Below are 69,025 nucleotides of genomic sequence, written 5' to 3' on the forward strand. Positions count from 1 at the left end.
AGTTCATTACTGATAAAAAAATGGTACCAGGAGTATACATACATGCATGTTCTTATCCTTTATTTTTCGTCTTATACGGTCTTTTATTTGAGAACGACCACCAATTCAAATGTCATGAACAATTTTTGTTTGTTTAAGGAAGTTGCACCTACGAAATAATTAACAACAAGGGAAGATAACTTTTTGAGAAAATAAAATTTCATGCATATGAAGATGTTTGGTATCTACGTATATTGGTAATCTTGTATTCAAAAAATGGATTACGTAAGTTTATTAACATTTTTTGACGTTGAAACTTGTAACACTAAAATCAATATACCATGCAGATCTAGCTATATTCTCCACCATAGTCCATTGAAACTAGGGCGTACGCTTTGTCTTACATGATTGTACTCATGCTCTTTTAGTTATATCTACCAAAATTTGGTGCGTATCCTTTACTTTTTGAGTGGGACGTGAAAACAGCTTCACTCATGTTCTGTAAATAAAGCCAACAACTAAAGAAGGCCCGGGCCATAATAGGACGTTCATTCCACTTTTGACAACAGTGGTGCGGTCCTAGCTATTACATGATGAATTCAAGTAGTAGTTATCATTTATTCAAAAATTGATATTTTTTATAGGCAAACTTAAAAATTGACCATAAGTCCGTGTTTTTGTGTAGTAAACTAGTTTTGTTCTCTCCCAGCACACAGATACGTCGAATACTTTTACATACCAGACATATCAGTGTCGGACATGTATATGACACGGGTACATTTAAATTCGTAAATGATAGTATTCGTAGAGTATAAAAAAAATAAAAATGAAAATGCGTATCTGATACATTTAAAAAAAGAGAGGAGAATATATATATATATATATATATATATATATATATAACCCAGCTATAGTAGCATGGGGCTCAAGGGCCTTAGATTCTGGGCTGGGCTCAGCAGATACTGTGGGCTCAACAGGCTTGCCAAGAAGTTCTTGAGGCAAATCCCTTGAGGTAGAAAGTGGATAAGATCTTGAAGGGGTTTGGTTGTAAACAACAATTTGATTCAGCCTATTCTATTCTAGTCTTTTACTCCCTCAAACATAAGATAAAAATATCATATCATATTATTTTTATTTCGTTTTCTCATATACTTCTCTTTCTCTAGTACTGCAGAGAGAGGTTGTTAAAGCGTAGAGTCAACCTTAGAGCTAGAGTGTCATATATGATTGTAGAAGCGGTAGATTCTAACACAAAATGTAGCTTCACTTAAAAAACAGAGGGAAAAGATAGAAAATAGGGAGTTGGAGGAGTAGTAACATTTTTTGGAAGAAACATAAAGATTTTGGATGAAAGAGCACAACCCTATTGTTGATGTTGTTGTACGATTTGAGCAAAAGATATGAAAGAAGAAATAGTGTAACATGACTTTTATAGAAATGGGTAAATGAATTTTTGATAAAATAAAAAGTTACCCCATGTGGTAGCGGTTGCATAGAAAGAGGTGAAGAGTTTCTGAATTTAGGTGATTGAAGATGTAAGAGTTGAGTTTTTTTTTTGTTTTTTTAAAAACAGATTGGGCTTAAAATTAGATCAAAATAAGATTAAAAATGGGTTGGGCCAAAACCCGGGTCAAAATAAACCCGCAATTGCAGAAGTGAAGTTGAAATGAATGTCGTCTTCCTCAACTAAAAAACCGCAGCGATTTTATGATTGGACGCTCCAACATGTCGCTCTATCACGCGTTCCACTGATTCGCTTTCTATCCATTTCAACACGACTTCTACCATGAAAAGCGTTGAATCGTGTGATTCAACACTTTGGAGCATGTTTTTGATAACCTTGTTCGAGATGAGTATCCTGATCTCAAAGAAATCAGTCACAATAAAATGTGTATTCACCTAATCTAAGTATGGTCTGTGCACAGATATGTGACCATATAATCTCCAAAATAAAAGCTATAAATGACTTTATATCTATACTACATAAAATAAAACATATCCTTCAGTACAAATACGTTTTACTTGTACATACATACTGTATATTCAGTAGTTACTTAAGATATTTAGGAGCATTGGAATTTCCCTACAAACTCTGTTAGGTCATAAAGCTGTTTTTATACTTTCTTTTTTCTTTTTTCTTCTTTCACTTTGTGGGGTATATGACCAGCCTTCTTATCTAGGCATGCTTCCTTCCACTTTGTATCACTGCTTCCTTTTTATTTTTCATACATAAGGCTTAGTTCATTTACTTTGGGCACTCCAATATATATATATATATATATATATATGCTCTTTTGCAGTCAAAGTTATTCATTCTTTAAGCTGAACAATGTAGCTAGTTATGCCCACAGCTTCTGCTTTTGATGGATATTGCGCTCTGGTGCAAAGCTTCCACCCCACGTAAATGGAAAATTTGTTCTTTTTCCAGCTATATTTTAAAGCCTAATGTTCTTTATTTTAGTGTTGGCCTTTGGGAGGTGAGTGGCTTTATGATACCACCCTAAACCCATATCATAACTTTCAATACTCTTTTATAGAATAGATGTGACATTTATCAAATTGTCTCTTACATTGTTAATCATATATATTTTATGAATATGAGTATCACTTGTTCTCATAATTTTTTAATCTTTTATTAATAAAGTTCATTACTGATAAAAAAATGGTACCAGGAGTATACATACATGCATGTTCTTATCCTTTATTTTTCGTCTTATACGGTCTTTTATTTGAGAACGACCACCAATTCAAATGTCATGAACAATTTTTGTTTGTTTAAGGAAGTTGCACCTACGAAATAATTAACAACAAGGGAAGATAACTTTTTGAGAAAATAAAATTTCATGCATATGAAGATGTTTGGTATCTACGTATATTGGTAATCTTGTATTCAAAAAATGGATTACGTAAGTTTATTAACATTTTTTGACGTTGAAACTTGTAACACTAAAATCAATATACCATGCAGATCTAGCTATATTCTCCACCATAGTCCATTGAAACTAGGGCGTACGCTTTGTCTTACATGATTGTACTCATGCTCTTTTAGTTATATCTACCAAAATTTGGTGCGTATCCTTTACTTTTTGAGTGGGACGTGAAAACAGCTTCACTCATGTTCTGTAAATAAAGCCAACAACTAAAGAAGGCCCGGGCCATAATAGGACGTTCATTCCACTTTTGACAACAGTGGTGCGGTCCTAGCTATTACATGATGAATTCAAGTAGTAGTTATCATTTATTCAAAAATTGATATTTTTTATAGGCAAACTTAAAAATTGACCATAAGTCCGTGTTTTTGTGTAGTAAACTAGTTTTGTTCTCTCCCAGCACACAGATACGTCGAATACTTTTACATACCAGACATATCAGTGTCGGACATGTATATGACACGGGTACATTTAAATTCGTAAATGATAGTATTCGTAGAGTATAAAAAAAATAAAAATGAAAATGCGTATCTGATACATTTAAAAAAAGAGAGGAGAATATATATATATATATATATATATATATATATATGATATGTTTTATCAATTTTATGAATTATTATATTATATTTTTCATTTTTGATATTTTAATTTACACATATAATTTTATCATACTTTATACATTTTTATTATTTTATACATGTATATCTAAACATATTGTATCCTATATTTTAAAAAAAATATGTATCAATATATAAAGTAGCAGTCCTATCCATATTCGTACTAGGTTTTGTTCGGTCCCTAAATCATTCTCCAATTGAATATGTACATCGTTCGTTATTGAAAATTAGAAGAAAAAAATAGTTTTCATTTCACCTACTGATTTAAGCTGGACTCTTAGCTTCACGCATCACTTAGCAAAAAAGTAATTTATATCAGACATAATTGATTCAGCCAAAAGGGTTACTTTTTTAGTGGAAAATCAGGTGGCAACTATATTTGTAGCTTTATATATATATCGAAATATGAGTAGTTTAATGATCTTTGTTTTCGTAATAACTAGATCGAATATCATTCCTTCATTAATTAAATAATGAAGAGGATCTCATACTCGAAATATATCTATATGTTCTTACACGTATCACATATATTATATTTTTAATGGGTATATAATGAATTAAGATAAGAGATTTGGGGAAGTGGACAGTTCGAATCTATCAAACAAGGCAAAAGATTTTTCGATCAAAACATAATAATAGGATTGATTTGTTGATTCAATATTATTTGTTCTTTATCAAAGATCGATGATTATAAGATAATGAAATGAGTTGGTGAGTGAAGTGTTCCAATGAAGGGGTGGCTGGGTTGGCATTTGGATAAAACATGCAGTCATGCATTATTGGCTGGCATCAGAAAAAAATGCAACTTTATGCAAATGCCTCTTTACAAAGTTATGGACGTGAAAGAGGTGGGTCTTTCAACTATATGCATGAAATCATGATGGGGTGGACCCATATCATATGAAGGGAAGGAGCTTCATCATGTCATAGAAATCCCTTAGATTGTGGAATATACATAGCAACCTTCAACAATTGATACGATCTCTAGTATCGGAGAGTCCAATATGGTAGAAAATTATAACATGTGACACAAATAAATATTTAACGAACATGATTTTAAAAATAACAAAATTTAAAATTAAAAATGTATTTTTTCTTATATTATACTACTGAACTCACTAATAATGAAAGATCAACTCAACATACTAAGTGTGGAATGTGGATGTGGAATTAACTATTCCCCTTTTCTTCTTTTTTTCTTCTTCTTTTTATTGGTTAGTAATCAACTTTATTTTTTATTTTTCTCTTTAAACATTGATCAAACACACTATGAAAAGAAGAGAAGGAGAAAAAGAATGTAATATGCATGTGATCCAACAGACTTTATGTTCCCCGTTACTTCCCACTTCTCCAACTATATATGTCTATCTTCTTTAATTTCTTCTACTTCACTATTTCTAAACCTAATGAATCGCCAAAAATTGCTTCAATCTTTGTCTTTTTTGACATTCGGTGACTCAGATTTGATCAATCATGTTGAGCTCAACCATAGCATAGGCATTTATGTCTTAATTGTACTGAAAAATATAATTTGGGTCCCACTCTTAGACATGCGAGGTCGGCCATGCATTTATGCATGCCAATGTGCTTTGATCATTAACTCATCAAATTAAAAGTTGTATAATATCGACCGTGTAAAAGTTTTTTATATTATCACTGCATTATTCATTATTTATTTTCAATTGACATTTCAAAAAAATAATTCAAATGAGCGACGCATAATACACTAGCTGTGTATATATCTTTATACTGTCAAGCATAGATTTAATAATAAAAAGTGTGTTTGGTGTGTGATAAGTTGCATTAGGTGGTAGAATATTCATATACTTCTAGTTCTGTTTTATTCTTTAGTACAGACAAAGTATATCTCATAATCTTACATAATAGAAGGATCTATGTTTTCTATTTTATATATTTGGTTTAGAAGTATCTTTTTTCTTTCACGTAGAAGTTATATGGATCCATGACTTTAAGAAAAAGAGAAATAAAGAAATAAAGGGAAAGGAAAAGAGGAAGGAAAGGGAGAAAAAAGGAGTGAAGGTAGAAGAGGAAAGACATATTCTCTTGAAAGTATGTTAAAATGAGTTTGCTTTTCTTGATAAGAAGTAGCAATATGCCATGCATGTCTCACATTTTGATTAAGAGAGATTAATATTCTTCATGAAGTTGCTTTACCACTTTGGTCACATTTTTAACTTTTGGATGCAAACCAATATCCCACATGTACATACTCTTTATTCTATTTCCTTTAATTGTTTAACTTTTGTTTTGTTTTACCAAATATGTATATGTGTGTTATATATATATTTTGAATAGCAACTCGATTGAGAAATTCTTCGATTTTCAAATTACAAAATAATAAAAGAAGCGAATTTTTCGATTAAAAAATGATTTTGGTTGCCAAAACAAATCTCCTAGGTATAGGAAGCGTAATTGAGATTTGGAGTCATTTCATATTCTCATTTTAACTAACGAAGTGATTTTGGAAATAACAATTTTCCTCAAACTAGAAATTGAGTGAAATAAAATTCAAGTTGTTTGGAATTATAAAAAATAAATTATTTAATTCAAAATCAGTCCCTTAGTTATTGATCAAAGAATTTCAAATGCAATCAACATAAATGAAAACTAAAGTACATGATATTTGAAATTCAAAATAAATTGATATATACTCATTCATTCCATATTTTGGAAGCTCTAAAAAAGGCACATGAATTACATCATACAAATCAATTAAGTATAAATCAATGGATAATACAAATAATTTTATTTATAAATATAAAAATGTCTACAAAAGTTAATCATGGTGTTTTTCTATGATTGCTATAGTAAACTGACACAAATTAACCTTTTTTTGTAGTGTTGCTGGATGGAGTTTTTAATTTAGTTGTGACGTTCTATCATCTTAGAACATTTCTTATTGGTTGTTGAATTATGTCTTTGTTTAATAGTAATGTTTTAATTAAAATTGTAGTTAAATTATTATAAAAGAAATTAGAACTTCTTAAGATGAATCAATTTATTTGATCTAATACGTAACTCACTAATTCAATTATTGACCCAATAATTGATTGAATAAATGATTAATCTGATGAATAACATTGATAAAACATATCCGAATAAAACAACTGAGTGAGTAACTTCGACACAACTTTATATAAACAATAAATACAACAAATATTTACCTATACGAATAGTACATATAATTTTTTGTAAGGTATGCACAATTGCACATGCAAACCTTGGCATATGAGTGTGTCAGCCCTCTACATTTACATAAATATACACATTATATATTAATTAAGTGGCAGTATAAAGACAAACGAGCATATTGTTCAGTACATTATTATCTGAAAGCCATTTCCTCCTGAATTCATATTCATAGCTATAGCCCCTATGACCCTCCAATAAAAGTAATTTTGTATGGAAACATAACCATTAAAGGAACTTTGAATTGAACTTGTTTGACCCACCCTTCAGAGATGTCTATATCTTCATAAATCATAACCATGTTATCAGATACTAATAATAAAGTTTCAAGCTCTTTCTCTCTCTCTGTCTCATCCTCTATTTTTTTTTCTAATTTTAACATGCATGTACGTATCCATATATTAATTGTAAGGTAAGTAATATAAAAATGTGTGTGTTTTATGGAGATTGAAGAAGGGTCAGTGAAAAGGACAAAAGAGAGTGCAAAAAGAGACAGAAGCAAGAACCTTGGTAGTTTTGTCGTATAGAAAATATAACTTTAAATGTTTTTTTAATTTCCCCGTAGAAGGATTAAAGTTATAAAAAAGAACAAGGGTAGTTTATGTCTATATTTCGTCATTAACGTAACATGTTGAGTACCTTAAGACATCATATGATACAATCAACGTTAGTGTGCAGAATTAAAAATTTAAACATATGCGTTTTTCTATTTAACTTTTTTTTTGTTTATCCGTATTCGGTGTGTGTTTTGAAGTTGTCTCTCCTTGAAAATCCCATTGGAGTTTTGTTCAATAATAACAAAAATGATTTTATTGAAAGGTACCGTTGTTGGTCATGTGATAAGAGGTGGGGTTGCTTCACTTTCACTGCGTTTTAGAAATTAAAGAATAGAATCTTCTTGGCTCTTCAACGTGTAGAGAGAGAAGTGTGAGTTTATTTGTTGGCTCAATTTTGGTGGTGGGTTCGCTAGGATCTGGTCTTAGATGCTGACAATTTGAGGGAAATCAGGCTTTCTTTTCTAGACTATACTCCTAATTTGTTTTCTACTACAAAGGTATTTCTCTTCCTCAACATTAATTGATCATGCGATTTTAGAGATCTAATGAAGTCTTACACTAATATCAGTTTTGATATTTGAAACTAAAATTTAGAGCAAGTTATGGTTATCTTCATCTTATTTGTCCTTCTTATACCTATGCGCTCAGGTAATTATGGCATATGATATAATTGTTGACTATAAATTATAAATGTAAAGAGATGTTGTTCAAAAACCTATTAACTGTTAATTAAATTTTGAATATTTACCTATTGTTCTACTGTAACTAATAAAAATGTTGTCAGATGTTTGATGTGTGACACCGTACACCACTATAATATCTCTATCCCAAAATATTATATCTGTATACACATTTTCCTTGAAAAAACAGTCCTATTTTTTATTTCAATGCAGTAACCATAATAAACCTAACTAGAGTACAAAAATTAAATGCAACAACTCTATCATGTTGAACAGAAAGTCCAACATGGATACGTGCTTGTCTTACTAAATTATGAACCCCCTTCTTTTCTGAACAAAATTCAGCAAATTAAATACATGCTTCACCATCAAACATTTATGTTCCTAAATTATGGCCCCACCTAATCTCAGGTTTATCATCATCCAATTATAATCACATCACATAATAAGCAAGTCTATTAATTCTGATCTGGTCAAGCATACTAACTAGACAGATTCAAGGGACAAGATGTTTGATTTATCAGGATAAATAATACCGACTATGAAAACATGATGAAAAATAAAAACTTTCCATGTCTGTGAAATTCTTTAATTTACACCCACCTGTTCTAAAGATAGCATCAGATTTTTTCAATTAGAAAGAGAATCACTCTGATTACATTAAATGATTTTTTTGATATATTTGTTGGTTATGGTTCATCTAGCTAAGTGGGATAAGAAATTATTAAAAAAATGTGGAGAATTCCCATAAATAAGCATGTAACATGAACAAGGGAATAAGGTGGTGGTAATAAATAAATGTTATGAAGAGGAAAAAAACAAAAGAAGAATCACGAGACTAGTAATACTCACATATGCATGCAAATAAAAAGGACTAGTACAACACTACTGTGTCCATGTCAGGCGCTGCAGCAATAATTCAGAAGAGTACAGAGAAAGAGTCATGAAGCATTGGTGGTGTGAGAACTCACTGAGAATTCAGAAAGAAAGAAAAGGTTAAGAAGGAGCAGAAGAAGAAGAAGAAGCAAAAAGAGATAGAAACAAGAGGGGCATGATTGTTTAGAACTTACCATATAGTTATCACAGTGGTTTTTTTTCTCTTCTTCTTTCTTCACAACACTCAAGCTAGTAGAGTAGTGAATAGACTATAGAAACCATTCAATACCTATTCTCTTTTCATTATCGGGAATTGAAGCTGCCGGCGATGTTAATTACCGCCACCTGCACCGTTTTCTTTTTCCATATTTTTTTGGGGACTATAAATTCATTAAGAAATCTTATGGAAAATGATATATTAATTCTAAAAATCTTTCTACAACATAAAAAAAATAACATATGTTACATTAATCTAAACATGTTGAGAAATATTTTCAGCTTTTGTTTCTGCATCAGTAATTGTGACTATAGTAGTTACACTGTTAGAGTAGAAGGATGGAAATAATGACAATAGTACTTGTTTTTCTCTTCTCAAACTCATATAATATTTAACAACATTATATTCTCAGTTTTGGACTATATTTATTGGTAGCTATTTAGACTATATTATACATTAGAATTAAAAATCAGAAGTAAATTAGAGAGTTTAGGAGTAAGTGATATTTGATGTTTCAAAGTACTATTATAAATGAATTATCTAATCTAATAATCACCGACTAAATGGGATAGTAGACAATTGAGTACGTATAATAATGGAATATTTTCTGTCATTCAATATCTCTGATTGACAACCACATCTAAATTGCTTTTCATCAATCATCATAACAATATTTTACCGAGTAGAAAAAAGACCTTTGAATCTTATAAAGACCTTTATACTTTTAGTACTAATTTTACCCCTTACCCCACCAGGATCTCTTTTTAGCTTAGTAGATTTTGTTTCGTTTCTCTGCTCAAATATTTTCCCTTTTACCATATGCTATGTCACTCCAATTTTATATTCTTAACCTTATCAGCGAAAAAAGGGGTTAAGTGACTCTGTGCTTCATTAGTGTTATAGCTAGGCAAATCATGACCCGCACTATGAATACTAAAACCGGTTATAAAATCGGGAGCACATCTACAATCCCATTTTAAGTATCATTTTATATACTATTACATTTGAATTAAAATTGTAATTAATTAATATTTTTTTGACCAATCATATCTTGACATAAAAGAGTGAGACAACAAAGATTAACCCTATGAAATCATGCTTCCTTTGAATTTTGTTCAGTTTTTATTTTTGTGGGGTTAAGGATAATAAAGTTCAAGCTTCTCTCGTAAGCTTAACTTGATTGTTGAGTACCTTTTGAGATATTGATATTATTATTTAATTATACTATAGTCACGTTGATCCATGAAGAAAGCGAAGAAAAATGTAAAGTGAGAAATAATTACTATATGGGTGGGGAACAGAGACAGTTTAGCTTTGTTTTTCCAATAATGTTAATCATAGACATTATGAAAATAATCAGTTGTGGTATCTATCCGAAATAATTAGTCATCATTTTCCCATTGTTTTGCTTTGGCCCATGTATCTCTGTTTCTTATACACTTTTACTTTATCTTATTATCACAAAATGAATGCGCTTCTCATTTTAATAATTAGTTGGATACACTAGCTATGTTTTTCAAGCAACTTTTTTTACCTCCTCTTTTCTTTCAAATTATCAAACCCGGAGCTTATTATGCAAGCACAATTTTATCCACCTACAAAAGTAAGACAAACATCCTACAATTTGAAAAAATGATTTTTTTATGACAAATAGTATATTTAGACGAATTTAATATCTATGCGATGTCAATATAAATATTTATATTTATACAAAGTTATTGTGTCATCCATTTGAAGAGTCAATGATTATTAAATATGAATGATAGATAATAAGTAACATTGTATAGAATTCATACATTGTCAGTATACATTTTCTCTCTCTGTTTAGATATAAAAATAATGCAATCCATTAAAATGTAGGAAGTTATTAAAGCAAAATGTATTCAATAACTTTTTAATAAGCAAAAATATGTTGTTGGAGTTTCTTAGAATTATTAAAGCAAGTGGGCCCTTATGAAAAAAGTCATTGAATTCATATTCCTATTTTAGTTTTAATTAGTGGAATAATAAGGCAACTTATGATACCAAATATCAGACAAAAAAGTGCAAGTGATAAGCAATACTTTGTTCTTGTATTTTTTAAGTCAATGCGAGTTTCTTTGTTTTATTAAAGTGAAATTTTGAATAGAAAAGTATCGTAATATGGAGTATTTGATTAACATGTTTATTAGAGTTCCATTTTCCTGAAAAGTTTGGTGCACTAGCAGCTCATGCATGGTGTATAGGGTATAAAGGCATAAAGTAAAATGAAAGTAAAAGAAAAATGAGGTAAAAGATTTTTTTTGTTTTTGGGGCCATTATTATATAAAGTGTGTGGAAAAAGCTGTAAAAAATTCCCCAGTTATTCATGGGAACTTTTGGGGCCAATAATTCAATCACCTTGACACATAAAAAAGAAGCCTAGCTGTGGAAGAGCCTGAGTTGGAGGCTCAATGTAAAAGTAAGTGAAAGCTAAACTAAGAGCTAGAGCTTGCTATTAAATAAACGGTGCTAGTGGCTTATTTGCTATGAATGAAAAAGTAAGGAAAGAAATTGCTTTAACCAAAATCGATTTTATTGAAATTAATTCCATACGTTTACTACTTAGAAGTGGAGAGTGAAATTTGTAGGGTGAGCAAAGGTAGGATTAGCCAACCAAAATCCAATCTAAGTCAATGTAAAAATGTTAGTTTCAATAAGATCAAGCAAAATTTGTTAAATGTGTCTATAAAAGATATTAGAAATAAGTTATTATTTAAGTGGATTCTATATTATTATTTATAAAAAGAAGGTGTCGAATTAATCAGATATAGAAACGTAAATTCAATATTTGAACAAAATGTTATTTGACTTTAATTAGATAAAATCGAGTTCAACTCAATAAGTAAATAATTCTATACAATACAATTAGATTGGATCAACTGATCGAGTCGAATTACCTAATCTCACCCATTTAACATATGCAAATGATCCAATTTCTTAATTAGATTATGATATTATATTACAATAATGTGCTAAACAACCCCTTAAAAGGTAACTAAAAGGAAATAATATCCACATTACTAATATTATGGAGAGAATTTAACCCAAGAGTTCTTTGGACATTGGTTAAGAAAACTAAAAGGGGTGACTTTTATTTTGAGAAGTACTTTAATCCATCGAAAATTAATGAAATTATATTTTGAATACAACTTTTTATTGATTACTCTCTTTTTTTTGGGTAGATTCCGTCTGTTTGATGTGGAATAGAAAGATGGTAGGGGTTCGAAATTAGAGAGTGTTTGGTTGTTGACATTATTAAACAACAAAAGGAAAGCTACAAAAGGGAAAAGAGAGATACTCGTTTGACGTGAACTAATACCTACCTACCTTCTAAACATTTCTCTTCTTTGGAAATACCCCCCGATCATGACATCATTATTCCAATGTAATTACTATATCATATTCTAAAATTAAAATAATATATCATCATACTAAATCCTATGATAGGAGTATATATCATTTCTGAAAGTAAAATGAAAAAGAATTGAAGAAGGGTGCAATGGTCAATTTATAGAAGATACCCAGTTTCTTGGTTAGTCATGTGGGTGATTTTAAGTATGTATGCGCGGGATCAATGTCAGAATCAGGAGCCTCTCTGTATCACAAACACATACGCACACACTGAAAGAGAGAGAAGAGAAAGAGAGAGAGAAGAGAGAGAGAGAGAGAGTCACGGACTCACGGGTTTGTCTTGAAAGGCTCTTATTTCACAGTCCTAGAGTCCTAGACAGACAGACACATATTCTCTCTTGGAAAATGTTTTTATACTCTAATCTCTAACTAATACAATAACACACTAATTATTTCTAAATATCACCATTCTTGTGCCTCTAATTAAATATCATCACATACTCACAAAATATTCAAAATGTAAAAAACAGTTATTACTATTTTTTACCTTGTTAAGAAATTAATATATCCATTATATTAAATAGTGAAAACATTATTTTAATAGAAGTATTTATCTAACTATGGCTCATAAATAATTACCATATGACACAGTTATGTATAATATATGATTACTTACTGATATCCAAGCAGCATATGACACATATATTATATTTGGTAGGTAAAAACATAGCTACCAAAATATAATGCCCTTGAAGCTACCGGTTAATATCCTTAACCCATATGATAGAAACTAAAGCTGAAATATTCAAATATAACCTACAAATAAAGAAATACACGAGTAGTAGTGTATACTAGCAAAATTCCATTTCTCTCTCCTCTCCTTTCAACCATTTTTATCCCTCACCATTCTCATTTTCACTCACACCCCACTTCTCTCTCTCTCTCTCTCACTCTCTAATCTCTATATCCATCTCTGATTTTGTTTCTTCTTTTTCTTCTTATTATTCTCCTTTCTCCATCCTTGGCTTTTAGCAGCAGTAGTGTGTGTGTGTGTCTGAATGGCTCTTCTTCTAGACAATAACTGTGAAAGCATTTTATTCCCTCTTGATTCCAACAAAACCGTACCTGCTCCATTCCTCACCAAAACATACCAACTCGTCGATGATCCAGCCACCGATCACATCGTTTCTTGGGGCCAAGACGACACCACTTTCGTTGTTTGGCGTCCACCTGAGTTCGCCAGAGATCTTCTCCCTAACTACTTCAAACACAACAACTTCTCTAGCTTCGTTCGACAGCTCAATACATATGTAAGTCAAATATACCCACAAATTACCCACAAATATGTGGTACACTGAAATTAGTAAGAAGATGAAACATGTAACTATTTATATAAAGCTTTTTTTTCCTCTCATAAACTTAGAAAGGGACCATAATATTGTGTTTGTGTTTTATCGTATTTATATATTGTTCTAGCTTCTGAGTTTTAATTCTTTTTACTTTGTTTGAAATATAATATGAATTAGGGTTTTAGAAAGATTGTACCAGACAGATGGGAGTTTGCGAATGAATTATTCAAGAAAGGAGAGAAGCACTTGCTATGTGAGATTCATAGAAGAAAAACGGCGCAGCCTCAACAAGTTTCCACGACCCATCATCATGATTCTTCACTAGGAATCAACGTTCCTTCTTTCTTTCCCTTCACCAGTAGAGTCAGCATTTCTCCACCCTATGACTCCGATGAACAACCCAATTGGTGTGACTCTCCGCCACCCACTTCACTCATCAACGTAGGTGCTGCTAACTATAACAGTTCGGTTACGGCGCTATCCGAGGATAATGAAAGGCTTAGGAGGAATAATAATATGCTTATGTCGGAACTTGCACACATGAAGAAGCTTTATAATGACATCATCTACTTTGTTCAGAACCATGTCAAGCATGTAGCTCCTAGTAACACTTACTCACCTTCTTCTTTTCTACCTTGCAATGCACCACAGCAACAAGTAGCTTCTAATGTTTCAGTGGTGCAAAGGCCAATGAACCAGCTTTTGGGTTATTATTCTACTACCACAAACCCTAAGCAATCATTTCAACCTCAACCTCAACCTCAACCTCAAGCACAAGCACATACTTTGAACTCTCCCATCAACACTTCAAGGGGTTCAGTGACTGTAGTTGAAGGGCATAGTAGTAATACCAGCAAGACTAAGCTTTTTGGAGTGTTCCTACAATCCAAGAAAAGGGTGCACCCTGAGTATGGTTCTAATTTTATTAATTCAGAGACCAACAAGACTCGTTTGGTTTTGGAAAAAGATGACTTGGGCTTGAATCTCATGCCTCCTAATTCTTCTTATTAGTTACTTAGTTCTATTAGCTACTACTTCTTTTACTTGCTTGTTTTCTTTCTTTCTTTTTATTATTTTTAATTCAAGTTTTGAGTTCGAGAAGGCAGAAGATATTGATGGAAACATCAAAGCATGTGTGTGCGTGCGTGGTTGTGACTGTTTGTGATTCTGTGTACATATAACTTAGTGTCGATATTTATTTTATCTTTGTTGTTCCCTACACTGATAATGGTGTAGGTGGCTTTTGGTTAAATTAAAGATGATGAAATTAAAACCAAACGTTAAATGTTCCAACTCCTCTTACTAGTAGAGTAGTTTTTCTCATTGTCATGCTCATTGGTGCAATTGATTGCTATGGATTGTGTGGGGTCATTCTTTTCGTCCACTTCTTCATCTCTTTTGCTGTTTATGATCTCTGCATGCTTCAGTTGCATTAATACAAGCTCAAGAGAGAGATAGAGAGAGTTTAATGAGTAATGCGCTCCTTTCATTTTTATTGGGTAAATACCTGAGAACTGAGAATGTAACAGGCTGGCTTAGCTTCAAGACAAATATATGAGCCTTTCTTTTCTATTCCCCATTAATTGTTTCCATGTACGAACCGAAAAATCCAAAATACCTTGCATCTAAATTAAAAAAACTGATGAAAAGACGAGTGATATTACATAAAATCCATGTTATAATGGAGCTGACAGCAAAGGACAGATTCATTTCATAAAAAAACCCATTATTAGATTAACCTAGTAATTAAATATTGATTAGTTGTTTTGGTTGGAATAGAGTACAGTACTATGATGTCTGAAAAAAAAGGTTATCATAGCGTTTCATCGAGCGATGATAATGAATCTTCTTTCTTATAATTATGATATCAATTCAGTACTGCAAAGTTGTTGGAATAAAATATTCAAAATAGTGTTGCAATGTTTTGTTGGGAGAAAGGAACAAGGATATGAATTATTCGAGGAAAGCGAAATGTGAGGGAAACTGACTAAAAATGCAGTTTGAAATGTTTCTATCAAGGTTTCTTCAATACCTTCTTCTCATGACCAGAAACCTTGACCTTTCCCTACTTTATCTCATTAACGTTTTCACATCATTTACCTCATCTCTTTATGGTTAGTGTTTTTATTTTTCACCCTTCTGATTCTTGCAGAGTGCCTTGAATGGTTGATGAACACTGAAAAATATATGAACCTTTGTTCGGAGGTTCATAAATGTTGCTCTTTTGAGTTGAGTCTTCTTTTTTTGTCTGCATTATATAGGTAAAGTGTCCCATAAAGTTTGTCTATATATGCATATTCACGGACTATGAAGTATTATTATATATTCATAGTCTTCAACTCTTCATAATTTTTATACACTATATTATTATCCCTGCGGAACTGTGGAGCATTAAAATCTGAGACAGAGAAACTGTGAGAGACATCAGAGAAAGCAAGATAAGTAAGATCCATTTTGGGGTGTATGGAGCAATAGATAGGGGTTAAACTTGTGAGGAGTATAGAAATAATATAAAGCTGGTATTTACAATTTGGTCTCAAAAGAACCATAAAGGGTAAAAACAAAAAGACTTTCAAAAAGAAGGAAAAAAAACCTAACCTTAGTTTGGACATGTCTATTTTGGCCTCCATCTTTAGCATGTGGCCTTTGAATCAATTTTTTGGTTCATGTTTTTTATGAGAGTCACACGTGGTAAGTGTTTGAACGTGTAGAAGCTGAGATCTACATTCGAATGTGTGATGTTTGGACTTTTTTTTCCTACAAATGTCGATTATAGGAATTGAACTCTTGATTTTTTTATTTTTCTAGATATTTATCGGAACATTACATCATTTACTGTGGACTTTTGGAGAATAGAAAAGTGAGTGATGGGTTTCAAAAGGGGAAAGTGATCATAGCGGATAAAGACGCTTTGGGCTTAAGAGACTTCAGTGCTTGTAAGATTGGGGTTCGAGCTTTTGCTAAATGCTAAACAGCCTTATTGAACCACTCACATAAGGGGTTTTCAACTCATCATTACACCTTCAAAAAATTTATATATTCAGTTTATTATTATATTTTCTTTCATCGTTTTAAAAAGGTACTCTTGCATTAACGGTATTTGGTTATGTTTTGATAGTGTAAAAAGTCTAAGTATAAATAAACATGCATGGTATGATTAAAATGCCCTTTTTGTGTAGGGAAAAAACTACTATCAATCCATGCCTAAAAAATCAATGGATTCATGATTAAGTAAATGCCCTTTATATGTTGGCCGAGAAAATCACCATGATGAAGCCCAATCCATATATATAAAGTAAAAACATTTTCTTATTGTAAATTCCGTAATTCTTATATTTCTATTTAGCCCTATCTTTAATTTGTTGCAACTTGGCATTGAGTATGACAATTTTAGGAAATGTTTTAAGTTCTCTCCACAATTTAAATTTAAATATAACATCTAAAGTAACTTACATGATACTTCTTTATTCTTCCCTCGCAAGTTTCTTTAATCTCAACTTCTTCATTTGTCCTTTCTTTATTCTCCTTTCTCAAAATGTACATGATTTCTTTCATTTGGATTGGATTCACTCTTTGACCTTTATTTTTTGAATTTGGTTGATGGTTGTATTTTTGGGATTGATTTTTCCCTTGTCTTTGTTTCGGGTTTTCATTGATGTATATTTTAATGAATAGAAAAACGAAGCTGTTGCGACTTATTAGTTAGCTCCGGCACAAATTTCTCAAAGTAGCAATGGGGTGAGAAGTTTTGTTTTGATAAGCAAATATATTAGAAACGGGCATAAGGGTGCTAACCCAATTACAACTTACAAAGAAGATTAATACAAGTGTAAGGATCAATACACTATTGGGCAAAAGTGTACAACTTAGATCCTATATTATTTGAAATCCACAACCAAGATCTAATTTGAATCGAATCCATAATCTAAGTAAAACTAACTTTGTTCCCTCTAAAAATAATATCATTTCTTAACTTCCAAATCGACTAAATAACAGTAAACCACAACATTCTTCACATCGATTTCCCTTTACTAATCTTACAAAGGGAATCATGAGTCTTAAGCGATTCCACAATCGAATCCGACAAAATAATATAAATTTGAAGCCAAGAATAGAACCATTTCTACACATTAGAGACAAAAGGGCAAGAAAGGAAAAGATGCTCTAAATGTTCATCATGCAACAAACACATATCGCACTTCAAATCATTCACCCCTACAATATTTCTCTTATGAAGCTCCACTTTTGTGGCTACACTACCTTTGATAGCTATCCACATTAAACAACACACTTTTAAAGGTGCACAATTTATCTAACATAAATTAAGAACATTACTTGGCTCCATCACACTAGCATTCAAATGAGCCAAGTGAGCTGATTATTTCACCATGTAGCATCCCAACTTATCAAGAGTCCATCTCCATCTATCACCAACATCATTGTTTGCAAGAGTGGTTCTGGATTAGATGATAAAGACTTGCTGTTTGGGTTTTTAATTGTTGCTGTTTTTGTTTGAGATTAATTCAATAAAAAAATGTATCAAGATTGATGTAAGGCCATTCTTATCCTTGCTTTCGGGTTAACATTGAAAAATAATAAGAGGGAATGTATTTCTTTCCAATTGCCATACGAAGCTAGCATTGTTGAAGCTTCTTATGGATAATATCATTTCTAATGAGGAAAATGGAAATAGTAAATAAAATAGGTTACTAAGGTAGAGTTAATAATTATTTAAGAGTATGATATAAATAATTGTATTTGAAAATCAATTTGAATTTTTTAAATGGCCAAATTATCATTCTCTCTCAAATAATTTTTGGAACATATAGTCAATTTCAACCCATGAAATTTGGATAATGTCAAACATTATGAATAAACTATTTTGAACTCTCAAAATATACTTTGGACGTTCTCTAAGTATAATATTATTTTCAATGAGGAAAATTGAACCTATTATATTTATAATTTAAATTTATTACAATTTTATTCTCAAAATTAAATTTTCAAATAAAAAATAAAAAAAAACTAAAAATAATTTGAATCATCACCTCTTTAATTTTAAGGGAAAATCTATAAAAAAATTATAAATTTTATGTCTTTTGTAAGTAAGTACTTTAAACTATGTTTTATTCTTAAGCATCCTTAAATTTTAAATACTGATGAAATTAGTCCCTCCAAAAAGATAATGTTAAATTAAAAGCAATGAAAAATTATAACTCATGCATTTTTTTAATCACAACCGTTAATTTTATTTTATTTTTGTATATAAACCAATATTACTCTATTAACCACTTTTAACTATAAAATTTATTTATATTCTTATTCTCAATCAATTTTATATTTTGATGGTGATTTCCTCCGGATATCAATGTCGACTAGCCTACTTTGTCAATATATTTACAGAGGGATCAATTTCACTAATGAATAAAGTTTGAGGTGTAAATAGAAATAAAATATAATTTATGATGATTATTTTTAAAATGCATAAAGTTTAGAGGGTCTTATACATTTTTTCCTTTAATTTTATATTGAAGTAAGTAATAATATGTCATTAGTTACGGTAAAAACGCTTATCTTCTTTAATTTGGGCTATTCATGAGAACTAGGATATCAAATTCAGCTCACTCTAAGGGAGGGCAATGCTCATGTGGACTTCTTAACTAAGTTTTTTTGATTGTTTCGAAAAAATATATTAAGTGACAGCATTAATTTCCACCCAATTCTTCACTCTCAATTAATTTTGAATTGCACAAGCATTAAAATTCAAATTAGAATATATTACATTCCCATCAATGGAATCTACATATAAATTTTTTTTTCCTTGGGTGTCTTTTACATCTGTCCCTTACTATGACAAAGATGAATTAATCTTTTGTATTTGATTCTCTTCATATATAGCCCTAACTCATAATTCATAATTCATACTAAACCATATATGATCTTGTAGGAAAAATCAAAGAGGGGAACATGATCAATATACAGGTGGACCACTTTTGCTATTGTGTTTTTGAGAAATATTAAATAAATTCACATAATTGAAGAGGGAATGGGAACACTAAACCTACCATTGGTAGTTTTGGATCAAACCACCCACTGGTCAATTCTGGTTGTTTAATAATCTCTCTGTAATCGGGTAAGGAAGTTAATTGAGCAAGTTGCAGCTTTATGAAGAAAGATGCTAAATTGGGGAATGGGTAATTCTTGGCAAGAACCAACTTATGAGATCAGCATGACATTATGAAGAGAAAAAAATCATCATATATGCACATGCAGCAAAGAAAGCAACATTATCAACAGTGAAAAAACTCTTATCTACCAAATTCTATTCCATGTAAGCGTGTCTTTTTACAACCCTAGTATATATAGTAGTATTGGATTGGCGTACCTTGCATGAAAATGAGGTAAAGAATGTTGAATCAAAACAAGTGTTGGATTCTTGCGTAATTGGGCAACTAGAAAATGATCCAACTAGCGAGTTGTGAAAATCATGCATCCATAAACGCATGCATATGCTGTTGCAGAAGGCACTCTGTGAAAGATAGAGACATGGGACCATTACAAATTGTAACTATATCCTTAGTGTTTTTTCTTCCTTTTCTTTTTCTCACTGTTATATATTAAATAAGGGATATAGTCTGGCTATGTTTCAAGATAGGGGAACTAGGGGAAGAGTGAGAAGAGATATTTAAAAAAGTGAGAGTTGATGACTCAAATATTTGGTTCACCTTAGAGATTATTTTATTGTAAACTATTATAAATATAACATAAGATAACATAAAATACACAGCTATTTTAGCATGTTTGAAAATGCTGAATTATTCTTAAAAAATGTTTGAGGTGAGAAGAAAAAAATTGATGTCTATGTAAAGTTTATTAGTAGAGATAGATTATAATTCTTGCTTTTAATTTTTACACCGACAAAAGTTAACAATTTTTTGGATGAATGTTAATACAACTCTTAAAAAATGCTAAATTTAGACTAATAAGATTGTAATCTACTTTAATTTTATATTGGGAGATGTACTCAATTCAACCCTTACAATTGAGTTTATTGTGTTCACTTCAAATATTATTTAATTTAAACAAACTAGTGTTTACCATGTATTATAATGTTTGTCAACCTACATTTTTTAATTAAATAAATTTATCATCATAGATTAGTGCTAACATAAGTAAAAGTTGTGTATAATAGTCTAAAATTGTGGAAAAATAGAATATGTAAGATTAGATGGTGAGTTTGGCAAATGATATTGTTGTTACTTCATATTGTTGATGCATACTAATTAAAGTCATAATATTTTTTTAACACTAAACCAAACATATGTATCATACATCATCATTTTGTGCATTTTTATTATCTTATAAAATAACAATAAACTTTTGAGAAGACAAATAAATCATAGTTTAATATATATTAGAATCATTAATGTAAAAAGTACAAATGAATATTTTTCTAGTCGGTAAGAATTCAACATATATCCTATAAGTGAGTTTGAATTACACTCTTTAGTTTGGTGTGTAATTTAAGTACCTTTATAAATACTTAATTATAGAATCGCAAGATTTGTCTTGATATTTCAACTGATACCATATGAGGATATCATGGGTGAGTAATTTAAGTACCTGTATAAGCATTTATATAGGTGTGAGATTTAACCGAATCTTAACAAGTAGAGAAATTTAACCAAAATAATATATAATAAACAATTAGGATGTGGGGAGAGAAGAAGAAGAGTTGGTGAGTAGGTGATAATGCAAAATTGAGAATTGGAAAATAATTAAAAGAGAAAACACCAACAGCAAAATCCGACACTTCGGAATCTTTTACTCGAATTATATTTACTATAATTGTCTTTTTCTCACTTCTTAACCTCCATCATAATTTTTAAACTACAGTTGTGTTTTATGGATATTAAATGACAATACAATTCGAATACATAAGATGAAAGAAATTAAAAAATAAATAATGCTATTAAACTACTATTTTTAATATACTTAAAAATATTTAATATTGTTATTAAATTGTTTTTTGTTAACATGTGATAAGAAATTAACAAATAAATATAACATCATAATTTTATTAGAAAGTTAATTACTTAATTCATTCAGTAATAGATTTATATTTTTAATGTTTTATTACATCCCTTATTGTTATAAAAAATTCATTTTATATTAGTATTAAAAATAAAAGATGGAAATAGCTCATGTTAAGTGAGATTTTCTCTAAAATGACAAAGTGATCTTGTATTGAATCTATGTGCACTAATATACTAGATCAAATCGAGTATATATATGTATTCCCTAAAATTGAGTATATATACATATTTTAGGGAATAATTATAAAGACTGGGGACCGAAACCTTTCAGGGTTATTGATGCTTGGTTTGAAGATAAAGACTTTGTTTCTTTTGTTGAGCAAAACTGGAATAAGCTTTCTCCCTCTGGTTGGAGTATGTTTGTTCTTAAAGAGAAACTCAAACTCTTAAAGGCCATTTTGAAGAAGTGGAATAAAGATCACTTTGGTGACATTAACAATAAAATTGATTCAGCGGTTAGGGGGATTCATGACCTCGACCTCAAGAGCGAAACTATGGACCTTTCTGAAGAGGATCTCAGGAATAGATCGGAGTTGTGGGCGGATCTTTGGCACGCTCGGTCTCTCCAACAAAACCTTAATTTCCAAAAATCTAGATCTAAATGGCTCAAGGAAGGCGATACTAACTCTAAATTTTTTCATGGTCTCATGAATCATAGGAATAGACAAAATTCTATTCACGGGCATTGGATCGAAGATGTCCATGGTGTCAGACAGGGGATCCGTAATCACTTTGAGAACCTTTTTAATGAGCACAACAGGAATCGTCCGATCTTGTCTGACATCTCTTTTAACCAATTAGATTCTTCGGATAATGCTATGCTTACTGCTAATTTTGACGAGGAGGAGATTAAAAACGCCATCTGGGACTGTGAGGGCGGTAAGAGTCCTGGACCTGACGGGTTTAATTTTAAATTTATCAAAGCTTTCTGGCATATCATGAAGGATGACATCACCAAAATGGTTTGCGATTTTCATGCTAATGGTAAAATTACGAAGGGTGTCAATTCCTCATTCATATGTTTAATCCCTAAAAAACCTAGTCCTCAGATAATTGGGGACTACAGACCTATTTCTCTCATCGGTTGCTTATATAAAATTCTGGCTAAGTTGCTCGCTAACAGATTACGGAAAGTGCTTGGTAAGGTCATTAGTGATACCCAATCTGCCTTTCTGAAAGGAAGGCCTATTTTGGACGGGGTCGTGATCCTCAATGAAATCATCCATGATGTGAAAAAATCTGGGCAGCAGTGTGCCATCTTTAAAATCGATTTTGAAAAAGCTTTTGATTCTGTTTCGTGGAGTTTCATTGATCATATGATGTCTCGTTTAGGGTTCTGTCATAAGTGGAGGGATTGGATCATGGAGTGTTTGATTATTGCAAGAATGTCTACTCTGGTCAATGGTAGCCCTACGGAGGAGATCCATCTCCAACGTGGTCTGCGCCAAGGAGACCCCATTTCCCCTTTTCTCTTCCTTATTGTGGCCGAAGGTTTGTCTGGTCTCATGCGTGAAGCTAGCTCTCAAGGTCTCTTCTCTCCCTATAAGGTGGGACTTGATCATATTGATGTCCCTATGATCCAATTTGCTGACGATGCAGTTATAATTGGTGAGTGCACTGAGCAGAATATTTGGGCTATGAAAAGTATTTTGCGGTTATTTGAGCTTTCTTCTGGTCTTAAAATTAATTTCAACAAAAGCAAATTACTTGGCATAAATGTGACTGAGGACCATATTCAAAGTCTGGCAAATTCCCTTCATTGCAAGCTCTCTCCTAGTTCTTTTACTTATTTAGGGATTCCCGTGGGTGTGAATCATCATCGTGGTGCAACTTGGAAACCTCTTATAGAAAGGATTCGAACCAGACTTTCTTCGTGGAATTTGAATCAGATTTCCTTCGGGGGTCGCCTTATCTTGGTTAATGCTGTCCTCTATGCTCTCCCTATTTACTATCTGTCCTTCTACAAAGCTCCTGTTGGTGTTATTCGTTCGATCCAAAAAATTCAGAGGAATTTTCTTTGGGGCGGGACTGAGAGTCATAGAAAGATCCATTGGGTTAAATGGGATAAGGTGTGTACGCCTAAGTCAAATGGTGGGTTAGGCGTTAAAGATGTTCATCTCTTCAATCTCGCCCTTCTTGGGAAATGGAACTGGCGTATGCTCACTGAGAAAGATAGTTTGTGGTGTAAAGTTTTGTGTTCTAAGTATGGTCAGAATTTTGCTAATGTTAACAGGATTGAGCCTAGGTCTTCTTCTACTATCAAATCTCTTTGGGCTAGGGATATTGGTAATCTTTACCCTACTGGGTCTGACAACAATCTTTGGTTTTGGGAAGGTATTACTCGCTGTATTGGTGACGGGTCCTCGACCNTGACGGAAATTGGGTTTGGAACATTTCTTGGAGACGTAATCTTTTTATTTGGGAAACTGATCTAACTGAAACTTTTTTGCAGGTAATTCAAAATGCTGTTGTCCGTGAAAATGTTCTTGATTCTTGGGAGTGGCGCCACGACAAATCCAAACTTTACTCCGTGAAATCTGCTTATGATCTTCTCTTTCATCATCATCATCAACCTCCGTCTAGTGATATTAACCACATTTGTATGCTCTGGAAGTCAAAAGCTCCCTTAAAAGTTAAAGCTTTCGTGTGGAGACTTTTCCAGGACCGGATCCCCACTGTTGATGCTCTTCTCAAGAGGGGAGTCTCTATTGCTCCTGGAGCGGGAACTTTATGTCCATTTTGCAACGACCAAGCTGAAACTTCTCAACATCTTTTCTCCTCTTGTAACTTCACTTATTCAGTTTGGCAGCTTCTGTATAATTGGTTGAATATTCACATAGTTCTTCCTCTTCAGCCCACCCATCATTTCACTAATCACATGGGCATGGTTCCTCACAGGCGTTGTTTGAATTATTGGAATATCTTGTGGCTCGCTACTATTTGGGCCATCTAGAGGTCTAGGAATGATTTTATATTTAATTCAGTGCATCCTCTGTCGAGAAAATTTTTGAGGCTGCTAGGGTTACTTCTTGGCTTTGGATCAATGGGAAGAGAGGTAAAGATCAGTTCTCTTTTGTGGACTGGATATCAAACCCCATTTTTTGTCTTATGTTGTAATGTCTTTTAGTTTTTTCTTTTTTCAGCTTCTTTCTCTCCTGTAATTATTTCCTCTCTTAATAAATTATTTTCTTTTGCCGATAAAAAAAAAAAAAAAAGCATGTGCAATTCAATAATCTACTCTTATCATTTGAGCTTTCTTTCACTAACTTCTAATCCCCCTGCCTAATAGTTTCACTCTTTATTCAGTTAAAAGAGAAGTTTAGGTGTAAATGTATGATTATTCTAGGCACATTTTTCTTATAATCTGAATTTTGCATAAAAACAAACAAGTCTCTTTCTCTATCTCTTCCCTTTTTGTATGTGGAGAAAGTGCTGGTCTAGCTACTCCAATAATTGTCATTGTTTAAATATAAAATCGTAAACAAGCGTATAAATTAGTAAGCTTCATGCACTTAACAAGTTTGTTGTTAATCAGAATAATAAAATGTGATACAAAAGTACTAATAGAAGGGGAATGAAGATTTGCGCTCCCTTTTGTTATATATAATAATATTTTAGACTAATAAAAAATATCATTTAATTAACAAATAATATAATAGCATAAAATAATATTTTATATTATTTAATATAATATTATTATACAGAAATATAAAGACAAGTCTTTTTGGGACATGGCATCATCTCGGCAATGGAGTGAAAAACAAATTGTGTCGTACCTTAATATTGAATCGTGTCCCTTCTACACTGACTACATTAGCTTGTTCCCTTATCAACGTCTACATCATACATTATTACGTGCCGTGCGGGGTCCACTCATTCGGGTCCGGTTACAAATAATGTCAAACAATAATATCCAAATCTTAAACACGCAAACACACGTTCATGCATCATTGTTTTTCCTTCCGCTCGTTGAATGTCGTGACTTCTATCTTCACCTTTATCTCCTATTAATCAATGCTATATCAAGTTTTAGTATTATAAATATCAAATTTTAGATGCAAAATAGTAAATTACAACTTTGATCCTCGATTTTTGTAAGGCACCGGTACTTTAGTTATATATATATATATAACATTATCATTTTCATAATCTTAAGGATAATGCCAAACAGCTATTCGATCAAAATTGGTGAATGGTGAAAAATAAGCGAAATCTGAATTGTGAAACCTAAGCGATGATGAACGTGGCTCAAGTTGGTGAATGGTGAAAACTGTTATGTGTCTGAGAATCACAACTTTCACTTGTTGCATGGCAAGTTCGTTAACAAATTGGGCACACGGAGCAGGGTCCATCAGTGTCTAATCCATCTTGAAAAGAGTTCTGTCATTAACAAGAGGGTGAGGAGGTCTCTTATACCCTTTCTACAATAAGTATACAGAAAGTTGTGATTATCTTTTCTTTACTTGTAACATCACATATTCAGTTTGGCAGTTACTCTACAACGCTTCCTTCCCAACCCATAAACTACTTTACTACTCACATGGGTATGCTATCAAATAATAGTTGTTCAAATCTTTGGATTATTATCTGGTTAGTTTAAACTTGAGCTATATGACTTTTTAGGAATGACTTTGTTTTTAACTCTGTCAGTCCTTCTCTTTAAAAGATTTTTGAAGTTGCAAGAGTTAATTTTTGGTTTTGGGTTAATGGCGAGATGAACAATAATTATTTTTCTTATTCAGATTGGGTTTCTAATCCAATATCTTGTCTTAGTTCCAATGTATAATCAGTTCTTGTCTTTCTTTGTTTTGCTTTATTTTCTTTAAATTTTTTCCTTTGTAATTATCTTATATTAATATAATCTTCTTTTGCAGATAAAAAAAGAGAGGGGAGGAGCCTTTGCTATAGTTTGTAGCTTAGGGTTATCAAGGTTAATAGGGGTTCACCTAATTATCATGAAATATAAACATTCAGAGTAAATAGTTATTATATATAGTACTACAAAGTATAAAAAGTTTAATTATTAATTAAATAGTTCAAATAACATTGATTTTTCAGAAGTGTCTAGTAAGATTTCTGACGTTTTGCATGTGGGTGGGGACTTCATGTTCTTGAAAAGAAAGTCAAATTAGGGCAAAGTTAGCATTCTCACAGTTCCACTCAATGTATTCTAACCTAAAAAAATTGCACGGGAAAATGATTCATGCACTAGAGAAGGGTACTTATACTTTCTTTTCTTTCATTTTGAGGGTACATCTGAACCATTAATTGGTGGAGCCTCATAGATATCATTTCAGAGTCTCACAATTCAATATCTTCAAGGAAGATGATTTTTTAAAGAAGGGAATAAGAAAATGACCAAGTATATATCTGTGAGTGTTTAAACTTGCATGCTCGTTGATCATGTGTCTATATGAGATTGAAGACACATTTAGTTTTTAATTCAAGCGATTATTTCTTTATAATAAAGATCAAATATTTTAATTTTGATACAGTTATGTATTGTATGACTACTTCACAAGTTTGTGATTATAATAGTTACTTTTCAATCCGGAATCAAGATTCTTTCCTAATTTGGAAATGTAAAGAACCAATGAGAGTTCAAATCATAGCAACTTTGTAGCGTAAAAAGTACTTGAACTAAGAATGAGCTTTGCAGCTTCACTCTACCGCTTAAGGTACATATGTTTAGATTTTTCTGGTGTTTAAGTCGATCAATTTGCATGTTCATGATTAATTTATTCCTCCTATCAAATTAAAGATAGATTATGCATTTTTCATACGCAAATGTTTTTTTATCGGCAAAAGGTAAAGATATTATTAAAAGTAAAAAGATTTACAGAAGTTTAGAAAGAAAAAGAGAAGGGGAGGCTAGAAGAAATTATAAATTGATACTAAGACAATCTTGTGGTGTAATAAAATTTTAATGTAAGTATTTTATGGTGGGTGAGATTTGAGGATATACATCATTTATTCTATATCACATTCTTTCACTCAGATCAATCACATATTGTTACATGAATAAAAATAAATTTTTAAAAATAAAACGTAACATTCTGATTTGTCAGAGACAGAATAAACATTATTTAAGACGAATAATCTTTCTATCTCGAATTTGAACCATCAATATCTTTACCACTTCCGTTCCTAAGTCCTCCATCCTTAACTTTTAAACACCTTATGCATCTTGATGTTCAGAGATTTTGAAAACAATATGAAGAACATACCTTAATTAATATGGTTATTTTAAATAATAAGGAAATATAATATGCCATGAGGAACCAGTTATTATAAATTTATAATATTTAGAGTCACCCCCTCTAAGGGATTGAAACATGACTTTTTTTATTGGTTTATCACTACCTATGTGTCCTTCTTTCTTAGGTCACCTGTGCCTATAGGCCTTCAGTACTCACTGCACATTCTGATACAACCTTTCTTCCACCACTACTACTTCTTTTTCTTTCCCATCCCTCTCTCTGTCCCTCCTCTGATCATTTTCTCAGCCACCCTTTAAATACTTCTTCATCCTTTTCTCTTTTTCCCCTTACCTTACCTTTTTGTTCTTCAGATTTTAACTTTACTTGTCTCTCTTCTACCATTCCCGTTAAATTAGATGGAACAGTTAAATTCTACACCTTCTGTGGATATGGACATGATGATGATGGAGTTTCCAGAATTCTCTGAAGTTTACGGCCAAAACGATACCGTTGCGGTGTTTGCTCCACCGTCTGAGCTTCGTGGCGGCGCTGCTAACAGCATCCGCAATAATATGTCACTAGCTGATTTAATTAATAACCCTCCTATGCCATGGTCTTCATTCACAAACTCACCATCCACTGCAATATCTTTTACCAATAACCCTACTCAAGTGCTTCAACAACAAGAACAAACTCCACCAGCCATGTTGTACATGAGTGAAACCGCAAACCCTTATGGTACATATGGTCGCTTAAGTATTTTTACTTAGTCCTTATCATCTTTATTTGAAAATCAAATTGTTTATCAATGTATAATTTAATATATTGTAATGAATAATGATACAAGTAATGTGATAGAATACTTAAAATTAGAAGTAAATTAAACCAATATAAAAAGGCAGGTCATTACATGATACTTTCACTTAATAAGATTCGGATAACATAGATGAACATGACCCTACCCTTTAAATAGAGAGTTTGTTTTTAGGATTTGAACAATCCATAGCAATCTTACCGTTGCGTTAGATCTCCTCCTTACAACATTATATTCGTCTTTTAAGGGTGAGATGTATATATAAGTTAGGGTTTGTTTGTATACACATAAAAAGAAATCATTAAAATCTAGGGGTTTCACTATACTCTAAAATTATTGCTTGACTTTCTAATTTTGATTTGTATTGGCCTCTTCAGAGAAGCGGAAATCAATGGCAGCAATGAGGGAAATGATATTCAGAATAGCGTCCATGCAACCAATACACATAGACCCTGAGTCAGTGAAGCCACGAAAGCGGAAGAACGTGAAGATTTCAAAGGATCCTCAAAGCGTGGCGGCACGCCACCGTAGAGAAAGGATAAGCGAGAAGATAAGAATACTTCAGAGACTCGTGCCTGGAGGAACTAAAATGGACACTGCTTCAATGTTGGATGAAGCTATTCACTACGTCAAGTTTCTCAAATCTCAGGTCCAATCACTCCAACGAGTTTCTGTCACAAGTAATACAAGGCCAGTTCATGCTACAATGAATCCTCTACCTAAACCTTATCAATCAGGAAATGTTGAGTATTATGGAGATTATGCATGACTAATAATTAATATGATTAAGGTTTAGCATGTATAACTAATTAGTTTAATTAAATAATACTCCAATGTCTTATGTCTTAGCCTATGTATTTTTATTATATCTCTAGGTATGCTAGCTGTCCAACATAAATTTATTCAGGCTTCTACTAGTTTGAAATCCCATTTGTACTCATCTGTTACCAATAATTAGAAATAAATAAATTGTGGTTAGACATTTCACTTGTTCCCGATGCAACTAGGGCTTCAAAATGTAACATGTAAATTTACTAAATAAAGATTGGTAAGACATTTTTATTCTTTTATATACAATGTAATAACACTTCTGTCATTAAAAGTATATGTAAAATCAAGTATTTGTCTCTTTGCTAATGAAAAATATCCTTATTCAAATCTATCCTTCACCCTCCTCGTGTAGTGTGGATTTTTAAGTGTTTGTTTGATTTGATTTGATACTTGTTATAAGGGCGAAATATTGTATTTGTATGCACAAATTAAAAGTTGTCCAACTAGGATTAAATTCTTGATTAAGCACATACTTCAGACACTCAAATAAGACTCTTGTTAAATATATATTGAAAATTTAGTTCCATATCTCATATGACTTAATATTTAATTATTGGTTGAGATCATGAGGCAACGAGAGATTTGTAAGCTCCCGCTGTTTGGGACACCTATACGGCCATAATGGGTGAACACTGGTCTGGATTTCTGACACTGAAATTTTGAAGAGGACAAGTTGTGCACGGTGGATATAGTTGTAAAAGAGGCTGCCACAACCTGTTAAAGGCCTTTAGCTTTTTTTTCCCAAAAGATTTTAGCTCTTAATAATGCAAGATAGATTATAACCATACAAATAATTTTTAAAAATTAAAATGCCATTCAAATAATATATTATTTAAAGAACTACATATATTATTAGTTTTTTCTAAAAGGATATAATTATTTACGAGGCTTATATATGCATTATTTATTCACCAGTGTGATTGATTCATGACTGAGGATTGGGGTTCAAGTTGTATTGACTGTAGTATTATTAAATATGGCTCAGATCGATTCGTTTGACCTAAAACATATACCTAACTCGTCTGAGCCGCTCATCCAATTGATCATAAATCATAATTAGTATGAATCAATCACTCGATTATTTTATCCATAAAACCAGTATTTCGATCGATTGATTCAATCAATTTATATTTAAGAAAACGTCAATATATGTCCACTTAGGAGGAAAAAGAAATATTGTGTTTTCAAATAGTTTTTAGTTATGTTTGTTGTTATTGGAGTTTGGGATTTTGGATGTCATTTGATAGGTTTGTTGTAGTTATTTAATTAAGTTTTAAACTTGGTTGTCCACTTTTCTTGCTATTAAAACATAAAACCTATGTTGTTTGATGACGCTTCTTACTTATTTGTGACATTTTGTTATACAAAAACTTCTTATAGTTTATTATTTAATTAATGTTTTGTAAATCCAAAGTATAAAATTATTACATAATGTCAATTATTATTATAATATTGTTAATTTTTTTTGTATAAATTGATTTAACTAAACTAATGGCCCACTAATCCGAGGATTGATCCAATAACCTAACTAAATCAATGACTAATCTTAATTTGATAATATTGATTAAGTTGTCCATAATGTACCAGAATATGACAAATGAGTGACAATAGTGTAATTTTATATAACCAATAGTATAAAAATATTAACTATATGAATAATACATACAAATTTTTAGAGGTGTGTACACTCTCACTATAATGTGTGTCAGCCCTTGATTCACCATATAAACTAACTTTCTTGCTAAGGAAGTGTCTTTGACAAAAAAAAATGTTGATCTAGTTGATAAAGAATTGGCAAATAATGTATAAGATCATAAACTCTCGTTAGTAAATAATCTATAAATACTTTCTCTGCCCAAAACCCTACCCACCTAAAAGGAATAGCTGTGTTTGCATTGTTATTAGTTTTTTCCCTCTTGTTTTCTTATGAATCTTGTCTCTGTTTGGTTGAGTAAGGCAACAAAGTTAGAAAAGTGTGCATAGGCTTGTGTGTGAGTATAGCAAGTAGAGTGATAGAGGATTGCATGAGAATCCACGTGATTATCTGACATATTGTGGTGGTTGTTTTTACGACCAGACACGATGATGATGTTTTTGTTCTTCAACACCCTCACACGTGATCTTCATCAACCTTCTCAACTTTTAATCCTATGTGGTTCTCCACCTCGGAAAATCAATACATAATAATAGTCCAAAATGGAAAGAAGAAAAAAAAAACAAGACATTAGTTTCATGAGTTTTTTTAATGTGGGAGTTCAACTAAAATAAACCTAACAATATTAATATTTTTTATTCATTATACCTTGATGGAGAGAAAACATAATTGTGAATGAAGTAGTTGGAAGAGGAATTAAGAAGGCTATAGGAAAACACTATCAATTTTGTTAAAAACAAAAAATAAATAACTTTTTGATTTGTGAAAAAGAATCTAAGACTACACTTATAAAGAAAAAGAATATGTGTTTTGTCTTGAGTAATCATTAAGGATATCTTTGATACCCATTGTTAGATACACATGGAGAACAACATAGGCCAAATAGTTAAATCATGGTAAAAAAAATTTGTTTTGCCTATTCTTTGGTGTTTGTTGTAGATTTAAACAGAATTAGACATATAAAAAGAATCTGGTGGTGGTGATGTCTACAATGATTGTGATTTCAATGGTAATTTGATGATAGTGGTGTTGAGAATGACAACGACGATGAAGAAGTAACGATAGTAATGGTGATGATAATATTTGTGACGACAACGATGATATCAATGATTATGGTGAAAATCATTATGAAAATGGTGGTTGTGGTGATAATAGTAACAATTGTGGTGATGATAATGATGATGTTAATTGCATAGATGGTGGTGATAGAGAAAATTGTGATTGCCACAAAGATGAAAACTACAATTGGGTGATCTTTATTTTCTGATTCATGTAGAGATCACTACTAAAATATACCTATACTAATAAATCATTTGTTATACACAGAACATGTATCAAACTATCAATATCATACTTGAGGAAGATAGCCATCTCTCAATTGTGTTGTACCTTTTAGAAAGACGTTCAACATGTTGCTTCATTCTCACATAATTTAAGCTTATGCTTTGGAGTAAATAACACAAACCTGTCATGAACCATAACTTAGTTTATCTAATAATCCTTTCCTTCTAAAAGAATCCTATGCTCTATAAAAGATGACTTATAAATTAGGAAAAGTGGAGTATTGTTTCAAAATGATGATCAAACAAATTGAGATCTACCTTTACTGGCTTCAAAGACTACTAATAAACCAACAAGACGTTGATCTAATGTAAGACCCCACTGAGTTCCTAAGGTTGATGGTTTGATTCCTAGAAGCGACACTTATTGGAAGGGGAAGACACAAATCCCGAAAGGGATTAGTTCCCTATCTAAAAAGGTGAGGAAATACTTTGGTAGTACAAAAAAAAAAGACTACTAATAAGGAGCATATTGATTAGGGACAATTATTTATGAGCTGAAACAATTTGCTTGAAATGTTTATAGTTGACCCCCTTTGCAAGCAATTCATCAATTGTTGCAATTAGTAAATTACTATGTATGTTCATTTACTGCCAGAAGCTATTATATGTCCCAACCTTAAAACAACAACCCCTCTCCTTAAAAAACATAACAACCAATTAAAACCCCTTACTCCTTGATTGTTAAAACTTAATACCATTGAACTGAAATGCAGAATATCAGAGATCTATATACACAATCTACATTCCCACATTTTTAAATCACCTAAACATTGTCAGCAATAGAATGAAGTCACTTTCCAACATTGGTGACAATCTTTTTTATAGAGGGGCAAAATGCTGACCATTCTTTTAAACTCCAGAAATTTCTATACCAGTTTTTTCTTTCAGAAGACCATTAAAAGGGAATGCCACCAAGCATAAAAAATAAAGGGGGAGGGGGATCAAACTCTATTATAAAATGTTGTGATGGTACAAACAGCAAAAGACATTTCCAACCTCATAAACTAGGACTGCGCTTCCTGAAATGTCTCAGAATGAAACTGTCTGCATATAATGGATAATTCATTCTGATCAAACCCTTTATGCATTTCCAAAATGAAAAGTCAACCAGCTCTCCGTCTTTGCGTACTATGAACAAGCACCGTGAGCGGTCAAAATTAGGATGATATCCGATCTGCCATGGGAAAAGAGAACGATAATATTTTCAGCAACATATAAAGTCCACAGAGCAAGTGTTATAGCCACCCAAGAAAAACCAAATTGGAGAGTGTTTAAGAGACAAATGCAGTAACTGCTTATTTTAAATGATAATAATAAGGCATAGCATTGGAATGCTATGGAAGACCGTTCGAGATCAGAAGCCATTATTTGCATTGCCTTTTCTTTAGCCTAGCAAGGGATAAGTGGATCTGATAAGACTCAAGAACCAAACCCAGATATGAACTGAAACTGCTAGTGCTTTATTGAATTATCGATATTAAAATGGTGTATATATGCGGATAATACACCAGAAAACACGAGAAACACTGAAGAAACACAGTGCACTGCCCCTAACGTTGAGACGCAGCTCTATCTCAGTCACAAAACACTCACATACTGGCCAAATGAGACTCCAACTAAATCTACACAATTTAATAACTTTCCCTGCATCAGAACCCGACATTCAACTAGTGGACTAGTGGTATTTGCCTGTAACCATCAGAACCCAACACACAACTGGTGGTAATGGCCTGTAACTAACTCTCAGCACTCAGTGGTGTTACTGTTCTTCTTTCTCCACACATAAACCATCCAGGTCTTTGGGCCATTGTTTTCCCCAGCCCCGACCTCATTAATAGGGTTTAGCCTACCAGAATCCAATCAATTTACACCCTTTTCAGCATCAAAGACAGTACAGATGAGGGTAGCATCATGGCCAAAAACTGTAATCTAGCTAGGTGCAAAAGACTTTACAGGGGTATAAGCTCACTAAATACATTTACTATGTGAATTCATAACTCCATCGGGATGAGAGAAAGATCAAGCTAAGTTGTTGGATTTGGAGCATCAAGTGAGTTATATGCTAGAAAGAGTAAAATGAAGAAAACTTCAAGATGAAGAGCAGAAAGAACCTAGCCTTACCAGAGACTCAATACATTGCAAAGCCAAGTGAAAGCAAGAATATTTACGTTCAGTCATTAGCACATCATGGGATGCAATCATGCAATAACTTGCAATTAGATTACTTCTATTAAGGATTAGGGGCCTCTAATATGCAAGGAGAATTTCACAAAGTGAAGTGTGGAGTGGATCACCATCGATGACCAAATTGATGGCTTGGAACTTTCTTAAACTAAAAGCAACCACATACCAAGCTATGAATTAACAAAAACTAAGTCCCTTGATTCCCTTATCAATAGCTACCCTCTTGTAATTTAATCAGTAAAGTGCACCCTGCAATTTATTTAAAAGAGACAAATCATATTTTTAGCGGGTCAGATTAGCCTTGCAGCTCTTTTAATTTTTTTATGGATAAAGGTTATAAAATCTTAGCATTAGGCAACAACTGATGTCACCGTCATACATCCAATAGGTTGCTAAAACTAAAAAACATGTTATAATTATTTGACTCAACCCAAAAAAGATCATAACATTGGGAAGCTTTCTGTGAACAAAAGCAGTACACCTGCTGTGATGTGTGTGTGTATGTCTGAGACAGAGAATGAGATAAAGAAAGAGACAGAGAAAGAGAGAGAGGGAGATACCGTGATATAATCAATTCCACAGCCGATCTTTTTCGCATGTTCTGGATGAAAGGGAAGTAGCTTCTCGAGAATGACTTTCTCATGCTCTGGAGTTAGTCTTTCTCCACTTTCATATCTACGGAATGAAATCATAACAAGGTATTATTTCAGTTTCCAACAGTAAAAAAACAGAACATGAACATACATGAAAATGGTTAGAAAGGACTGGTTTTGTGTAAGGAGATTAATTAGTAGTAACTAGTAAATGGCATTATTTTTTGTTCCCTTTTCCCTATCTATGAAATGCTAGGCAATTAAACCTCCATGTGACCATAGAAAAAGGGTTGCCTTAATTTCCCATGACAATGGAGTTTGGACTAATAAAATCCCTCTTGCCTTGCTTGCTTCATATTTGCCCAGATCTAAAGCACACAACATCAACATGTCAATATTGAAAATGGCAGAACACTATATCAGTAGTCTCTCGCCGAAGAGAGGACATTTCCAGCATCCTTTATCCAACTACTCTTTCTCCCTCTTGCTTTTGTTTGTTTGTTTGTAGCAAATTGTTTACAGATAGAACCCTAGATGTATGTCGTAGTGTGACTCATCTAGCCACACTCCCAAATATAAATGCAGGTAACAAGGAATTTAAGTTTTGGAATGAAACTGAGGAATCCATAACTATTGCACTCCTAACTTGTTTAGACCTTAGATATTGTGTCTTGTTTACTTAGCTTAAGGTATTTTTCACATTGTTATTATTTTTTTTTGAATATATAGCTTTGAAATCATATTTGAGGAAGTAAGTAAATGAAGCTTAAGTACTTGAAAAAATTATTGATGATTTAAGTGTTACATGTCACGTTTTATGCTTGATAAATTTGAATCTCAAGAGTTAGTATGAGTTCTGTATTACGCATGAGTTAGGTAGTCTTATATATCATTTTTCTGATTTGCCCTGAAAAAATGTGCAATATATAACTACATTTGTGAGAGAAGATACACAAACTAAACCATGATAGTTGACAAATAAAAGGTTTCTACTTTCTAGTATCATAATCAAGAGAAAAGTAGCAATTGCAAATGTCAAGTATCATATAGGCAATGCATAGAACAATTACATGATGACGAACACACGCACAATCAATGAACACATTCATTGGAGTTAGGCAAAAATACACACACACAAACAATCCAACAAGTATCTATACAACAACCAAACCTTATTCCCACTTGCTAGGGTTAGCTACATGGATCAAATGACATATAATGTTCATCATAATTCATAAATCATGTCCATTGACAAAACATTGATATTAAAATTCCACTAATAATTTCACCAATAGTTTATCTTACTCTCCTTTTGCCTCTAACAATTGGACTATCTCCTTAATGAAGTGTTCCCCACATGCCCAAAGCACATAAGGCAAGATTATATGGAATGAACTCATAGAGTTTATTCTATTATTGTCATTTCACCACCAAACATTCAGTCTCATATAGCATTACAGGTCTTATAGTTATGCAACAAAATTTTACTTTTCCCAGTTACATTTTCCTTAACTCCCAAGTATAATATCAATGATTAATAAGTAGAATTGAAAAAAAACAAAAAAAAAAAAAACATACTTTCCAGAGTGAAGAATCATTCTGACAAAGCCAACCAAAGGAACAGTATCTTCCAAAATCTGGTCTTCCCAGTCAACCCATTTTTCCTCTTCAACACTATCATCATCATCATCATCTTCTTCTACCTCCTCATATGCATAAGCTTTCGTTTTCTTCATTGCTATGATATCATTATCACCTTGTTCATCCAAAATTGTGGTGAACTCTTTTCCCTGATGAATCAACGGTTTCCCAAGCACATTATCCCCATCTGAAGCTGATGCTTTCAGTGCAGAGATACGAGGATGAAAGGTAAATGGGTTAGTGAAGAAATGGAAAGAGAAGAGTAATGGAGCATGGTGAGAGAAAGAAGAGGTAGGGTAAATGAAAGTTTTGGGACATAAAGAAAACATGTTTTAAAACTATGTCTCAATTATAGAACATGCTTTGGTTTATTTGTTGAATAAGGTTGTGAAATAGAGGTGTATGTTTTGATATGCAGAAGAGTGTAAAAGAGGAAAAGTGACGAGAGTGGTAACTGGTAATGGTGTTGGTAAGGAATAAGGATAACGAACCAAACTTGGTTCCTTAGTTGCCACTTGTGATGTGAGTACTCATTTGCCTTTCATTATTTATTTATTTATTTATTTATATAATTTCTTTGTGGTGTTCAGGCAAAGATGATGGAATATTTTGGCCCAATATTTGGTGGGCTAATAGTTTACCCAACCCAGAAATTTCTTCTACAAGTGGGCCTGAAAGCCCATGCACACTAAAGCCCAACTTAACCTGGGTTGAGTTGTGGTTAGACTTGGTTATTTGTTTTTCTACTAAGAAGTGGTCTTTTATACTACCAATCAACTAATCTTTTTTTGGATGTGTGATTTTCGATAGCACATCTGTTGTCTCACTATTTTATGTGTGGCAACAAAAATATTTAATAATTATAATTTTGATTTAAATAATTTTTTCAACCAATTATAATTAATGATATATGAAGTGGTAAAAAAAAATGACATAAAAGATGTGCTCCCGTGACTTTCCTTCCTAACCAATATTACTTTAAGGAAGCATGCCCTTGATTTTTTAGCGTTTCTTGTATCTAAGAGTCTTATATTATTGGACTAATGTCTTGTTGTTATTAAAAAATGTTGATATAGAAGGATAGTTTAGGAGTTTAGATTTAAACCCTTTTTTAGAAAATAAAAAACTAAAATTATTTTTCCTATAATCCCATCCCTATTTGTTTTCAACATGTTTCACAAATTGTTTATTGAAGTAAATGTAGAAGGCACCAAAGTGACAACAATAACTGTTACATCTATGTGTTGGAATCCACCAATTTGGACTAAGATTCACTTTGTAGCTGACTATTTATTTTTGTTCCACATCAGACAAGATTTTATTGAAACACTACTCTTTATTCTGCAAGTGTGCTTAATCTTCATGCTGAACTAGTTTGAGAATTCGGTATAGAAATTGGAAAATGTTTGATCTAGAATTTAGATCTATCAATTGTTTAAAGCTAGTGGACTCTAAAGAGATTCTGATATATTGAAGATTGACAATTGATATTTAAGATGCTAATTGATTTAGTTTTAATTACAAAACTAGTAATCTAACTTTTTATTGCAACAAATTTTCTAGCCCTTCTATGAATGATAATAATGTGTGGTCTTTGAAGAAAATAAAGCACTTATATGTTATGAAGAGCTTAACAAAGATATGTAACACAAGGAACAATATATATTTATCAAATGACACTGAGTTGAGTAGATAGAAGGAAGTGTTGAACTCTACATGGAATTTTAAATCAAGAATACTTCAATACACTAGGTACTGACATTAAGGAGAAAAAACCATTTATCTTGATTATGTGTTTCAGCATTTGTGTTCTCTAGCAACAGAATTTTTGCAGTGAGCAATTGCAGCTTGAATAGCTGATTGCAACTCTTCCATGGTACTATCATTATCAGAAGGAAGAGTTGTGGTTGCAAGTAAGAGACTACTATTTGTTTGAGAAGTTCTCATTGATGCTGGTGCTGAATATCCTCCTCTTCTTCCAATCAACTCTGGCTTATTTCTTCTGATCAAATTCCCTGAGTGAGAAGAATAAGACTGTTTTTGTAACCCAACTTTTTCTCTTCTTCCTCTGAAAAGCACTAGTGGCTGGACAATTTGTAAGTACCTCTTTAGTGCATGGATCACTTCAAACCCAAGCTTTTTCTTTTGCTTCTCTTTATCTTCCTTATCTCTAACTTGACACCCTTTATGCCCTCTTACTAAACCAAACAATGAAAAAGTAGGTTTGGACTTGCTTTCTTCCTTTGTCCTTATAATGTTGCATTTCCCGATATTGTTGTTGTTGCTGTTACTGTTGCTGCTATTGTTGTCGATGTTATCTATGGTGATATTGTTCCTGTTGCTGCTGCTGCAGCCATTGTCCTTGTTGTGGTTTTCATCTTCTAGTAAGCTGTGAAACGAGTTGGTTGAAAAGCGAGGTGATGAAGGAAGATGAGATAGTAGATGAAGAGGAAGCAAGTGACCATGGAAGAAAATGTCATCAGCAGGAGATAAATCAAGTGCAAGGGAAGGTAGAGAAGCTTTGGAGTTGGCATGGATTGTGGTGGAGGAAGAGTGGAGAGAGTTTGTGAAGGAAAACTCATGAGAAGGGGATGATGAAGAAGGAGATTTTGGTAATGCTTGCTCTTCTTTTTCTTGCTTTAACTGAGCTCTTTCTGAAATTTCCTTATCCACATTATTTTCCTTCTTCTTTTGGTGATGATGATGTGCTTCCATAACAGTGTCACTGAGATTATCTTGAAAGATAACAAGATTCAATGTTGTAATACCAGAAACTCTCACTCTATAATCCTTTTGTGTGTGTGTGTGTGTGTGTGATGGAGAGAGATAGAAAGGTGTTGTAATATTTTCTTTGTTGGATAGATACTGACAAATCTTTAGGAAGGATAAGAAAAGAAGGAAGAAAAAGAGAGTGTGTTTGTTTCAAACTGCATCTTGGTATGCCTTAAACTTTTCATAAGACATTAACTTCAATGTGTATTGTTTTGGTGATATTCAAGTTGGATTTTTTCCTAGTTACTTGCATAATATGGAAGAATGCTTTGGAAGGAGATAAGATCATAATTTGTACTCGTCTGTTAAGAAGGTAGCTGTCAAGTCCAACACCTTTGGTTGTGCTGTTTTTTTTTCCTTCTTTGAAATGATGTCACAAATACCCAAAGTTGGCCTCATTAAGAAAGATGAAACTGTTAGGGCTTATTTCATGCAAGAAACTTAGTTGGCTTTTTTGTTTTAATAAGTGAGAAGGTCCATACTTTTTGATAGAATTAGAAAATGGGAAATGAAATTATGATAGTTACATGGTTCCCTTTGCTTAGCATATATATTACGTATTAGGTTCGACGTACCAGGTTCTATATAAAAGAAGTCTTTGTAATAATAATATAAAAATTGACGAAGTGCGTAGAATCGGGTACTACCACCCAACATGTAAATATGCAAAGCATACACCTAGAATATGAAGTATAATAAATAAGAGAGTTAGAGGGCCATAACCACCGTCTATATGTTGGGAATGATTCAGTTCACCCATTATCATTCATAGATGAACATTGAACAAGAAAGTTCAGAAGGAGCAAAATGTCGTTTAGTGAAGGAAGGTCATGTGAGTGTGAACCCACATGGTGTAGTGTCAAGTGTGCAAATATCCATTTATTCATCTTAGTGCAAGTACACAACCATATATAGATTATAGACATGGAAAGACAGAAGAAGATGAAAGAATAGTTGGGTGATGGGAGTGGTCATAGACCCACATACACGTGCATGTGGTGGTTATCTAGCAAGCATAAAGGAATTAATTTTGTATTATTGTTGAGATCAATATCTTAATCATAGAGACATTATTTGGTTGGATTGATTCATTGAACCATCCTCACCACTTTTAATTTCGTAGCTCTAAATTATATTATAGCTTTCTAGTGTTTTCATTTCGAGGTAAAAGAAAACTTAGCATAAACAAATACTTCAACTAATAACATAGAGAAATAGAGCTACTTTATTTTTTGTGGGACAACTTGTGATTTTATGAAAAGTTACTAAGCTGCCTACCATATCTTAAATCTATAACTTAGAAGACTTTTGTCACTCAATAAAAACTTTGACAATAAGTCAAAGAGATCATAGGTTTGAGTCGCGAGAAATTCCATTCAGGAGAATAGAATATTGTATGAACATTTAAGCATAATTGATGACATGATTAATAAATTTATAGACACAAAGAAGTCACATATTTAGGCTTGGGTGTAATAGTAATAATGAATTATGAAAATCCTAATTTTATTAAGAGTTGCGTTGATACATGGAACTTTTATATTTAAAAGGTGGTGTTTGAGGAAACATGTCTCTCATAAACACCATAATAGCCATTCAATAGAAGTAATTTTGTATTGAACAATTAATGAAGCTTGCAAAATTGAGGAAAGACCATCAAGGGATAGATATATCACTTATATATTTCATTTTTATACATATGTATAAGTTCACTTGTAGTAACCAGCCTCAAGTTGATACATAGAAAACAAGTTAGATATCATATTATCAGCCAAAACAACTGTCCAAAACGTCACCAAAAACTCCCCAAGATTGAACTTCAACTTCATACTAACCTGCCAAAAAGTTGCACAGTTTATGAGATCACCAAAATAAAAGACTAATAATTAAGTTCAAACTGAATGTGGAGCATATAAGTTTAAATGATTATTTTTGCAATTGCAAAAGAACCAGACAGAATGTGATAGGAAAGTAAAGTGAAGCCAGACAAACTTTAGTGTGCCTAATATATACTCATTCACTATTTTTTTTATTTCTTTTCGTGAATGTTCTTTCGTTGGTGTAATAATTTTTTATAAGAATCTAAATGTACTTCAAAAACTTGTACAGGTCCCAAGCTTAATGCCAATGGACAATGGTGAGTAAAAAATTAAAATACATGGCATGATGGCACTATTATCTAAGACTAACATAGCTATATTTGAGAATACATAGCACAAGTGACCCAACTTGTTAACATATGGTGATTCACATTTCAATTCAACTTAACAATATTCTGAGCCCATAGTATAATTGCAGACAATAAAGAATAGTTTAGTATAAAAAGTAAAAGCAAAACCCAACTAATAATATGGACTTGACACACACCAAATATGGATCTTAAAGACAAAATGCATTAGTTTATGTGAATATCTTTGCAACAGCAAAAGAGAACGCCAACTTTAGTGTGCCAAACCATAACCCTCATAAGCAACTAAGATTACTCGTTCACTATTTTTTGTTGCTTTTGGTGAAAGCTCATTCACTAGTTTAATAAATTTCTACAAGAAAATAAATTGTGCTTCAAAGAGTGTTCTAATTAGCAAAACCCAGAATAATACCTAGATAAATTTTACTGACTCTAATCTCCAGGTGCAATTTACTCATGTTGTTCACCCTCCTCAGCCAGACCATTCACCCTAACAATATAAACCTGAAAGAAAATATTAGCAAACACCTTATGTCATAATAAATAAAAGTAGAGAATAGGGACAATGCAAAATTTCATACATTCAAATTGTAAATGATAGCAGTATTGAGATAGCTCAAAATAATTTCGGTAAAAACACAGCAAAGAAACTAATCAACTACAATGCTGCATTAGTAGTAATCACAGAACATGAACTGAAAAAAACCAACACACTTTTGAAAAATCTATGAAAAGGTGAAGAACTCGTTCATCAAGCAGATCACAAGCATTTTTTGTTGTTGTTGTAACATTCATAAATACCATAGACATAATCAAATATGATGAATGTGTGAAGCACCCTGGCATGACTGGAATCACCTTGAATGCAGTGCGATTGATCAATTGAAAAACTAAAGCATCCCCATCTGCTAGGTCATGAGAAATTGCAAAACCTCTCCATCCACCACTAAGTCCTCTTTTTTGAGACAAATAAACTGTTGGATATTCATTCCCATCCTCATCTATCAAATCAATTGTCTCATCCCGTTTCGGGAGATTTCTCCTGCTGAAATCGACTGGAAGACCCTGTTTTCAAGGATTGTCGAAACACAATGATATTATAAATTGTGGGTATAAACAAATCAAAATGCATTTTTAACTGATCCACTTCTGCAGTATTGAAGCAACATTTGCAACTGAGGCATTCGGTGCTATCTTATTCAAGCAACACAAATCAGAATCACAAATATGTTTATTTGAACAATGTTGTAATGATGCAGCTGCAACCCATTAATAAAAAGTAAGAGAAGAGTATTACCAGCCAGAATCCGCCACTAACATGTGATTGGAGCATTGACTTAATAAAAGTAGGATACTGAGAATCTAAATCCGACTCTATCTTCTGTGCTTTCTCCATAGCTTCCTCTCTATCTTCATCCGAAGCATATATCCGGTTCGAATAATCCCTGTGCCTGTTATAACTTCTACACACATGATATGCAAAAAAATCATGTCAACTAAGATTGGCATACAAGGAATCACAGACACTACAACACCGAAAACCGACACAACATTAGACAAATTTGAACAACTAAAGGACAATGCAGGCGATGTGAAAAAACATAAGATTAACACGAAAGCGTAATTATTCTTTTACAAGTTAGCATAGTCACCTTAAACATACTATAATGCTCAATTTTATCAAAATGTTAAGATATTTCCGTATAAATTGGGATGAAAAATCCAAAGAATAAGTATAAAACATAGAATATGACTAAGAGTGTTTGAAAATGTTGAGTGTATCTACGTGAGGAGAGTTTGTTCCACAAAGTGTCATTACATGTGTTATAAAAAAGTTAATTTTTAAATTTTTAACTTAAATACATTTTATTCAACACGTGAGTGACACACTTTTGGGGAGAACAAATATGTTACGAGTAAGAAATGTGGAATTTAAGTTGAAGTGTAGCACCTTCTAGGTATAGTGACGCGATCAAGAAGCACCTGTGAGAAAGAGAAATGAGAGTGAGAGAGAAGTTGGAAAGGAAAGTGAAAGTGAAAAATAAAAAGATTGAGAGAGAGTGGTTACTTGTTTGTAAAGAGGAGAAGGAAGATTGGCGACACGACCAGATCTCCTTACAAGAACGAGTTCTTTATCTTTGTTTGGGGTACGAGGTTTAGAAGGAGAAGGTTTTGGAGAAGTGGACTTATGAAGAGATTTAGAAAGATGATGAAGATTCAGTGCCTCCATTCTCTTCTTATTCTCTTCCATTCTTTTCCTACGACTTTCCTCGTATGCTGCCACCATTTTCAGACTCAAACAATGTTTCTTCTTCTTCTTCTTCTGTGTAGCTGAGAAGGAATGAGAATGAAATTCAAAATGAGATTCATATAAGATGGGGCCCACTCGTGTTACCGTTGGACCCCAAATGGAAATGGACTCGGGTGCCTAGGTTAGTGGCTATAAAATTGCAACACTGTAATTTAAAAAATGCATATTAGTTTCCATACTTGTTCACTATATCATTTCCATATTTTTTGGGTCCAAATTCAATGCATCTTCATTACTTATAACTGCTGGTGACCAAACTCAATATGGATTTATTTGTTTTGAAAATGAGTTATATTTTCAATTTGAATTCAGCTAGATTGAAATTTATGAATTATTCGATTCAAGTTATTAATTTGAATAAATTTAGTTTATCAAAAGTTCTTATTAGTTTGATTAAACTAGTTTGTTAACTCGAATGATGATTATTAAAGTTAAAATATATATATATATATATATATATATAATCAAATCGAATTATAAATTTAATAAGTCAATTATTTTTGTTTATGAAGCGGGTTTATTAAGCTAAATAATTAGTTGAATTCCTGATAAATGTATAATTAGTTTGATTCATTTGACTCTACAGGTAAGATGTATAATCACCATATATTTTTAATTCGCTTTCAAATATACTACAATCACAAGGGAAGGTAGAGAAGCTTTGGAGTTGGCATGGATTGTGGTGGAGGAAGAGTGGAGAGAGTTTGTGAAGGAAAACTCATGAGAAGGGGATGATGAAGAAGGAGATTTTGGTAATGCTTGCTCTTCTTTTTCTTGCTTTAACTGAGCTCTTTCTGAAATTTCCTTATCCACATTATTTTCCTTCTTCTTTTGGTGATGATGATGTGCTTCCATAACAGTGTCACTGAGATTATCTTGAAAGATAACAAGATTCAATGTTGTAATACCAGAAACTCTCACTCTATAATCCTTTTGTGTGTGTGTGTGTGTGTGTGATGGAGAGAGATAGAAAGGTGTTGTAATATTTTCTTTGTTGGATAGATACTGACAAATCTTTAGGAAGGATAAGAAAAGAAGGAAGAAAAAGAGAGTGTGTTTGTTTCAAACTGCATCTTGGTATGCCTTAAACTTTTCATAAGACATTAACTTCAATGTGTATTGTTTTGGTGATATTCAAGTTGGATTTTTTCCTAGTTACTTGCATAATATGGAAGAATGCTTTGGAAGGAGATAAGATCATAATTTGTACTCGTCTGTTAAGAAGGTAGCTGTCAAGTCCAACACCTTTGGTTGTGCTGTTTTTTTTTCCTTCTTTGAAATGATGTCACAAATACCCAAAGTTGGCCTCATTAAGAAAGATGAAACTGTTAGGGCTTATTTCATGCAAGAAACTTAGTTGGCTTTTTTGTTTTAATAAGTGAGAAGGTCCATACTTTTTGATAGAATTAGAAAATGGGAAATGAAATTATGATAGTTACATGGTTCCCTTTGCTTAGCATATATATTACGTATTAGGTTCGACGTACCAGGTTCTATATAAAAGAAGTCTTTGTAATAATAATATAAAAATTGACGAAGTGCGTAGAATCGGGTACTACCACCCAACATGTAAATATGCAAAGCATACACCTAGAATATGAAGTATAATAAATAAGAGAGTTAGAGGGCCATAACCACCGTCTATATGTTGGGAATGATTCAGTTCACCCATTATCATTCATAGATGAACATTGAACAAGAAAGTTCAGAAGGAGCAAAATGTCGTTTAGTGAAGGAAGGTCATGTGAGTGTGAACCCACATGGTGTAGTGTCAAGTGTGCAAATATCCATTTATTCATCTTAGTGCAAGTACACAACCATATATAGATTATAGACATGGAAAGACAGAAGAAGATGAAAGAATAGTTGGGTGATGGGAGTGGTCATAGACCCACATACACGTGCATGTGGTGGTTATCTAGCAAGCATAAAGGAATTAATTTTGTATTATTGTTGAGATCAATATCTTAATCATAGAGACATTATTTGGTTGGATTGATTCATTGAACCATCCTCACCACTTTTAATTTCGTAGCTCTAAATTATATTATAGCTTTCTAGTGTTTTCATTTCGAGGTAAAAGAAAACTTAGCATAAACAAATACTTCAACTAATAACATAGAGAAATAGAGCTACTTTATTTTTTGTGGGACAACTTGTGATTTTATGAAAAGTTACTAAGCTGCCTACCATATCTTAAATCTATAACTTAGAAGACTTTTGTCACTCAATAAAAACTTTGACAATAAGTCAAAGAGATCATAGGTTTGAGTCGCGAGAAATTCCATTCAGGAGAATAGAATATTGTATGAACATTTAAGCATAATTGATGACATGATTAATAAATTTATAGACACAAAGAAGTCACATATTTAGGCTTGGGTGTAATAGTAATAATGAATTATGAAAATCCTAATTTTATTAAGAGTTGCGTTGATACATGGAACTTTTATATTTAAAAGGTGGTGTTTGAGGAAACATGTCTCTCATAAACACCATAATAGCCATTCAATAGAAGTAATTTTGTATTGAACAATTAATGAAGCTTGCAAAATTGAGGAAAGACCATCAAGGGATAGATATATCACTTATATATTTCATTTTTATACATATGTATAAGTTCACTTGTAGTAACCAGCCTCAAGTTGATACATAGAAAACAAGTTAGATATCATATTATCAGCCAAAACAACTGTCCAAAACGTCACCAAAAACTCCCCAAGATTGAACTTCAACTTCATACTAACCTGCCAAAAAGTTGCACAGTTTATGAGATCACCAAAATAAAAGACTAATAATTAAGTTCAAACTGAATGTGGAGCATATAAGTTTAAATGATTATTTTTGCAATTGCAAAAGAACCAGACAGAATGTGATAGGAAAGTAAAGTGAAGCCAGACAAACTTTAGTGTGCCTAATATATACTCATTCACTATTTTTTTTATTTCTTTTCGTGAATGTTCTTTCGTTGGTGTAATAATTTTTTATAAGAATCTAAATGTACTTCAAAAACTTGTACAGGTCCCAAGCTTAATGCCAATGGACAATGGTGAGTAAAAAATTAAAATACATGGCATGATGGCACTATTATCTAAGACTAACATAGCTATATTTGAGAATACATAGCACAAGTGACCCAACTTGTTAACATATGGTGATTCACATTTCAATTCAACTTAACAATATTCTGAGCCCATAGTATAATTGCAGACAATAAAGAATAGTTTAGTATAAAAAGTAAAAGCAAAACCCAACTAATAATATGGACTTGACACACACCAAATATGGATCTTAAAGACAAAATGCATTAGTTTATGTGAATATCTTTGCAACAGCAAAAGAGAACGCCAACTTTAGTGTGCCAAACCATAACCCTCATAAGCAACTAAGATTACTCGTTCACTATTTTTTGTTGCTTTTGGTGAAAGCTCATTCACTAGTTTAATAAATTTCTACAAGAAAATAAATTGTGCTTCAAAGAGTGTTCTAATTAGCAAAACCCAGAATAATACCTAGATAAATTTTACTGACTCTAATCTCCAGGTGCAATTTACTCATGTTGTTCACCCTCCTCAGCCAGACCATTCACCCTAACAATATAAACCTGAAAGAAAATATTAGCAAACACCTTATGTCATAATAAATAAAAGTAGAGAATAGGGACAATGCAAAATTTCATACATTCAAATTGTAAATGATAGCAGTATTGAGATAGCTCAAAATAATTTCGGTAAAAACACAGCAAAGAAACTAATCAACTACAATGCTGCATTAGTAGTAATCACAGAACATGAACTGAAAAAAACCAACACACTTTTGAAAAATCTATGAAAAGGTGAAGAACTCGTTCATCAAGCAGATCACAAGCATTTTTTGTTGTTGTTGTAACATTCATAAATACCATAGACATAATCAAATATGATGAATGTGTGAAGCACCCTGGCATGACTGGAATCACCTTGAATGCAGTGCGATTGATCAATTGAAAAACTAAAGCATCCCCATCTGCTAGGTCATGAGAAATTGCAAAACCTCTCCATCCACCACTAAGTCCTCTTTTTTGAGACAAATAAACTGTTGGATATTCATTCCCATCCTCATCTATCAAATCAATTGTCTCATCCCGTTTCGGGAGATTTCTCCTGCTGAAATCGACTGGAAGACCCTGTTTTCAAGGATTGTCGAAACACAATGATATTATAAATTGTGGGTATAAACAAATCAAAATGCATTTTTAACTGATCCACTTCTGCAGTATTGAAGCAACATTTGCAACTGAGGCATTCGGTGCTATCTTATTCAAGCAACACAAATCAGAATCACAAATATGTTTATTTGAACAATGTTGTAATGATGCAGCTGCAACCCATTAATAAAAAGTAAGAGAAGAGTATTACCAGCCAGAATCCGCCACTAACATGTGATTGGAGCATTGACTTAATAAAAGTAGGATACTGAGAATCTAAATCCGACTCTATCTTCTGTGCTTTCTCCATAGCTTCCTCTCTATCTTCATCCGAAGCATATATCCGGTTCGAATAATCCCTGTGCCTGTTATAACTTCTACACACATGATATGCAAAAAAATCATGTCAACTAAGATTGGCATACAAGGAATCACAGACACTACAACACCGAAAACCGACACAACATTAGACAAATTTGAACAACTAAAGGACAATGCAGGCGATGTGAAAAAACATAAGATTAACACGAAAGCGTAATTATTCTTTTACAAGTTAGCATAGTCACCTTAAACATACTATAATGCTCAATTTTATCAAAATGTTAAGATATTTCCGTATAAATTGGGATGAAAAATCCAAAGAATAAGTATAAAACATAGAATATGACTAAGAGTGTTTGAAAATGTTGAGTGTATCTACGTGAGGAGAGTTTGTTCCACAAAGTGTCATTACATGTGTTATAAAAAAGTTAATTTTTAAATTTTTAACTTAAATACATTTTATTCAACACGTGAGTGACACACTTTTGGGGAGAACAAATATGTTACGAGTAAGAAATGTGGAATTTAAGTTGAAGTGTAGCACCTTCTAGGTATAGTGACGCGATCAAGAAGCACCTGTGAGAAAGAGAAATGAGAGTGAGAGAGAAGTTGGAAAGGAAAGTGAAAGTGAAAAATAAAAAGATTGAGAGAGAGTGGTTACTTGTTTGTAAAGAGGAGAAGGAAGATTGGCGACACGACCAGATCTCCTTACAAGAACGAGTTCTTTATCTTTGTTTGGGGTACGAGGTTTAGAAGGAGAAGGTTTTGGAGAAGTGGACTTATGAAGAGATTTAGAAAGATGATGAAGATTCAGTGCCTCCATTCTCTTCTTATTCTCTTCCATTCTTTTCCTACGACTTTCCTCGTATGCTGCCACCATTTTCAGACTCAAACAATGTTTCTTCTTCTTCTTCTTCTGTGTAGCTGAGAAGGAATGAGAATGAAATTCAAAATGAGATTCATATAAGATGGGGCCCACTCGTGTTACCGTTGGACCCCAAATGGAAATGGACTCGGGTGCCTAGGTTAGTGGCTATAAAATTGCAACACTGTAATTTAAAAAATGCATATTAGTTTCCATACTTGTTCACTATATCATTTCCATATTTTTTGGGTCCAAATTCAATGCATCTTCATTACTTATAACTGCTGGTGACCAAACTCAATATGGATTTATTTGTTTTGAAAATGAGTTATATTTTCAATTTGAATTCAGCTAGATTGAAATTTATGAATTATTCGATTCAAGTTATTAATTTGAATAAATTTAGTTTATCAAAAGTTCTTATTAGTTTGATTAAACTAGTTTGTTAACTCGAATGATGATTATTAAAGTTAAAATATATATATATATATATATATATATAATCAAATCGAATTATAAATTTAATAAGTCAATTATTTTTGTTTATGAAGCGGGTTTATTAAGCTAAATAATTAGTTGAATTCCTGATAAATGTATAATTAGTTTGATTCATTTGACTCTACAGGTAAGATGTATAATCACCATATATTTTTAATTCGCTTTCAAATATACTACAATCACATATTAGAGTATCGGAGGAAAGTTTGTTTATTTATCTTTTCAAACAAAAACAGGTCAATGGATATAAACTATTCAATAAAGTGGCTTTTTGAGTACTCTCAACGATCAGGTCGACCTTGGTTTCAATCTAGCAAAGATAATAAGAAGAATCAAAGATACAAAGGTCTATAAAAATGTAAAAATTAAAAGAATTATTCTCATTTAAAATTTAAAAAGCCTAATATTGTTGACGGTTTTTTATAAACTAATAACTGTTGAGTTTTAATACTTTAATTCACACAAAATTCTTCTAAGAAAGAAAAGTTCACACAATTTATAAATTAATTCATAAATTTTAATTAAGCCCCGCTACTAAAACCTTGATTATAGAAGGCCTTCCATTCTTCCAATTAGATGAAAATGGAGGAATGGAATAGGAAAGGGACACAACAAATGGGTTTTGAATCCACACTAGTAAGTTAATTTTATTATTAAGTACCATAATTAAATTAAATGATAGCAAAAAAATACTTTTAAACTAAAGCACATTTAAATTAACTCTGAATGTTATTGTGGTTTTGTTACAGCTATTGATTGATGTATGATATTACAACAGGGAAAACCGAACAAAATGAACTAAAATATTCTCACTAATATCTTATCAAGCCCAAGTTCTTCAACCAGAGTAGCACTTCAGCGAGTCCATCTTTCAGGTTTCTGGGACTATAATCTAGCTCCTGTTTAGCTTTCTCACAAGAGTATTCCCATCGATGCCTTATAGTATTCACAGTCTGCTCCAAGATTAAAATACAGATAATCATAAGGACATAAAACGGGATTAAAACAAGAGCCAATAATTAGAGACAAGAAAAAGTGCAATACAACAATAGATCATACTCTGAAGTAAATCTTATTTTTGCAATAGTATGCTTTAATTTCTTCTAAAATCATCCCTTGGTTCTCCAAGGTTTCTTTATCAAGGAGAGGAAAAAACCACTATAGCACAACACAAGGTAAGGAAACACTCAAACACCTATAGGATTATTAACGAGAAGATAGCCACATCCCTATGGAGATTGCTCCTGCGTGTGCAGGCCAAATAGCTTCTTCGACTGACACTAGTTAGCCAGTCATTTTGCTACCTTGTTGCCTTCATGGAGACCATGCATGATGCAAATGGATCAAAACATCTGCTTCAGTGCAAAGATAGAGTTAACAAACTAAGCACAAGCATGAGGAGAGAGGGCAACTGTCTGAAACCATATGGAGTGCAACAGATGAATCACACTCAATGCACACTGATGGAAGACCATGATCCCAAGCCAGTAGCAGCTAATAACGCTGCTGCAATGCCAGTATGCCACAAAGGTCAGTGTGGGAGCTCTTGATACAATATCTAAGCCAACTATGTCACTTGTTTCCTTATTTCAGCACAAAGAAGACAGAACTACATTCTCGACACCTTTTTTCTATCTCATTATATTGTATGTGTTTGCCTTTTGTGAATAGTTGTGTGTTATGGACTTGGTGAGTCTTTTTTAGGCAGAAGATAGGGAAACTCTAGGAAACCCAAGAGACACGCACAATACACCTGGGAATGGGAACCAATGTCTAGTTTTTTAGCTCATATGCTAGTTTGCACCTTGTCCTCCTGGTGGGTCCATTTATAGGCGCAGAGGTAAAGGTATTTGAATTGCCACATCAAGAAAATTTTAGTATGATCGTTTATTAGTGTCCTGGGTTACAAGAATTTTATTACAAACGCATAAATATGGAGTTGCAAAAATTATTATCATAAACACAATAAGTACTAATTAGGATAGCATCTTATATAATCTTCACAAAAGATAAGTGGGTTTTTTTTATAAAAAAATGTAACTCCTACATACTCATAATTCTTAGTAATTAATTCCTAAAAAGTCTCCTATCTAATAATAGAAAATGATGCTAATTTTTATGTTAAAATAAATATCAAGTTGGTTAGGACTTAGGACGCATTTAGAAGAAAAGGATCCTTTGCACTGAAGAATGCTTCCAGATATACAATAACATCATCATAGTACACCATATGAAAATTTTAAGAAGTGTGAAAACAAGAGAGAGCTTACCGGTGGACTGATCAGGGGAAGCTTTCCAGTTATTCGAGCAAATAAAACTGACAACCAGCCATATGCTTCAATCATCCACAAAGGGATGCTAAATATTGGTTTTGTAGTATCTGTGATCGAAGCAGCCATGTCAAAAACTTGCTTGAATGATGCATTTTCACCTGTTAGTAGATACCTATTCCCAATTTGTCCTTTTTTCATTGCTGCAATGTGTCCATCCACCACATCATCAACATGGCTGAATGAAAATCTATCATTTCCAGAGCCTATGTAACCAGGTAATCGGCCACTAAAGCGTTCTATTATCTGAGGAGTGAAACAAAATCAAGAATATTTTCGCTTTCAGTAAAGTATACCATGTTGTAAAATTCTAAATGAATAAAAACTACTATATTTTTCAAAGGGGACAAAAAATGGTCAAGTGTGGTGCTTATCACAATTAGGATTTTTTTTATGTATGGAAAGCTTATAGAGAGCTTACTTGGAAGATTTTTTTGGGTTTATCTTATCATATAAGCATTTATTAGCAAATGCTTGGAAGAACTAATGAAAATAGCTCATATATTTCGATTGGCTCTTTTTAGTTTAACTCAATAAGCTTAAAAGAGGTCTAAGCTCTCGCATGATAACCACTTAAATAAGTAGGTGCTTGGAAGAGCTTAAGAAATAGCACATGATCTTCCTATAAGTTTTTTAACTGATTTCAATAAGTTGTTAGAAATAAGCTAAAAATAACTTATGGAGGGTCTAATTAAGTTGTTTAAAGCAAAAGCTCTAATTTGCATACCAGACAGTTAGAAAAACGCATATCAAAAGAACCATTTAGACAAACAACTACATATCTCACAATATCACATTGATAAAACACAACAAAAAAGTGGAGTGGAAGAAACAGAAACAGTACAATTCTTGCAACAACATTCCCTGCGGTGACCTTGCCGGGCCCATAGATTACTCCTGGATAAAGCAACACAATAGAAAATCCGTTGGCCGCAGCTTGAAGAGCAATCTTATCTGCAGCAACCTTTGATTTCTCATACTCAGTGCAGAAAAATTTCTCATGGTGGACCTGCAATTTCAATTAATTGAAATTCTAAGAACACAATACACAAACACACATTGAAAACATAGAATTAACTCCTCATTATACTTGATTCTCATCAGCAACACCTCCATCATCAGTTGGTCCTAGAGCGAAAAACGACGACGTATATATCAGTTTCTCCACTGTCTTTGTTTCCTTCACCGCCGCCAACACATTTTTCAATCCTCCAACATTAACCTAACACAACAATTAATTTAAGGAATTCCGTTATTCTATTTACTGCATTATTAAAGGCAAATAAATAATGAGTCAAAAAGGTGAGTGGTTACTGAGAAGAATCTAGAAGGATCGGGAAGCCAGGGTTCGACGAGAGCGGCGACGTGGAAGACGACGGAGCAACCGGAGAATGCAGATAGGAGAGAGGCGTAGTCGGTGACATCACCGTAGACGATTTCGAGAGATGCGGAGGAGGAGGGCGGAGGAAGGTCGGAGAGGTTGCTGGTTGGCCTGATGAGCACCCTGACGGAGTAACCTTGACGGAGGAGGGAATTACAGAGTCTTCCCCCGAGGTAACCAGAAGCGCCGGTAACCAGTATCTTCATTATATGATCGCTTCAAGCTCTTTACTTCGCGGTTCTACCAGTTGTAGGTAAGCAAGAATTCAACGCTTCTTGATACAAAGGTGCACTTGTTTGGAGGAATTTATTTTTAAACCTCCTCAACTAATTCATTTCCTAAAATCTTTTTTTTTCCCTTTATAACAGTTTTCCCTAAACTAATTTCTTTTGGATTCATGGTCTTCCTAATAAGTATGGCGCTAAAGAATTGAATAATTGACTTAAGAATTTAATGAGGTTTTACAATTTACACCACTACATAAATATATTGTTGGTATCATTTTGACTAAATGGATTAGAGAATTAAATCATATACCAATAACTAAATTATAATTTCCTATTATATAACTTCAAAATAATATAATATCAACTATAATTAAATGGGTCAATTAGGTTTAAACTTTTAAAAGGTCCTCTATTGAGCTAAATAGACTTCTTTAACCTAACATATTTATGAAGAAACTATAATAAAGAAAGAAATGAAAGCATGAAATCTTATCAAATAAGTTAGTTGGTATTTGTTTTCGTATTATTATGATTTTTCTAATTTATTATTGTGGAATAAAAATAAGAATGGATAAATGATATATGAAGTTAAAATAACATTGATTTTGAACGAATATTAAGAGATTTTATCAATTACAATTTAGAAGGACGACGTAGTTATAACGAGAGATTTTATACAATTTACTCATTCTCGTCATGTTTGAATGGTGTCTACTTTAGAGTCTACAATTTGATATTGTATCTCCTTCTCCAAAATTTTGTTTTTAGTTTTTTTATAAGATAAAGCTCTTTAAAAATTGAATTGTTTGAATAAAAGTAAAAAAATCAAGTAATTTTGTTTTTTTATAGGTCCAATCACAGACTTTGAATGGTGTGAGATAGAAAAATAATTTTAGGTGTATCATGTAGCATTACTTACTTAAGACTTAAGAGAGGTTGTAATATGTTTAGGAAATTATGAGAACAAAAAAATATATCAAAGAAATATCACCTACAAACCAACCTTTTGTCCTTTCATTTATTTCAATTCATAAAAATGTAAGATTTTTCAACAAATTGAATATTTGAAGGAGTAAATTTAAGTTTCATCAACAGTTACACCACCAACAACAAAAATATGCATCGAAAATACAAATTTGTTTATACCTTAATTTAATTATTTATCATAACTTTTAAATATAATTATAGATTATAGATAATATTATCCCCATATAAATCTTACATATACTCTTAAATTAAAAAGTTTAACATCTATATTGACATTATATTGTCCTTTCATTATCCACCATTAATTTATATTATTTTTATTTAAAAATCAATAATAATTAACAAATAAATAATAAATAATTTATCAATAATATAAAATACTTTTACACTTTATGTATATCCATGTTAAATCCTAAATTAAATCATTTGACACCCGATTATACACAGTTTTTGTTCATTAAAAACTATGAATAAATGCGGAAGCACAAAAATAATTAAGTGTTCCGTCTAATCTCAATTTCACCAGCTGAGACAAAAAAGCGTTGGATAGAAGCAAACAGTGTTCGATCACTTCGATGTTCAGCCGAAAGTGTAAACTCAATCTAGGTCCTTAGCGTGTGATGAATCTTAGTTCAATAATCATAATAAATTAATAATAGTAAAAGGTAATCACAAAATTGAATTTGGTGGTTCAAGAATCTGAGACTAATTAAGAAAACATTAAAGTGATAGCAGCCTTTATCAGTTTCTACATAGAGAGAGATAAAATAGAAAGCAATGATGTGATGAAGAGAAGAAAATGGCGAGAGGGAAGTGGATTTGTTCCTACAAGAGAACCACTCTCTTATTTTGCTTTTTCAATATTGTTGTTGCTCTCTTCGTTCTTCGTTCTCTCTATGTTTCAATTTATATCTCCTCCAGTAACGTCTCCAACAACGGTAACTAACTCTCTCTCTCTCTCTCTCTCTCTCTCTCTCTCTCTAGTTTTATTTTAATTTCTAAAAGAAGAAGGTTTCCTCTTCAATTTATATTGTGTTTTTGTTGCAGTTGTGTTGTATAATCCAGATCAGATTCGGAAAATGGAAGAATCGATTCAAATCCGTAAGGCATTTAAGCCGGTGGAGTTGATTAAATTGGTAAGAACCGAGGACTGTTTCTATTTGATGACCTGAGTTAATAAGTTACTGTTGAGTTGAATTTGATAAAACTGCTGTGCAAATATAGGTGAAGTCTTTAGAAGGTGAGTTTTCGAGAGAAAATGCGGCGCTCGAGTTGCCGCGCCATTTGAAACAGAAAATAGTTGATGAGATCTTGCAGAGACTAAAGAGCATCAATTCTAGTAGCACAGGCATTGCAAGTGAACGAGGTCAGTGTATTTTGTGCTTATAAGAATCTATTATTCAGTCTATAATAAACATTGTTAAGCAGAAGCTGTATTAGCAATAATACTATTTATAATTAGCAAGTATTATGTTTTCCATCGAAATCTTAGTGGCGAGTACAACTAAATTATCATAAGATGTGATTTGCTATGTTCATTACAACTAGATCAATTTCATCACAGCATGATAGGTGGAAAGTAATACTGTCTCAGTATTTCCACATACATTTTGCCGACTCACAACTTCAGCATTTGCTTTCTCAGTGATAAAACATGCAGTTTCTATATCATAGAGATTCGACAATGTTTTACACCGACTGCTTATAACAACCTTCACATTCTATCCAGGCTTAGGACATGTATAACATTCAAGCACACGTAGTTATGCGGAAAATAAGGAATTGCGTTTACATTCTTGTTATCGTCTCCTATTAAACCTAGACTATTGCTTGGAGCTTCTTTAGCAAATATGCATAAAAATCATCCAGGAAAAAGGCATTTTCTAAACTACTATTGTTCATTATTGTAACCACTGAGAATGGCAGATTGTATTATAGCTTAGGTACAGCAAGAAAGGGACACGATAAAGTCTCATTTCATTTTAGCTCAATATATATGGACATGGGATTTAGAATTACAACATGCAGCTTTTATATTTAGTAAGATGTGCAGTGGTTGAATAAGTTTTCAGTCATTGGAATTGAAAGTCTGAAATGCTCATCATGTATTAACTGATTTATGAAAGGACAAAACTAGTGAAGACAATTTGATTTATATGTATATTTTTCATTTTCGCCACTAAACTATTTAGACTGATAATGGACTGAATAAATTACTTAAAAAATTGTGTGTATTTGACTGGAAAAATCCTTGAGCACATGTCATATTATTTAGTTCCATTTCAAAATATGTTATTTGTTATCCTGAAATATCTGATGAAACAAATGTGAAAGTTGTAGCTTATCCTGCAGAGGTAGATACTAACAAGTGTGTGTGATATGCATTGGGTGATAATGTTCGGTTTAATCGTCTCTAATGGAGGAGAGAAAATAAAGATTCCACCTGTAACTGTTTTATTTTATCTTTTGTTGTATACCTTCTGCATACCTGATTATGCTGGTTCAGCCCCTAAGAAAACTGCTTAGTCACACATTGGATCCAGGTCCCGTGGTGCTTGACCTTCCAGCTTAGTTTTGTTTGTTAATTGAAACTAGGCCATAGCTTAGTTAAAGGAGGCTCATATAGTATCACAGTAGCATAGCATGTGGATCCATACAGGTTAACCTGCTTTAAAATCAATGTAGCAGAGTATTATACTTACAACAATGCCTAATCACCCGTTTTTTAATATTTTTATTTTTTTATGTGGTCAGAGGAGGTGGGGAGAAGAAAAGGTTATTCTGAAGAATGAGAGTCTAGTTTCCCTTGTTTTATGTGTTAGTATAAGCAATGCTATTCTAGACACTAAACTTTCTGGTGTAATTTAAAAGCTAATGTTAGAGAATTAGTAAGATATTTTAAATTTGTTGAGTGACTACTATGTCAAATTTTCAGTATTGGTTTGCCCTGCTTTGGGTGGTTAAGCATCGATGTTAGCTTCTGCCCTGGGTGATTAAGCTTTGTTTGGTTTGGGATTTCTTGATGTTTGCAGGCCCACAGAGCCCGACTTTCAGCAACTTACGACCATTAATATTCCGGCTGGTCGATTCATTTAAAATCCAGCTTTATGTTCATTTTTGCCTATATTCATTCCTTCGTGATTTGGGATGACCACTAGAATTTCTTACTTTTAGATTTTTGTTACATACTGTGGTTACACCTTGGTTGATTGTATTTTCTCCTTGCTCAGTTGTATTCTACTTTCCACCCCCCAGCTGGAATACTAGTAAATACCCTCAAACTTGCAGGGCTATTACAGTTATGGTTGTGTTAGTTGTGGTAGTGTTACTGATTAATTATTAGTTAGTTACTTTCTCACAATTGTATATAAACTACACATTTTGCATGTTGTATATGCTTTACTCATTTATTAAAATTCAGTTTTCTCTTTTTATCCCCTGCTAGCACGATTTCCAACAATATTTCACTTTAAAAAATACAGAAGCAGTTGAAAGTTGGCGCACAGAAAAACTGAAGGAGGTCAAGTTGGCTCTTGCGAGTGAGACTTCCAGCTCAACCATCCCTCATGAAGAGGCTGGTATGAACATTATTTTTTGTTGTGGCCTTGATAGTTGAGTTGATTCTGTGATGTTTTAAGACAAATGCTCTTTGTGAACTAGTAGTTGATGCTTTACAAGTCCCTGCTATCTTGTAATAATGTTTGTTTCAACTTGTTAGGTTTGATATTAAGAGCTTTGGAGTCTGATTGGGCTGTGTTTTGCGAAGAGATTGGCCTTTGGATACCTGCTGTAGTTGCTAATGAGGAACATGATGACAAACCTGAGGGCGCAGAGGAGTTTGGTATTATCTTTTTCTTGAGTCAAAATAACTATATGCACATATATTTTCTTTCATAAATTTATTCTTTGTGCTTACCAAGTTTACATTCTCTCCAGAGGAGGAGGTTCTTCCTGGCAGACCCCTTTCACCTGAGTGTCATGCTGAACTCCACACAGATTATGATGGTACTGCAGTACGATGGGGTCTTACCCACCACAAAGAGAGTGCAGCTGATTGCTGTCAGGCTTGCTTGGACCATGCGAGACGTGCCAAAGAAGGTGAAAAGAAATGCAACATTTGGGTTTATTGCCCATCTGAGTTTGGGTGTCATTCTCCTGATATCTATGAGCATAAACATCAGGAATGCTGGCTGAAATATGTAAGTCGTACCCCGTGACTCGCACCACTTTGCCTCTTCTTTGTGTATTTGCCAATAGCTTTTGATATTTCTATTCTGATATCTGAGAAAATGCATGAGTTTTCATATATTATAATCTGGTCTAAACTTCGACTAAAATTTTTCTCTCCCCTGGCTCATATACTCTTCTTGATATTCTGAATCCAGGCTGAAAAACCTCGACTAAATTTTAAGGATAAGTATCCTGAATGGTATCGAAACTCTCACCCCTCTACACCAGTGATAGTTCCATGGGCCTCTGGAGTTGTTAGCTTATGAGTCAAATAACCAACAGCGCAGCTAATGTGATCAGCCAGAGCTACCTTGTACTCTACAAGAGCTCAGAGCTCGCTCAGGCAAAGCCTTTGTCATGATCGTGGATTATACTACTGTTATTCAAAACGTTTTTTGTGTAATAGAAATGAAATGAGGAGCAAAGAATTTCCCAGTGGTCATTTAGGACTTGGTTTTGGTCAAACTGTGGTTTTTGATATACTCGCCATCTAAGTGCTAAGGATTTCCCGGAGGTCGGGCTAACACGCGGAACGGTGACTTTAGCTTATGAGGAAGTTTTGTTTTAGTATATCTGATAACTCAATTCTTTGTATCTGTAGGACTTAGAAACTACTCAGTATAATTCTTGTTGGTGAGCATGATAATGTTGATAATTATCATCAGTTTTCACTGTCTTCAGTGCCTTCCTTTTATTATCCATTATAATCATAATCACATTCACTTTGTATATGCCACTCATACGTTAGAGTGATACAAACCAATGTCAACTTGATCCGTAAGACTTTTCACCATTGAGGATGATAATACTATCAAGCAGTGTAGATAACCAAGTGTCTGTTAATACTTCTCATTCATCAATCAATATAGTTTTTATTTTATAAAATATGATTAATCCATGAGGAGCATGGATCCTAGAAACAGATTATCAGCATGCGAGGATAATGTTGTATATATCTACTTTCCTCAGACCCCTCTAAATGAGAGTCTCATGCACCGACCGCGCCATGAAGAGTGTGGATATATACGGAAAGTGTCAATAGCCTCATCTTCTTGGCCAACATCCTGTATCAAACCCTGAGTTTTAGGTCTTTTTTTCTTAGGCAGTAAATAAAAACACCATCTTTTTTTTGAACTCATACTGATTCAACTGAATTATCCTGAAGAATAGGTGGCTATAGTTGTACTAATAACATCTCTTTAGCTCCTTAGATATACTAAATTGGTCGCTATAAGTTAACTTGTGATTGAAACGCATAGAAGGAAGCAGGCAATTAAAGGCAGGGGTTTACTTTCCCAAGGAAAACATAGAAGAATACTAGTACCATGCCATGTAGTAAACATGTTAATGTGGTCCTTAGAATCTACCCGAAATATTAGTCCTCTGTGCAATGCAATGTATCCATGTGTAAGGACTAAAGTTTCCTTTTTTGTACTTCAAATTCTTTTCTTCGACTAAGATGATCCCTTTTTATGCCATGTGAATAAATGTAAAGACATACCATAAGGGATCGTTAGCCTAACATGTCCCAACGCTGTTATCACTGTGTGTTATTTTTTCTGGGAATTGGAGGATAACCAAGGGAAGCCTAAAATGTCAAAAAATGTTATCTTATGCTATTTTGACATTTTTTCAGAAACATATTTTGTTTAACTTAGTTATATTCATCACCATTTTTTCATTTTAAAATTTAAACTTATCTATTTTATAGGGGTGGTTAGTGTAGTGTATGTACATAATTATAGATCATTTATGTAAGTTTAAAAAAAGATAAGTGGTTTGTGTATTTTCATTAAAATTCAGGGAATCTCAGTGTAATTTACTCTTATAACCACAACTGTTCAAAAAAAAAGGACTAAATTCAAAAGAGTTGCAAATAAATTTTTTATTAACTAAATTAGCTAGCACTAAAATATATAAACATATCAATTTCATATTGGAGAGTAACTTATGTATCCTTGAGAAAACGGTTGTAAAATATTGCAATGTTGGAAAATAATAAATGAAATGAAACTTGTTTACTGCAATGCCGAGTTCTACGAAAATAATTTATATCTTAACTCATCAATATCATCAGCGAGAATTGAGTTTTTTAGAGAGAGAAAAAATGAAATCCACATTTCTATCATCAAGTCTCCAAAAACTACACCCTAAAAGGTGCACAAAGCTATTTACCTTGTGAACTATTCCAAGCACATAATTTCTAACCCAAAGTTTACATTTATGTCTGTACAAGCATTTGAATCCCAAATTAAATGTTGTTGTCATGAGTTAAAATGTCTTTAGGCCATTTTAACCTGTCTTTACCTTTTAGGACGCTGCAAGGCCACTATCAAGAAATCAGCTCAATTTGAACATAACATTAGTGTGGACACATAGAGGTATTGGTGGTAGTTCCATATATATCTTCCTAACTCACCAATTGATGAATAAAATTCAAACATAGGTGTCTTGTGCCATGATGAAGAACCACCAAAGCATCCCAATAGATGCAAATGCCTTGCAGTAGTAACTTTGAGCGTTAGTTTGAGAGTTAGATTTTAGAGGGTAAGGACGGCAAAATGAAGACTTGGAAGTCATTTCACAAGTGTATTTCATGGCTCTCAAGTCTTCTCTTTCACTTCATTCCCCTCTAATATCCAACTCGTAAACTAACCTGAAGGAACTATTCACTCATTACCAAACTTTTGGTGGACGGTTTACAAGTGCTAGTTTGTGGAGGAGAACCCAATGAGTGATTTTCATGAGAAAAAAATGAGTGAGTACATGCATTCAACTCATTGCATAACTACACTATATAAAAAGGGAATTTGGCGACAAAAGAGTACCACATCTAGAAGGTGGAGAATCTAGCACATGCAGCTCCAAAAGAAAGGAATAGGACCCACTCATTCACTAACCATTATAGGACATGATTCCCTTCACTAAGGCCATTAGATATCTGAACTTCCAACCTCCTATATTTCAATTGTTGAATATAAAGTACCAAGGTAACATAAGGGTGAGAATTTATACTTGTGTAACTTTAATTTCTCATTTTCATGTATCACTTATGTGATCAAATAGCATTATAGTTTATAAACATCGAAAATGAACTAATCATTTCTGTTATTAATAGACTAGATTACTTTATATTCACAAATTTTAGGCTCAGAAATTCAGCCAAAACCATTAGTTTGGACTAGTTCAACTTTCATAATTTAATTAGTTGACTTGACTCCGTTTTAAAACAACATAAATTTTTTCATATGGATCAATAAACTTGTTCGCTCAAAATTAATTCAAACCGAAAATTCTTTAATATTGGATTACATCCCATAGGGGAATAGCTAATCGCATGCCATGAATTTTTTGTTTTTTAAAATTAATCTCTCACATCAATATTACATCCAGATTTTGAAAACTTTAATTAAGGTGACACCCATAAGTTGAATTTATTTTTCAAGTGGATAATGTGCTGATATCATTCTGTTTATCTTTCTTTACTTTACTGTTTTTTTCTAATATTGGATGAGAATTTGTTAATCCCAAGCCTGTCACAAATCGATTATAATAAAACAAAAATAGATAAATTTATGAATATTTATTTTTTTGTAATTAATGTGATATATTATAATTGGTTTGAGATATATTTAGGGATAACAAAAAAATTTCCTAATTCACAAAACTGGTAAATCCAAAATGCATAAATGTCATTGTCGATGATTGTTCTTGTTGCTTATTTCATCCGTCACCACGCTAAAGCTAAGAAGTTCAAAATTATCACCTTTTTCTTTGGGCCAAGTGATCAATGATGGGCCCACCTTTCGGCGAATTAGTAGAGTAAAGAGGATGTGGTGCGATTTAGTTCATTAAATAAATAATCATGCTTAATCATTTTAATAACTTTTACACCTCATCACATATTCATGAAATGATATATGTTCTAACTAAATTATTCATATAAGAGTGTCCTAAATACCTAACAAAAAATAATTAAAAAATACAGTTAAAAGATAAAAGTATATCATTAGATATTTTGTTACAACCAAAGAGAATTATTGTGTATACAATTAAATAATCATATGTCCAAGGTGTGAGAATGTGTTATATAGGGTTGAATAGGGCTTTAAGGCTTTTCTCTTATCTACTATAATATATTAATATTCTCTACCCTAATTTTTAAACTTGAATCTAATGATAAAATGGTTAATAGTGATAAAATGGATTTGACCATATAGTTAAAAGATAGAATAAGGTCATGGTTAATAGTGAATTTATGAGAAATACTAAGGATTTATATATCATTTTCAAGTAAGGTTTATGTGAAATATCACTTTTATCCACTATTATTTTTTTAATTGAATGGTATCACATGAATTTTCAGCTAATATGTTTTCTTTATACTAACTTGGATAACTTTATTTTTTTAAAATAAATATGAAAATGATCAAGAAGCTAAATATAAATATTTTAAATACTTTAGTACATCACTACTCCAACCACTTGATTTATTAAAGAATTGACCAAAGACACTACTAGTTAACGTTGTTAATTAAAAGCTGGGTAAGTTAGAAAGTGTTTTGTTCATAAATGATAAAACCAAGTGTTGTGTTGTGTCCACTACATATCTCAGCACACTCTCTCACTCCTCATTCCTCACTTTCTAAATGGATTCAACCAATCCAGAAATCTCCATAGAGGTTTTTCCTTACCTTAAAGTATACAAGGATGGAACCATTGAAAGAATAGCAGGTACCCAAGTTGTCCCTCCAGGTTTAGATTCTGAAACCAATGTTATATCCAAAGACATCCTCATCATACCACAAACTGGTGTCACAGCAAGACTCTACCATCCTAATTTCACAACCAAAACTCATCAAAATCACAACCTTCCTTTACTTGTTTACTTTCATGGTGGTGCTTTTTGCATCTCTTCAGCTTTTGATCCACTTTATCATACCTCTCTCAACAACCTTGTAGCTGAGTCCAACGTTGTTGCTGTATCAGTCAATTATAGGTTAGCACCAGAATATCCACTTCCAGTTGCATACCATGATTCTTGGGATGCACTTAAATGGGTTTTCTCTCATGTTGTGGAAGATTGTGAAGACCATGAAAGTTGGCTTAAAGATAATGTTGACTTTGGAAGGGTTTTCTTGGCAGGTTGCTATAATATTTTATTAATTTTTAGAAATATCTTAGATTTCTCAACATTGGTTTCTTATTTATATTTTCCTAACTCCTTTCCTTATTTCAATTAGGCTTGATTATGATTGTTTTAGGAGGGATTAGCTAATTAGACTTGTGAGATTTTAGCTTGTAGTTTTGGAGTTACATTACTAGTTAAAATTTATTAAATGAATTAAAATGACATTCATATTATAGTGTTTGTGATAAAATTTGTCTAGTGTTGAAAAAATTAAAAGGAAAAATGAGACAAGAAGTATTGAAAGAGTTTATCAAGTAGTTTTATATTTTTCATCAAAAACACACACTTTGCACTTTTTCTATATAAGAATAATTATATCAATCATTCAGAAAGCTAGAGAGTCATAAGTTAGTCAAGTGATAATATTAGATAACTTAGACAGTGGAATAATAAAAAGGTTAAATATTCAAATCTCACTTATCACAAAATATTAACATTTATCAATAAAAAAACTCATAAACTAATTCATATTCTCTGTATTCAACACAGGTGATAGTGCAGGTGCCAATATTGTACACTACATGGCCATTAAGTTTCATGCCATGGACACTAGTCCAAGTCCAATAAAAGATTTCAAGGTCACTGGTCTCATGATGGTGAATCCTTATTTCTGGGGTAAAGAACCTATTGGAGTGGAGATAAGTGATGAATTGAGGAAGAACATGGTGGATAATTGGTGGGGTTTTGTTTGTCCTTCTGATAAAGGTAATGATGATCCATTAATAAACCCTTTTGTGGAGGAAGCTCCAGGTATTGAAGGTGTTGGTTGTAATAAGGTACTTGTTACTGTTACTGAGAATGATATATTGAGGGAAAGAGGGAAACTTTATCATAAGAAATTGGTGAATAGTGGTTGGAAAGGAATAGCTGAGTTTTATGAAACTGAAGGTGAGGATCATGATTTTCATATCTTTAACCCAACTTGTGATAAAGCTAAGAGCTTGATTAAACGCTTAGCTACTTTCATTAATGAACACTAATAAAGGTTTATAATGGTTATAGTGGTGTGTGGTAATACCAAAGATCATTAGGCTCATTTTTATGTCCCTATAAATCTCACGATTGAATAACATTTTTTATCTTCAATATTAGAGAGGTAAGTTCTTTTTTTCATTTAGTTGTAAGGATAAAAGTGTAATCTTACAATTATTGGAGAGGAGTTCCACTCATTCCAAGTCAGACTTCTCCCCAATAATAAAGAAAGAAATACGATACAAAATAAGATAAAAATTAAATTAAATAACAATTATATGATGACATTTTTATTATTAAAATTAATATATTAATAAGGGTCCCATGAATGAACAATGAAGCAACCTCTCTGCCCATATTCTGATTTCAAAGAGAGACAATGAGACAAACAAAACCTATAAAGTAACATGTAGGCACAGGTTATGTTTTAGATTTGATAAATACATGGTATATATTTTCATTTCCGAATATTCTACAACTTCTTATACTTTTTTTTTAAAACAAATGTGTGATTACACCCAATCTATTGATAGAGGAAGAGATTTACATGTTCTTGAAACGATAATTGGGCATTCCCAATCTGTTCCTATTATAATCACTAAGGATAAAGGTAGGAATTACATTCCAAACCGTGTAAGTTCTTGAAACAATGCTAAACGAAGCTAGTTTATCCGCACAATTGTTACCTTCCCTAAAGATATGTGTGATTTTGTAATTCATTGTTTGGAGTTTCCCCTTGCACTTTATCCAATCATTCTGAAGACTCCAGGGGGGATTAGAATTACCATTGAAGATGTCCAAGAGCATGCTAGAATCAACCTCAATCCAAAGCTGCTTCCAACCTCTATTATATACAGTTTGCACAGCATGCAAAGCTGCATGAAACTCAGCGAAGATAGCATTCTGAATGTTTAGATACTTAGAGAAAGCAGTGATAAACACTCCATTATGATCACGGAAAATTCCCCCTCCCCCTGAATGCCCTGGAGATCCATGAGCCGCTCCATCTGTGTTGACTTTGATCCAACCCTTTTCTGGAGGGAGCCAATTTACTTCCGTGATCCTAGGAGCAAGATTAAGCTTAGCATTTATGTTAAAGCTTCTAAGGATCAAGAGATCCTCAACCGTAGGGGAAGCAGAGGCAGAGGAGGAATTTCCAGCTAAAGAAGTATCCCTCTTGATCCTTCTGATTGCCTGAGGGATAGTGATTAGAATTCCCTCAAATCTTTTCTGGTTTCTGCAAAACCATATTGTGCTTAAGGTGTTTATCACACAAGCTATGAGAACCTGTTTTACCTGCTTATTGAGCATTTTATCACAGTCATCCAAAATTCTTTTGATAGAGGAGATGTCCAGGTTGATTGAGAAAACATGAGTGATCCAATCCCAGAGACTAGATGCAAAAGTGCAATGCAGAAATAGGTGATCCTCCTCCTCACTGTGAGAGTTGCATAAATTGCAGATGGAAACAATTTGACAACCTCTTTTCCTAAGATTATCATCCGTAGGCATCTTCTTGTTCATTATTCTCCAAGTGATGAAGGACTTAGATGAAGCAGTACTAGCAGACCAAATCAGCTTGCACCACTTTAACTGACTTGTGTAATTCATTACCTCCTTATAAGCAGCTTTAAGAGATAGGGTGTCATCTAGAGTCTTTGTCCACACTAGTCTATCCAAGTTTCCAGCTATTTTAGTTTTTGCAATCTTTTCAATAATGTTAGGGGAAAATCCTGTTTATAAATGAAGGAATTGTCCAGCTATTTCCCTGCCTGAAGCAAGCAACAGAGGATAAGAGATATGAGTGTAACTCTTGAGGGATGTTCATTAGCTCCACCAGAGGCTCACCAAGCCAATTGTCCTTCCAGAAATTAATTTTATGCCCAGCTCCTATTAACCAGATTGAGTTAGAGTTGCAGGCATGCCAATTCTCTTTGATTCCAGACCAGATTGAAGACCTGAAATGTCTTGTAGCAGGGGAATGTTGAAACCCAAATCTATCTCTGAAAAACATAGCCCATTCCTGGCTAGAAGTCCTCATTTCCCAGGAAAGCTTTAGCAAAGAAGCTTTGTTCATCAATTTAACTGATCTGAGACCCAAGCCTCCATCCAAAGTAGGAGAACACACTTTGGACCAAGCTACTGTGACTAACTTTCTTTTTTCTATGTCCCCTGCCCATATGAAATTCCTTATCCCTTTGTCCACTAAATTTAGCAGGGAAATTGGCCATTTATATATGTAGAAACTATAGACCATCATGCTTTGAATTATGGATTTAACAATTTCCACCCTGCCCATAATAGATAGGGAGGACCCTTTCCAAGAGGACATCTTTTTCAGGATTCTATCAGCAATAGGTTGGAGGTGTATCTTTTTTGGTCTTCCTTTGAACAGGGGAACCCCCAGGTAGTTGAAAGGCATGCTGCCAGCATGAAATCCCAGCCATGAGGCAATTAAATCCTTCTTCCTAGCAGAGAAATTTCCAGCATAGAACTTACACTTGGCAATGTTAATTTGCTGCCTTGACCAGAAGCTTGAGCATAGACCATAACCAGCTTCTTAAGACTCATCAATTCCCTTTTCACCCCTTTGCAGAATATGAGAATATCATCAGCATATAAAACATGGCTGGTGGTATGGATTGACTTGGGCCCTGAGATGGTGCTCAGCCTATTCTCCAACCTAAGCTTGGATATGCCTGTGCTGAGAACATCCTCAGCTATGCAAAACAGAAGAGGAGATAGGGGATCCCCCTGTCTCACCCCTCTAGTACAATTGAAGAAACCAGCACTATGACCATTGATCACAATAGAAAGCCTAGCAGAGTGAAGAATAGCTTTAATCCAATTGCAAAATTTGTTGTTAAAACCAAAAGCCTTTAGTGTGTCTAGGAGAAAGTTCCAGTCCATTGTGTCAAAGACTTTCTTTATGTCAAGTTTTATTGCCAGATTTCCTCCAAAGGCTTAGTGCTCCAACAGATTGATGGCTTCTGAAGCAATGCAGATACAATCCTGGATTTTCCTATCCTTTATGAACCCTCTCTACTGAGGAGAAATTATTTTTGTGGCAATTGATGCTAAACGATCAGCTAGCACCTTTGTGATTATCTTGAATTGAAAGTTGGCAAGAGCAATAGGCCTGAAATCCTCCAATTTATCAGCTCCATCAGTTTTAGGAATCAAGACAACAGAGTTGGAATTCAGATTTGTGAGGATCCAACCATGAGTAAAGAATTGTTTCACTGAATTACAGACCTCATGATGCACTATATCCCAGAAGTGTTGGTAGAAACACCCACCAAAGCCATCAGGACCAGGGGCTCCATCACCATTCATTGCAAACACAGCAGATTTAATTTCATCATTGGAAGGCATCTTAGTTAGCATTTCAGTATCCTCATTTGTAACTAGACTTGGCAC

General features: G+C 32.9%; 9 protein-coding genes across 14 annotated transcripts in view; 4 read left to right on the top strand and 5 right to left on the bottom strand.

Annotated features, from left to right (window-relative positions):
- LOC109343903 (heat stress transcription factor B-4-like) lies at positions 13,390-15,113 on the top strand. Its single transcript, XM_019582420.1, has 2 exons — positions 13,390-13,751; positions 13,968-15,113. The coding sequence occupies exons 1-2, from the start codon at positions 13,500-13,502 to the stop codon at positions 14,799-14,801; spliced, it is 1,086 nt and encodes a 361-aa protein (XP_019437965.1). The 5' UTR covers positions 13,390-13,499; the 3' UTR covers positions 14,802-15,113.
- LOC109342627 (transcription factor HEC2-like) lies at positions 28,217-29,755 on the top strand. Its single transcript, XM_019580569.1, has 2 exons — positions 28,217-28,824; positions 29,278-29,755. The coding sequence occupies exons 1-2, from the start codon at positions 28,503-28,505 to the stop codon at positions 29,667-29,669; spliced, it is 714 nt and encodes a 237-aa protein (XP_019436114.1). The 5' UTR covers positions 28,217-28,502; the 3' UTR covers positions 29,670-29,755.
- Positions 33,459-37,669, bottom strand: LOC109343908 (protein DCL, chloroplastic). 2 transcript variants are annotated; one of them, XR_002107270.1, is made up of 4 exons: positions 37,084-37,669; positions 35,473-35,587; positions 33,650-33,902; positions 33,459-33,607 (listed from the first exon to the last, which is right to left on the bottom strand). XR_002107270.1 is itself a non-coding variant. In XM_019582427.1 (3 exons), exons 1-3 carry the CDS (start codon positions 37,473-37,475, stop codon positions 33,726-33,728), a joined length of 684 nt encoding a protein of 227 aa, XP_019437972.1. In that variant the 5' UTR covers positions 37,476-37,669; the 3' UTR covers positions 33,486-33,725. The 2 variants fall into 2 exon arrangements, 1 of the variants encoding a protein (XP_019437972.1); XM_019582427.1 differs by having other exon boundaries at positions 33,486-33,902.
- Positions 38,843-40,063, bottom strand: LOC109343912 (BRI1 kinase inhibitor 1-like). The gene has a single exon (XM_019582432.1). The coding sequence runs from the start codon at positions 39,859-39,861 to the stop codon at positions 38,944-38,946; it is 918 nt and encodes a 305-aa protein (XP_019437977.1). The 5' UTR covers positions 39,862-40,063; the 3' UTR covers positions 38,843-38,943.
- On the bottom strand, positions 41,561-44,526 carry LOC109343909 (B3 domain-containing protein Os06g0194400-like). Of its 2 annotated transcripts, none has more exons than XM_019582429.1 (6): positions 44,175-44,526; positions 44,058-44,089; positions 43,404-43,569; positions 42,965-43,171; positions 42,544-42,610; positions 41,561-41,753 (listed from the first exon to the last, which is right to left on the bottom strand). In XM_019582429.1, the coding sequence occupies exons 1-5, from the start codon at positions 44,391-44,393 to the stop codon at positions 42,557-42,559; spliced, it is 678 nt and encodes a 225-aa protein (XP_019437974.1). In that variant the 5' UTR covers positions 44,394-44,526; the 3' UTR covers positions 41,561-41,753; positions 42,544-42,556. The 2 variants fall into 2 exon arrangements, with proteins under 2 accessions (XP_019437974.1, XP_019437973.1); XM_019582428.1 differs by having other exon boundaries at positions 42,519-42,610; positions 44,175-44,524.
- LOC109343911 (B3 domain-containing protein Os06g0194400-like) lies at positions 46,972-49,901 on the bottom strand. 2 transcript variants are annotated; one of them, XM_019582431.1, is made up of 6 exons: positions 49,586-49,901; positions 49,469-49,500; positions 48,815-48,980; positions 48,376-48,582; positions 47,955-48,021; positions 46,972-47,164 (listed from the first exon to the last, which is right to left on the bottom strand). In XM_019582431.1, the coding sequence occupies exons 1-5, from the start codon at positions 49,802-49,804 to the stop codon at positions 47,968-47,970; spliced, it is 678 nt and encodes a 225-aa protein (XP_019437976.1). In that variant the 5' UTR covers positions 49,805-49,901; the 3' UTR covers positions 46,972-47,164; positions 47,955-47,967. The 2 variants fall into 2 exon arrangements, with proteins under 2 accessions (XP_019437976.1, XP_019437975.1); XM_019582430.1 differs by having other exon boundaries at positions 47,930-48,021.
- LOC109343904 (putative dihydroflavonol 4-reductase) lies at positions 50,976-54,204 on the bottom strand. Its single transcript, XM_019582422.1, has 5 exons — positions 53,932-54,204; positions 53,708-53,839; positions 53,462-53,626; positions 52,558-52,863; positions 50,976-51,240 (listed from the first exon to the last, which is right to left on the bottom strand). Exons 1-5 carry the CDS (start codon positions 54,202-54,204, stop codon positions 51,100-51,102), a joined length of 1,017 nt encoding a protein of 338 aa, XP_019437967.1. The 3' UTR covers positions 50,976-51,099.
- LOC109343906 lies at positions 55,713-60,104 on the top strand. The gene is made up of 7 exons (XM_019582426.1): positions 55,713-56,150; positions 56,260-56,348; positions 56,437-56,578; positions 58,695-58,790; positions 58,931-59,053; positions 59,149-59,411; positions 59,598-60,104. The coding sequence occupies exons 1-7, from the start codon at positions 56,012-56,014 to the stop codon at positions 59,706-59,708; spliced, it is 963 nt and encodes a 320-aa protein (XP_019437971.1). The 5' UTR covers positions 55,713-56,011; the 3' UTR covers positions 59,709-60,104.
- The window catches only part of LOC109343905 (probable carboxylesterase 2), an 18,715-nt gene continuing 13,709 nt past the window's right edge, over positions 64,020-69,025 (top strand). Inside the window, exons 1-2 of one of the 3 annotated variants that reach the window (XM_019582424.1) lie at positions 64,020-64,587; positions 65,123-65,634. In XM_019582424.1, the coding sequence (XP_019437969.1) occupies positions 64,092-64,587; positions 65,123-65,613 (987 nt within the window). In that variant the 5' untranslated portion in view covers positions 64,020-64,091 and the 3' untranslated portion in view covers positions 65,614-65,634. Of the gene's footprint in view, positions 64,588-65,122; positions 65,639-69,025 lie in introns of those variants that run through there. The other 2 variants (XM_019582423.1, XM_019582425.1) reach the window with 2 other exon arrangements.

The sequence above is a fragment of the Lupinus angustifolius genome, chromosome LG03 (assembly GCF_001865875.1).
Source record: "Lupinus angustifolius cultivar Tanjil chromosome LG03, LupAngTanjil_v1.0, whole genome shotgun sequence".
Classification (NCBI taxonomy): Eukaryota; Viridiplantae; Streptophyta; class Magnoliopsida; order Fabales; family Fabaceae; genus Lupinus; species Lupinus angustifolius.

Bases quoted from the DNA above. Each gene is read 5' to 3' on its own strand.
- LOC109343903 (XM_019582420.1), top strand. From the start codon at position 13,500: ATGGCTCTTCTTCTAGACAATAACTGTGAAAGCATTTTATTCCCTCTT. The intron at 13,752-13,967 runs GTAAGTCAAATA...AATATGAATTAG, and splicing joins TTCGACAGCTCAATACATAT to GGTTTTAGAAAGATTGTACC.
- LOC109342627 (XM_019580569.1), top strand. From the start codon at position 28,503: ATGGAACAGTTAAATTCTACACCTTCTGTGGATATGGACATGATGATG. The intron at 28,825-29,277 runs GTACATATGGTC...TGGCCTCTTCAG, and splicing joins TGAAACCGCAAACCCTTATG to AGAAGCGGAAATCAATGGCA.
- LOC109343908 (XM_019582427.1), bottom strand. From the start codon at position 37,475: ATGTTTTCTTTATGTCCCAAAACTTTCATTTACCCTACCTCTTCTTTC. The intron at 35,588-37,083 runs GTATGTTTTTTT...TTCATTCCGTAG, and splicing joins ATGATTCTTCACTCTGGAAA to ATATGAAAGTGGAGAAAGAC. The intron at 33,903-35,472 runs GTATCTCCCTCT...TTCCCATGGCAG, and splicing joins GTGGAATTGATTATATCACG to ATCGGATATCATCCTAATTT.
- LOC109343912 (XM_019582432.1), bottom strand. From the start codon at position 39,861: ATGGAAGCACATCATCATCACCAAAAGAAGAAGGAAAATAATGTGGAT.
- LOC109343909 (XM_019582429.1), bottom strand. From the start codon at position 44,393: ATGGTGGCAGCATACGAGGAAAGTCGTAGGAAAAGAATGGAAGAGAAT. The intron at 44,090-44,174 runs GTAACCACTCTC...TCTTTCTCACAG, and splicing joins CTTCTCCTCTTTACAAACAA to GTGCTTCTTGATCGCGTCAC. The intron at 43,570-44,057 runs GTGCTACACTTC...TCATGTGTGTAG, and splicing joins CGCGTCACTATACCTAGAAG to AAGTTATAACAGGCACAGGG.
- LOC109343911 (XM_019582431.1), bottom strand. From the start codon at position 49,804: ATGGTGGCAGCATACGAGGAAAGTCGTAGGAAAAGAATGGAAGAGAAT. The intron at 48,981-49,468 runs GTGCTACACTTC...TCATGTGTGTAG, and splicing joins CGCGTCACTATACCTAGAAG to AAGTTATAACAGGCACAGGG. The intron at 48,022-48,375 runs GTGATTCCAGTC...ATTTTCTTTCAG, and splicing joins TCAATCGCACTGCATTCAAG to GTTTATATTGTTAGGGTGAA.
- LOC109343904 (XM_019582422.1), bottom strand. From the start codon at position 54,204: ATGAAGATACTGGTTACCGGCGCTTCTGGTTACCTCGGGGGAAGACTC. The intron at 53,627-53,707 runs GTATAATGAGGA...TTGAAATTGCAG, and splicing joins GTGTTGCTGATGAGAATCAA to GTCCACCATGAGAAATTTTT. The intron at 52,864-53,461 runs GTACTGTTTCTG...TTCACTCCTCAG, and splicing joins GGAATGTTGTTGCAAGAATT to ATAATAGAACGCTTTAGTGG.
- LOC109343906 (XM_019582426.1), top strand. From the start codon at position 56,012: ATGGCGAGAGGGAAGTGGATTTGTTCCTACAAGAGAACCACTCTCTTA. The intron at 56,349-56,436 runs GTAAGAACCGAG...GTGCAAATATAG, and splicing joins CGGTGGAGTTGATTAAATTG to GTGAAGTCTTTAGAAGGTGA. The intron at 59,412-59,597 runs GTAAGTCGTACC...TTCTGAATCCAG, and splicing joins AGGAATGCTGGCTGAAATAT to GCTGAAAAACCTCGACTAAA.